The sequence below is a fragment of the Atractosteus spatula genome, chromosome 19, assembly GCF_055471065.1.
Source record: "Atractosteus spatula isolate fAtrSpa1 chromosome 19, fAtrSpa1.hap1, whole genome shotgun sequence".
Taxonomy (NCBI): domain Eukaryota; kingdom Metazoa; phylum Chordata; class Actinopteri; order Semionotiformes; family Lepisosteidae; genus Atractosteus; species Atractosteus spatula.
The window spans coordinates 4,460,703-4,519,045 of NC_142724.1; the positions used below are offsets into that span (position 1 = coordinate 4,460,703).

Consider the following 58,343-nt stretch of genomic DNA (forward strand, 5'->3'; position numbering starts at 1 on the left):
ATTTCCTAATCTCCTACAATGTGTTTATATAAGCAAATTTAAGGAGCTTAATTATCAGCAAAGGAGTGGTTGTATCAACAAGGATCTAAATTGACAGCGGAAGGGACTGAGAAGAAACCTCTCTGTATTTTTCGTCTTTCTTAATGTTGCACATTTTTCATTCAGTAAGAATTCTTTCACATTATGAAGCTTCGTTAGTTTACAAAACAGACCACCTGCATTTTAATTACATGGCTGTTTTCCACAGGATGATGATGTAGTGCAGGTGTTTTTTTTTTCAATGCCTTTGACTGCTGGGCTGTCATCCAAAAGCTATACACCAGGCTTTTCTCAAGCACTCCTTATTCCTGTCATCTGAAGAGGTGTCTCTCTGCTTTCAGTATGTTTTATGCCTGATTTGATTCACATGCACATTTCAATAAATAAAAGACTTCAGATTACACTGGGAACATTTCTGCACTTTTTAAAGAGGTGTTTGGCGAAGCACAGGGTTTGCCTCCAGTATTTTTAGTAAAAGGTTATAATTATGCTAAAAGTAGACAAATGTGGGAGAAAATATAGTTCAAAGAGATTGTCAAGGTAATAGTTTTGAATGTGAGGTAATGGGTTGATGCATTTATTCAATGCTTAGAGACACACTTGGTGAATTAACAAATCTAAATTGTTACAAGTGTTTTTTTTTAATCTCTTAGCTATAAGATAGCAAATAAATATGTACATTTATATAGCATTCTTCTTCCCAAAGGATCCCAAAGCACTTTACACAGTGGGACCCACTTCACCCACCAGCTGAAGTACAATGCCAATACCTACCTAGGTGAGATGCAGTGGCCATTCTGCACCGAGAGCCCCACTACCAGCCAACTGGGTATTGAAGTGAGCAACTCACTTTGCCAGTTTTAATCAAGAGGCAACATTACACAGGCCAGAATGTTTACCATCAATTTTCATGTCTTTGTGTGGATAGCAAAAAGAAGGGTGAACACATATAGGCTTTTGATAGGCTTTCTCAAAAGATGCCTGAGACATGGGCTGCACTCCAGTGAGAGTGCTCAGAGTCTCCAGGGAAAGACTTTCATGTATTGACCTTAAGCTATAAGGCCTTTGACAGCAAACTGGTGGGGTCACTTGTGTATTTAATTTAGGATGACTCGAGCCAGTCGTTAATGCCACATGGTGCTCATTAACAGATAAATACCAAGTTCCAAGGTTAAACAGTCACAAGTCAATAGCAGCCATGCAGGAGAATACTTTATATACAGAGGAAGTGCCCTAGTCAATCAGTCTGTAAAATAGGTGTGAAATAAACAGAACAAAGCTAAAGTGTAAGAACCAAACCTCATTAATGTACTTCATGAATTTAAATCCAGTGCAATGATCATTAAATATTACAGTTTATTCAGTATTTACCTACCTGCTTCCACTACTGCCTCTCCCAGACTCAATGCACATTGTCAGCATGTATGTACAGTATGTTCTGGTATGTTATGATTCTAATAGGACTTATAATTCTGTTTGATCCGGAATGGACAAAGCTGTCAGTTTCCCACTTTTTTAACTTTTCATAATTTTGGTTATGGTCTCTTAATGTACTGTATATATTTTACAGGGTGGCATGGTGGTGCAATAACTAGCATTGCTGCCAGAGCTGGGGCCCTGGGTTCAAGTCCTGGGATGCTGTCTGTGTGGAGTTTGTATGTTCTGCCCATGTTCGTGTGGGTTTCCTTCGGGTTTCCTATCCTGCCTTGCGCCCACTGCTTGCCAGGTTAGGCTGCAGCTCTCCTGTGACCCTGTATTGGATAAGATGAATGGAAAATGGACGGATCTATGTATTACATCTTTCGTGCGTGTTAAAGAATTTTTATCTCACTGTATTGAACCGGATGAAAAAGGTAAAAACCGTCACTCTCTTTACCTTAGAAATCTGTAGTTCTGCAAAAACCCATCCTGCAATGAAGCAAGGAGGTGGGGGTGCATTTTTGAAGTTCCTGGCACACATAACAAAACACAGGGAAGTTACCACTTGGTTTCTCACATGGAAAATTGGATTCATGGCAGACTGTGAGCCCCATTAATCACAAAGCTAATGGAAAATGGAATAAAAGTGCACACACTCAATTACTGAACCCTGTGACGTACACTGCAGTAAGCACACCATTTAAAATCAAAGCAGGCAAAGGAGCTGCAAGTAGATAAGTCTATGAATAGAAAATATTGTGGATAGCAAGCACTTCATATTGAAAACTATGTCAAAGGCACATGAATACACTAAAATTCAAGTCAGCTGACCAATTCGGGCTGAACTGTCTGCCACATTGGATAATTCATTTTTCATTTCCATCGGTTTCAGAATGTCCTAGATCCAAAATGGATTTTTCATTCTCCAATAAGACACTTTAAACTGGCAGGAACTAGAAAATCAGGAAAGTTAACAAAAGTAATGACTGTTCTTTACTCTCTACTAAAGACCAAACAATAAAGAAGAGTGATTTTAATAGCAACAAATTTATGACATTACTGGTACCAGAGGAGCAATTGTTTTAATCTAGATGTGGAATAATACAGAAATACTGAAATAGCTTTCCAGTGATTCAATAACAATAGCAGTTAAAGGCAAAAAGTGTTATCGTACGGCCTAATTATTAAAACACAAAAATACAACCAAAAGAACTCTTGAAGATATTCCGTGTCAAAAACAAATGGGTGAGAGTCTGAGGTTATACACAGGAGTACAACCTCTCATGTTCATTATTTGAATGTTTTAAAAAACAGTTAAAAGGAGTGGTGTCAGTTTAACAGGTACTTTAATGCCCATAATTAATTTTACTTGATGCTGTTGAAAAATCCTTTCACAATCTGACATTAGCTGTGACTAATCTCATTTAACAGCTATAAGAGTGTTGATAACAAGGCCTTTTACAGTACAAACAGTAAATGCTGTCCTCTGCATTAAAACTCACCGAAGGGCAATGTGCAGAATAATTACAATTTAGACTTGAATTTATGTTGCAAGTCTGTACTTGTGCTCCTACTCCCTTGAACAAAAAAGCATGACAGAAAGATTGTATCTGGTTTCTACAGTACTGTATGATTTCACAGTTCATGTATTTCAAAAGATACCTTACAAACAGTTTACTTATTAGTGGAGTATTAATCACTCACTCATCCTGATATCCCTGTCTAGATTTTTAAAGTTACTGAATTAGTCAGGCCAGGTAAAAGAACCTAGGCTATAACTGTTTCTCAATTCCCTCTCATTGCTGACTGTTCAATAATTACTATTAGAGCCACACACTGGAGTCCCCGCTCAAAGGTCATTGCTGGGATCAATCCAGGTTTCCAACTAAAAACAAACACTCCAGCAAAATCAAAAACCAAACCATTGAGATCGTAGTTTTACCCCAAACTGTGGCTTGATTGAGACCTCTAAATGTCTGAGATTAGATTTAATTCGGTTGAAAGGCCTGAGTAATCAGTTTGTGACATGATAAGATTGTATTTAGTATTTTGGCATTGGATTAGTTTTCTAAGTGTCCTCAAGACAACCTTTCTTTTTTCTAGACACAATAAAAGTAACAAAGGTAACAATATCACAACAGAGATGTCTGGATGTTTTGAATGAAGCCAGCGTTCCTGAGAGCATCCCTCATCTCTACTATTAGGCGAGTATGAAACAGTTTTGTGTTATAGTTTGCCTTTTGAAGTCTCTGGGGAGCTGAACTGCTGCCACGGTAATCCACAAGAAAAAAAAAGCTTTGATGTCTCTCTCAGATCAAGTACCTGCATGTAGTATTTTGTCTGTAGAGTTCATTTTAACCTGTTTTTTTGGTGGCCCTTTAAGTTCAGCTCCTTTGAAGTTAAATGTGTTAAATACATCCAATAGATAACAAAGAAATCAGCACATTTCAAAAGCCAGACAGGCCGGGGAATTCATGGAAAACAATACAGGTTCTTTAGTGTTTCCTTGATATTTCAAATCTGGAGGAATTTGCAAAATTATACAAAGTAAAAATCTTGAGTTTATTGAAAAGCTGCAAAAAGACCTTATAAGGTTTCAAAATAAGATCCTGAATGGCTGAAATGAGCTTGTTTGTTTTGTGCAGGTTTAGCCCTCGAGCTCAAGTCCAAGTAGTGTTGCATTGCTGATCCTATGCTATTCCACCAGACACAGGGCACAAGCTAAGATACCAGTCCATTGCACACGTGGGACGATCTAGAGAAGCTTCCCTTACTTATGCAAAGTTTGCAAATTTGTACAAATAACCTTACTCGAGAGTACAATGGTAGCATCCCACCTAGCATACGAACCCATGGCCATCCAGTCCAGAGCAATCGCAGTACTGCATACTGTCTTCTTATTATCTATTATTTTGTTGATGTATGGTCTCTGCCCCCCCCCTCCACCACCCCTAAAAGTAACAGAATAAATCTGCCTAAAGATTCTTGTTAGGAATGTATACAACTCTCTACCAACTGCCAGTCATTGTCCATAAAAAAACATTTTTAAAGAATGACTTTTGGCATGGGGTTCATGTTTCTGCATGTTCTGGTGCCAAATAAAATGCATCTTTTGTATAAACTAAAGCACAAAGGAGACCCTGATACATACCTGCCTTTTCACTAATGACAAAGACCTCTTCATGGTGATTGTAATCTATATTTTTTAGGCAGCAACAAAAGGCACCCTTAAGTAAGTTTTTTGTTCTCTGCTTTTTCCATTAAGGGAGTGTTAGACATACAGTAGATGTATATACACACATCTGTGCAACACACCTGTCTGTCTGAAATATGGTCAATTTATCTCTGTCCTTTGTTTAGATAGACAAGTCACAAGTTCCCCCAAAGCACTTGTCAGCATGAAATCACACCTGTTTTTTTGTATTTCAGATAAATCATATATTGTGCTGAAATGAAATCCTTCAAAAAAGAGATAAAACAGAATGTCCAAAACAAACACATCACACTTCCCAGTGTTTTTTCATATTGTGAGATGCAATGTTCCCTGAGTACTAAAGAGAACAGTGAGAATAGATCATTGCTTATGGTCTAACATTTCCAAAATTACCAAATTAATGCAATGGACTGCAGTGCAATTTCATACTGCATGTTAAAATGTTACAAATATTCTCTTCAAAGCTGGGCTTTTTACAGATATCAGCACAACTTCTTTATGCCACCTTAAAACCTGAAACCCAGTGCTCACTTGGAAGACCAAAATGCCATTTTAATATATTATACTTAAAGTATTTCACTACATGAAGGCATTTTAGATGAATATACTGATGACCAAACCCTCCCTAAACTGTTTTTTTATGTCTTTCTCAATCTTCAGTTGAACTCCTCTGCAGTATTTCAAGACATGTTCCAAGGTATGATACATGATTTGCTTAAATTATCTTAAAAGTCCACAGGGTCAAAGGTGACAGAGGAGGAAAATCTTATAACACTGAGAGGTTGAGATCACTTTTGTCTTAGCTATTGTACTTCGCATCAGGGCTTTCTCCAGCTATATAAATTTCTAGTTCAGGCAGATGAATTGATTTGTGATCAAAAGAATCATCATGAACGATCGACAATGGCAGATTCTGCAGTTAAGATAATAAATCAGTACATCTCCATAAATGCAAATGATCCTCCAATACCCTTTCATAGCAGACATATGACATAAAAGGCAAAAGCCAACAATAGCCCCAAAAGAAATAAAACTAAAAGCTAAAGCAACTGAAGATACGTTATCTCTTGTACCATGATAAGCAAGGATATTTTAGTCTCAAAAGATTAGAAGAAATACTTAACTGTTAATGCTGGCAGTCAGTAATTGCTGTTTTCTGAATGTCTACCAGAGCAAGGTGTGGTTGAAAGTTGGTTTCAAAGCACGCCACATCTCAGGGATTTTCTCACTGATGAAGCCTGTCATTTTGTTAAAGCAGTCATGGGAACAGAGCTAGTGTTTTGACTTCTAATATTATTTAAGTAAATTGAAGGCCTTTTGCTGTGCCCGTACTTCAAATTAGTGTCTTTTACATTCTGAGACACCTGTAATGTTTGAAATCAAAGGTCTAATTTTAAAACTTCAAATCTCCAGAATGTTTTAACTTTAGAATGCAGAATGCATACAATTCTCCTACTGTAAGCAAATTAACTGACCATCTGTGCACGGCAGTTTTTCTCTATAGCTGAATTCAAGCTATAGCCATCTGATTTCAGCAAATAATTTTTCAATTAAGATAATGCCCAGAAAATTGCACATCAACTCATAATTAAGTCTAGTCGCCACTCATTTCCCCTTGCCTTGAAATTCCTTTGTCCTGCCAGTTGAATTCTGACGAGATTAAATAGACATTGCTTCATAATTTACCAACCACTGGGAATCCCAACAGCGCTAATGAGGTCGCACTCATTATCGTTCCTAAGATTAAAAAGCAGTGTCAATGCGGTGCTGTGCTAGAAACAGATATTACTCATTTAAGGATTAAAAAAACTACAGAGGTCCAAGCAGGGATCTGCATCACAGTGTGAGCTGCAAAGGAACAAGTAGAGGTTATACCACACTAAGCAGAAGAAATAAGAATTTAGTGTGGAATTAACTTCTACTTGATCCTTAGAATGCTGTAGTTTAAAGGGTTGTACATAGTGCTTGCTGCTTCTCATTTGCCATTTTGCAACAAAAAGTATACTAGTAAAGATTACAATGGTCTGAACAACATTGAAAAATATTGAAAATGCTTCTTTCTCCTGATTGTTCAGAAAACTGAGGACTTAACTTGCCTAAAAACATGAGAAAGGATGCAAATGCTAAGAGACCATTTTGCCTGTCTGGATAGTTTGGTTGACATTAGGTGTCAGATCAATCCATTTATTTCTCGAAAGATCCTAGAGCATCATCTTCAGCAACAAAGGCGAGTAGCTTGTTTCATATATCCACCAACCTTTGGATAAAGAAGTGCTTCCTGTTTTGAGTGCACTGTCTCTAAGTCCCTGTTCGGCACTGACCCTGTAGAAAGTCACTGTGTACTTGATCTATAATGCACAGCTGCCAGATCAAGTACACAGTGACTTTCAAAATTTGAAATACCCCTTGGACCATGCTCACAAGTGCAGAGGTCTGAAACATTAAGAGCAAACGTGAATTTGCACACTCTTCTTATTCTCAGTTTGAGACTCAACAGTGTGCTACAACACATAAAGGCACATTGGAAAAAATCCTTTCTGCTCAGACGTTTATCTCATGGAACTGCTAAACACTGTTTCACTGGTGGAGATTAGAAACAGAAGGAAGTCTAGAAAACAGAAAAAATAGACAAGCACTAAATGAAAATACTTCACTGTATATTTAATACTTAACCAGGCAAGAATACAATCTCATTGGCAGAGATGGCTTGTTAATGGGAGACATTTCCAGGGCATCTGCTCTGCTGAGAGACCTCTAAGGAAAAAGAAGTTGCCGTGTAGGTGGCACATGTCCCACTGGGCCGGAATATGAAAGCAATGCCTCAGTATGATGAGAGCAGATGAGTGTGCCGTAGGAAGTCCTTTGGAGAGGTCCTGATTCATGGGAAATGTAAAGTTCCCTTGCAATTCAGTTGGAGAAACAATTACTCTCTCCTCCACCTGATGTGCTGTGTAATGGGGCTGCAGACAGAATGGTTGGCCCTCATCACCAGTGAGGTATCATGGTGCTGTACTTCAGTGGTGGATGAAATAGATCTCGCTCTTACTATGTAAAAGTGCTTTGGAATCCTTTTGGATGAAAAGTGCTTGATAAATGCAGGAAGTAGTATTATTTCCCATTAGTACAGCATGACATTTACTGGAGCAACAACGTATATTTTCCACAAAATCAGAAACAGAACCTTCTTGGGTATTAAAAGCATGCGGTCTTCTCACAATTCAGCCTTACACGGGTTAACAACCTAGGTTTTTTTTTTTTTTTAATTTTTATTTATGCTTAACAAAAGAACAAACATTACAATACAAACAAGAGTACATATAACAATTCCAAACAAAAATATCGTCAGGGTACATACTACTACATCAATTCAAGTTATGAAAAAAGATTAAACTAAATAAAAATAATGTCCGCACCGCTTTCATATTTTTGCATTTCGAAATAGTCTGCAAATACCCCTTTACTTCCATTTCAAAATGCTCAAACACAGGGTACCTCCCAGACCACTTCATTTTATGTATGTGATAACGAGCCAATATAATAATTAAATTTATTACAAAATAAATTTTTATATTGTTTTCACTGGGGCTGAAACTTAACATAATATCTTTTTCAACAAAACAAATATCAATATTTGTCTCTTCTTTTATATAATTCTGCAGAGGGGGGCAGATTGGTGGTTTTAAATCGTTGGGTAACAAGAGTTTTAACTGGGTAAATTCGATGAATTATTTTGTATGAAACCTCCTTAATTTTATTGGTTATACAATATTTATTGGGCATCATCCAAATCTTTCTCCAATCAATGCGCTTTCCAAATGCGGAATTCCAATATATTGTAGTCGCAAGTAAATTATCATTTTTTAACAAGGATCTCAAAAATTGGTTATTACATCCACAACTCACAATATCCTTTCCTTGTAGTTTAATATGAGCTGTAAATTCTTCCAAGTTAACAACCTAGGTGGCGGCGCTAAAGGCTTGCTAATGCCACCTGCTGGACGTACTACACTATTACAAGACTTTACTTCAGCACACGCATTTGTCCAGGATTAAACCATAGCATTACAACAAGGTCTTTGGGAAAGGTGAATCCTGAAAGTAATTTTCTGTCCCCAAAAACATTTTTCCCAAATTCTGAATGTCTGCATTTACACCAGCTGATGAAGACTTAATACCCTCAACTGTGTTTCATGTTGATGTATTATTTAAGAAAATGTGCATCATTTAACTCAAAAGAGTATTTTGAATAACTCAGTTCAATTTTACCATTTTTAGGTAATGAACATTTTATACATCTATGGAACTGTGGCCTTGATTAATTGATTTGATTTTGTCTAATGTTTAATTAACAAATAGGTTGTTTTATGTGACCTGTTTCAGATTCTTGAACTATCACATGTATCAGGTTAAAAGAAAAATGTTAATAATTTGAAAACTGTAACTTAATAGTAGCAGAATAAAGCTAGCTGGACAGCAATGGCAATTTGAGAAATAAACGTAGCAAACCCTGATCTACTTGAGCTAGTTAAATTAGATCTAGATTGAGATTAAGCAGACTAGACCCATGAGATTAAATAAAATAACAGGTCTTTCAGCCTCTTATATGGAGATGACAAGGACCTTAATTCTAAAATCTATGTTTCTGTCAATATTTTTAACAAAGTGATACATCGAAATTAGGTGGGGGCCAGATGTTAGCTGTGTACATCTTTAATCACAGAATTTCAAACAAAAAAGTCTGCTTTTATGTATAAACAATTAGAATGCTATAAACCAGGCAGACACAGTTTACATTCCTAATGCAAATGCAGAGACCAGCTCAAGATGCTATATTGAAAACACTCAACACAAGTCATTAAAAACTACATTTGTATAAATTTAAGTTTAAACAATTGCAAAACTTTAAAACCTAAACACCCACACTGTTATTTAAAATTAGCACTAAATCTAATACATTTATACCGGAATTACAGTAAATGTCCAGAATTGTAGCATCTTTGTTTTAACTATGGACCCTGTGCATAAATAGCTGAACAAAGTTACCTTTGAATTATTTGAAATACGGCAATCACAAGAATTTAAAAATATATTTGTTTAATAAACTATAACGGATTCCAAAGGCTTGAATTACAATTACCGACCCAGATATTCAACTAAGACTGGCTATACTCTAACCTACAATGCAACTTTTTAAGATGATGTTCAATTTTAATTGCACAGCTATTGAGAAATACCCTTGTTGTACAGGTACTCCTCCATTCACGCTATTTATTAGCCTAAGGACAAAAACTAGGACAAAAATAAAGTTTATATGAACTTTCATGCAAAAATGGCAAAGGGAATTCAAATTTTGAATTTGAATCTGTTTTTCTGGAAATATTTCTTGGGTATTTCTTCTTGAGCAGATTACATTGTAAGCAGACAATTTTAGTTCTACAGACATCAAATCACAGGACTTCTAAACAAAAATACAAAAATGTATACAGTCTGGTTTGATATATAAACCTTAAGAATGCTAAAGATTAGTCACAGTTTACACATGTACTGCAAATACAGAGAAAAACCCATTATACACTGTAAGACACCCAACACATTTCTCAGAATTAGACTTACATACATTTTTAGATCTACTAATAGTCAGTCTTAAGATTGACTATCAAAACGTCAATCAGTCACACTACTATTTAGTACTAAAACTAATACCTTCACCCCATAATTAATTGGATACTGTTTCACCCAACTCCATATAAACTCCCCAATTCACTTTTAGGATTATTTAAAATGCAGCAATAGGAGCACTGTATTGTTTTTTTTACTTAGAACCTCCTGTATGGATGGATTATATACCGATAACACAAACCCTGGTGTCTGTAGGACATCAATAAGACAGGCTGTTCTGCACCCAGTGCCCAAAGTCCTTTGACCAAATGACATTTCATGTTTCTCTGGCTTCCCTGTAGTATTTTGTACTCTAGAAGTGGCCCCGCAAACTACATTTTCCAAGCAAAAAGATTTTTGCAAGATAAGGCAGAAGATTTATCTTGGTTGCGCTTCAGGGTTTTACTGGCAATAGCAATGCAACCAAAAAAGACAAAACTGCTTCTTTTGGCTTTCCTAGAGTCCCTTTTTAGTCACAGATAATTTTCTCAAACAGCTGGACTCCCACCATCTATTTTTAAAAAGTGCTCTTGCACATTCTTCCATTACAGCCGGCTTGAAGAATGCACTGATTCATTCAATTATAAGATAACTTACTTTAAATAACCTCTCATCCTAGCCTTAAAGCCAGAAAAAGCTCAATGAATTGTGAGAGCTTTAGTAGACGTTTGCTCAACATGATCTTATGTAATAAGGTTTAACAAATGACAGAGGTGCACCTGGATTTTAGTATGGTGATCACCAATTCTCATCCTATTCTTGCTACTGACTTAGGTTGTTGCCAGTGGTGAAAAAGACACATTTACTCCTGTTTGACTGCAAAAACATTTGTCATCTCACTGTTTCTATTAAGTTTTTGTGAACTCATGCTGTGCTGTGAAAGAGAAGCACATACTGTAACTGTCACAGAAAGCCCCCTTAATAAATTCAGGTCATAAAATCATTGTCATACTAAGGCTAATAACACCAAATCTCTTCTTCAGCCAAGATGATTACCTGAGTACTGGATATACATTTTCCAAATCCTAAAAGATACCAATGGGAATTCCAACGGATTACTTTATGCTCGGCAGAAAAACAAGCAGAGATATACAATTAAATATACTTAGATCCATGAACAGAATGAGCCATTTTACTTTTTTACTCAAAAGGAGAATGAATGGTGGATGTCGGGAACAAGCAAACAAGCCACATCATTAAAGATGATTCCAAACATTGTATGGTAACCTTTGGATCAATAAGCTACTATAAGACAGGCTGTCATCTGTAACGTTCTGGTGCTCTAATTTTTCAGTCTTTAATATAGTCTTTATCTGCAAGTTATCTGTAACATGCCCGACAAGCTGTAAGCAGTGGCTTGTAATCTTCTAAATTTTCCCATGAGATTGCTGTGACTCAGAAAAATGTTTAAAATATATAAAAAAAACAAAAGCCTCATGTTACATACTATAAATAAACTAATGATGGTAACTGAAAAACTCAAGGACGTCACATTAGCCACAGACCAGTGCCTGCAAAACAAATTCCTTTTAGCCGATCTTAAATTTCATTTGAAAGGAACAAACCTTGAAGAAATCTCCAATTAACTGCTAGTGTAAGAGCTTTGACGCTAGTTTGTATTAAAATAGCAGTCTACTTCAGCATAACCTTTAAAAGGAAAATGTTTCTTTGAAAAAATATTTCCAAGACACTGGTTTGCGTCTTCATATAAAGACAGAAAGAGGATCCATTTAATTAATGTACCCATTAATAACAATTTAATTTTCCCCCAGTTGTAACAGCTCTATGCTATGCCTAAGATATGCTGTGACAAGGTTTAATCAAACCTGCTTTGCGTTCTGGGGACCCATAGCCCAGCCGTTTCTTTCACCTTAAATGAAATATGTTGCTGTAGAAGTTTTTATTTCTACAGTGGAGAGTTGGAAATCAGATTCAACTTCAGACAAACTTTTGTAAATTGTCTTTCAGCTCTTAAAAGGTCAAATGGAATTGACTTTCAACACTGCACCCGTTTCTGAGTTTCAGAATTGCCCTCTCAAAGGTGTGCTGCCTGAAATAGAACCAACTGTACCTCTGTATTATAGCAGTGTCTCATACAGTGTCATTCACAATTCTCTGTTCATCATAAATGATGAGATTTATCAACTATTAAGAAATATGTAATCAGAAGTAATGGTAACAAGTTGAGGAGAGGTTGCATAAATGGCCTGTATGCCAAGGATTCTGGAAACAGCAACCGTGATGTATGGTAGTTGTGACACTCAGGAATGACCAAAGTCTAAACTAGCAAACATCAATTTAATCAAGAGATTTAGACCTTAAAGGAATTGAAAACCAGTAGACTGTTTCTCCAGGACCAGAGTGGGAAACGTCAGAGAGGGTGGAAAACCCTTCAACTATTACTATTTAACAAGTGACGAGTGATTCACAGCTGCTAGAGTTGGTAGCTAAACTCCAAACATTTTAAATTCTTAAACCTTGGGTTTCTACCTTACAGGCAGACAGATCCCTTAAAAAAACGAAGGCTAAATAACATACTTGTTCTTCCAATAATTAAAGACAACAAAATCAGTTTCTTTTTCCTTTTTATTTTACAAAGGACAAACTTCAAAATCACATCTTCAGATTCAGAAGTTCCTGAAAAGATCAGAAAAAGAGATTAACACAATTACAAACTACTTACTAATATTAGGTTTCAGTTTTGATAAAATCAGTAATTTCCTATGATGGGGTGTGGTTCAGTAAGCAAAGCGCTCTACAGCATTCTACAGCGGGAGTTAAGTTAACTGCAATAAGAAGCAGTGCTTGCAAGATGAGCAAAATACATTGTATAAATGGTAAAGGATTGCATATTCCGCCAGAATTTATACACAGATCTAATGACCATTTATATAGAGCACAGTACATTAAAACAAGACTACGTGACATGGGGAGCAATTAGAAGCTAATTTCACACCGAAAACTAAAAACAAATTGTGTCTATGGATTCTTCTTCAGGTATGTGAAGATTAGTGCTCTTCATACTTTTTGAAGTGAAATTAAAACTGCTTGTTCATCAGCACCTTGCACACTGACAACTTCCTGCTTGAACCATGCTTTGAAATAATTCATCTTATCTTTGCAAAGACAGGGCAGCAAGTCACTGCGATCCATCACTTCAGGCTAAGGCAACATCTTAGAAAACCGGTCACATAACAGTGCTGCCGATTCTCAAAGATCAAAGCAATGGCTAGAGCTACACAGCCCATTCAGAGAAGACAGAAACCCCCAGTTCCAGCATTCCTTTCTTTCTCTGCAGTCACAGTGCCCTTACTTTGAGACAATGGTGTCGTTCTTCGCCAGCCTCAGGAGGGAGTCATCTGCTTCACCCTGTAAAAGAGCAACGCCCTTCATAACCCAATCCTAGTTAAAACTGCAGACTGAATTTTCAGATGAACTCCCCAGACACTCACAAATGCGTTTTTCAATGCCAGTGTCTCAAACAATGAGCTGTAAATAGCTATCTAAAAGCTTATAGCCAAGCAAGAATGATTTGTGAATAAAACCTCCAAGTTTTAATTTACTTTGAAAGTAAAACGGCATTCATCTAAAAGTATATACACATTACAGAAATGATCAATAAAGTAACTGTTCACGGTACACAGCATACAACTTTACATATGTATTAGCAAAGACCTTCTGATCTACAAACTGCACTATCATTGCAAAATGTCCATGTGACCCAACAATTGTTACCGATTTCCATATTTTGGGTCTTGCCAATACATACATGGAATTTAAAAAAATCACTACCATCTTTAATATGAAATCTGAAAGGCAGCAGTGCAGTCTTCCTTGCTGGGGTAAATTAATTAGGAGTAGAATATTGACTGTTTACTGCCAGCATCCAAGATAGGATCAACACAAAACTGATACTGATCGCGCAGTGTTACATTCGGCTGGCTTGAACCCATCCAAAGGAAACCAACTATAAAAGCTTGCACAACTGAACTATATCCCCTACTTAACTTAAGCAGTTCGATTCAATATTGCTGCCCCTTATGAGGAAATGGGTGCTAATCACAGGTAACGTGATGAAGATGAGAACCTATGTAAGCGCATGGGTGTAGTCTTCTTACCATTCTGCGAATGGCTCCACAAATGGCGTACGTCTTAAATTGCCCGTTGAACCTGCCTGTGACCTTGTCTACCTGATGGTCAAAGGGAAAACAAGCTTGGGATTTCAAGAGGGAACACATTCGAACAAGGATTAACACAGAATTATTCAAATCTATATATATTCCTTCCCGAAATTATCAGCGCATAAAACTGATATTGCTAAGAATCCTCAATACCAGTTTATGCATGTAGAAACTCTAATAAGAGACTAAACCTCAATCGCAAGCCATCACTGAGCAAATCGAATCTGAGAGCAGCTCTCTGCTTAGGTAAAACTTCTTATAACCTTCACACAGATGCAGATTAATCAGTTGTCATCACAAAACACAGTACAGCAACAGACATGTCCTAACACAGCTTCTAAACATAAATATAAAGCCAGTTTAGATTAAACAAAGATGAAATCTTACCTCAGCAATGTTGATCTGAATAGAGGCATGGTCCTTAGCACCAATGATTCTATTGCTCGCAGAGCTAGAAGATGAAAAGTAAATAATTTGAAACTTACTGTGCATAAAGTGATGAACTGAGGAACCCTACAGTGGAAAACTCACCCCAGATTAAACTGCTGAGTCACTCCCACTTCCAGTTTAATTACCTCTGCTTTAAGCAGAAGCCTTGGTTATTTATGCAGGACATAAGACTATGCATATTCTGACAGTTAAATTTGGGGTCCCATATCCTTTCACAGGAGGCCAGTGAGTCTGCAGGTTTTTGAGATCTCTTCAAAGCACCAGAACCCAGAGAACTGGGGGAAGTTGGTCCAAGTAAGAAAATAAGGCCAGTCCGATTATGAAAACCCCAGCCAGACAGAAAACCAGTACAGACACCAGCCTCCCAGGATTGAGGACTCCGGACTTAAATCAACATCAGCTCAAGGTCTAAGAGATGCAACAATCCCATCCAGTTAAACCTTAAACTGACAAGTTTAATACTTCCTCTGAACGGCTCAAAAATTGAAGAGCTACAGAAGGCTGAACACATTCTGAATCAAGAGCTGGACTCCCCTGCTTGCAGAAGCACATAAGGACATCTGAATAATGGAGGTAAATAAAACTACTGAAGGCAAACTACAGGAAACGAGTTTTGCACGTTACCTTCAAAGCAGCACCGAGCTGGTGAATCAAGCACAATCCTGATGGATATAACCTAAAGCAGTGCTAAGCCGATAAGACAATTCACCAACTCCTTAACACGTTTAAAAAAGCGTTACGTTTGAAAGTAAAAAATAAAATAACGGGCAATCCTGTAGTGCAAATTGACAGAGACACAGAAAATGGTAAAGATGAGACTTCTTTGATTTCTTATGCTGAAGTATTTTCCACCCTCTGTAACGAATAAAGCAAGACTTACCATTTACGGGGGACGTAAAGATCCACGAATTCACCGGCATCGTTCTGCATCTTGATTTATTTTAAGGAGACGCGTCCCACGGTGGTCTGTAAGTGAGTGATTTATTCCAAATTAGACTAGAGCTCACGGTATTGTACATATTGCATATCATCCGATGTTGTCTGTTATCTCGCATGTAAATCATTTTTAGGATTTAGGCTAAAATCAGCATTGAATCTGACTTGCAGGTCAATCTAAACGACATATCACAGCTATAAGCTGCGTAGAGACATCACGGTCTCTATGCGATCAAATGACTCTTCTTATATTAATAACGTTCAGGCACAAATCATTAATAAAATCGAGGACATAAAGAAAAAGCAAAACATATTTCTCCGCCAGCTCACAATAAATGCGCTCCACGCTAACATGTGGCCGATTTCTCACTGGTTTCTTGGTCTGCCGAATGCTTTTGATAATAATAATTATAGGGGTACAAATCACAAACAGATAAAGTATGTAGCTTAAGTTCGGCAATTTTCAATAAACTGATATTAAACGGTGCGTTTATTTATTTTTTTTACAGTTTACTCGAGAGCACGCTCCCTCTTACCTCTGCTTTGTATAATGGCCGACACGGAAAGGAAGAGCGAAACCACCGGAAGATGTCAGCAAGGGGTTGCCAGAACTGCTTCCGGTTAGACTGCGTCGTTTAGGCTACGGTTTAAGGGACTTTTATTTTGAAAGGTGCTGCCAAGCTAGCGTCGTTAAATGTAGCTAGCATCACGCTACTTTAGACTACTGTACGGATAGGGTGGGTTTTAAAGAAAAACTACACTCCCAACTAACAGAAAGAAAAGGTAGTCTGTATATTCTCCGGGTAAAACTACCCCCCCACAACGAAAATTTCACAAGTACTCTACTGGTCCAGTAACCATCTACGATTAAGTTCTCCTAGAATAGGGCGTTTCTGACTTGTCGAGGAAAACATTTTTAACGAATTTCTATTGGTAAACCCACCCAGACATAAACATAAAATTAAACGGAAGTCTATTAGAAGTAAATGTACTCACACCAGGTGGCAGTCCTCCTGGGACAAACTAAGGTTGCTGCTGGAAGAGGTGTTAGTGGGGCCAGCAGGGGGCGCTCACCCTGCGGTCTATGTGGGTCCCAATAATAAACAGGTGCCGTCCTTTGGATGAGACATAAAACCGAGGTCCCGACTCTGTGGTCATTAAAGATCCCAGGGCGTTTCTCGAAAAGAGTAGGGGTGTAACCCCGGCATCCTGGCCAAATTTCTCATTGGCCCTTACCAATCATGGCCTCCTAATAATCCCCATCTATGAATTGGCTTCATTACTCTGCTCTCCTCCCCACTGATAGCTGATGTGTGGGGAGTGTACTGGTGCACTATGGCTGCCGTTGCATCATCCAGGTGGGGCTGCACACTGGTGGTGGTGGAGTGTCCAGAAAACCGCTATATAAGTGTAAGCAATTATTACTTTAAAAGTACGATTAAAAGCAGATTTGCACGTTATACTTCTAAACTAAAGCGCAGTGTCAGAACAAGAGCAAATTCTGTGTGAAAATATTGATGAATAAAATGAGGGGCATGTGTGTCAGTCACATGAGATTCATATTACTTGTTTATTACTTGTTTACTATAACAGCAATTGTCATGTTATGGCTAATAGTGACTATGCAAATAAATCGAAAAGAATATACCCTGTACTACAGATGCATTCATACTTAATGTGTGAATCAATGATGCTTCAAGTAATGTTCCACCATGTTAATCTTCAAATAGATATGTAATGTAAACTAGTCAAGCAAAAAAAAAAGTGACTTAAAATCTATACATGAACAAGTGGAAGTTAACTCTGTGCTTAAATGTTTCTGTTTAGACTGCTTCTTATTTTCTGTAGTCTAATGGACTGTAAGTGGACAAGTGCTTAGAATGTGAGTTGTCATTTCTAATAACATCATGCAACATTTCTGACCCGCAGGCCAGCTGTATGATGGCCTACAGCACCTCCAAGTCTCTGCGTGTGTTTAACAGAGCGAAGTGTCATCAATTTAATAAGCAGTGAACTAGAACATGCCAATTCTGAACACAAAAAACCCAGAGGCACATACGGAATACAGAAAATATATTTGAAAACATATATATATATTCATTGTTTATCCAAAATAGATAATTAAAAACCGATTCCATTCGCAACAGTACTTTATGATCTTAATGACTGGTAAACCAGCACTCTACAGTCAAGCACAAATGTGTCAAAAGTGGACATGAGGTAATAAAACATGGGATATTTAGGGAAGGAAAAATAAAAAAAGCAAGGGCGGAAATGGGTATTTAAATAATGTCCAAGTGGAAAAACCACATTCTATTATACCTCCTTAATGTAGTTACATTTCTTTATTCGTTTAATAACATGGGTGCTTCATGTCATCTGTATTGTTGCTCTGCACAACATATCAGATGGCCACAGCAGACTGTGCCTTTTAACTGTCGCAGGATTAATGCAGGACTGTTCAGACAGCTTATAAAGCTAGGTATTATTTCAAGCTGTGCTCACGGCTGCAGCAGACACTGGAAGGATAGGTTTGTTCCATTATTTCTTATATTCGGTATTACTCTTATTCAAAGCACCATGGTACCATAGTGCAAAAGCTTTGGTCAGAAGAAAGTCACAGTGTCAATACGTATGCACACAGGCAGGCAAATCATGATTGTTCCACTGCCAGTTTGAGTTACAGACCAAGACCAGCTTAAAGCAATTAAACTGGCATCATGTTTGATGGAATTAATAATTTAACACATTCTGCACCAATTTCGTCTCAGGCACTTTGTAATTTGCGGTGTATGGCAGCGTGCCATGAATTGGAAATAGCAGCTCTCACTCGGGATGTTATCTGGGAAGCGTGAATAACACTGTCTCCATCAGTAGTGTGCCAGTGTATACTTTTCTACTGCAACATAAGGGACACAGCAGCAGTCCTTTCTGTGCATAATTCTGCTACAGTTTTACAGATGCGCATTCTCTCTGCATTTTACAGGCTAATTGCAGACAGATTACTCAAAAAAGTACTGATAAATGCCAGACACGTTTCCATTAGTTACTGATACGGATGATTTACTAAAAAACAAGTTGCTTTTCTGTGACTGCTTTATTTCATTTTTAAATTTAGCAGAATGCAGCAGTGCATTCTGAAACCTATACAAGGCAGAGAGCCAGAGGAAGAAATACCAAGCCAAAATATGCACTGAATTAAAAATTACACATTAATTCCCACAATTAAAATGTCAACTTCAGAATTAACAATGAACATTACATAAACAGTTTTGCATTTTTAAACCTTAACTGACAAAGTAAATATATACATTTGTAAAGAAAATATAGGTTCTGTATTTTTTCCTGAGAAAATAAAATTTGACTGCTGGCATTTAAAATTATCCTACTGTATATTTTTCTTTGCAATTGAAAGCATTTTCCTATGAAACCATTAAGATGACTGTTGCACATTTCCACCATTAGATTGCTCTTGTAGAGCCCATTAATAGCTGTATATTTAACACCATGTTACTTCAGCATGCCTTTGTAAAGAAATAAGCAACACTCTGAAATACAAACCAGGTGCACTTACAAAAAAGAAAATTTGAGGGTCACAATGCGGGTTGCTGTTTTGGTGCCAAAGTACAACGTACAACTTTTAAAGCATTGGAAATAAAGTGCAAAGATTTACAAGACCATCATCATCTGTCAACATGAAAACTCATCTGCTGACCAAAATATCTCTCAATATTTGCTGCTCAATAGAATACGATTAATTCATAGAAATGTACAGCAGGAGGACAAAGAATGCTACTAGTAATGAATAATTACTGAAGATTAAACATATAAAAACTACAAGGTGTGAAAACTAGTACCGAAAAAAAAACAATTTATGTATAATTCACACATCCATTACAACGTACTGTCCCATTCTTCAGATCCCAACCCCACTCACACTAAGAACATAGAATTACAGTATATATATTGCCAGAATGGTTTAATTCTGATGGAGAAGTGACTGTAACACACTTTGCAGTATCTATTAGAATATAAACATATTCTAAAAGCAGTATTATTTTGATTTGTTCTTATGTAAAATCAAAACCTACAGGCTCTAGAAATGTATTCCGGTCAAAAGGGGATCTGGTGGAGTCACAAGCTGAGTATTGAACACCATACAGTAATACACATAAAATAGTCACAACGACATATTGAAGCTTTTACAGAATAGCACCATAAATGTGCTTAAATGTAAGCTCTAACATAGAGTGCTTGATTGAATGTGCATTGAATGCTATTTTCCTTAGAACAAGGTTTGGAAGAACAAGCTTATTAATTAACAGCGTACAATCATATTTTCAGCAGGCAACAGGACATCCTTCATCTTTACTGTTTGTGCCAATACTTCCCAGATGTGTTAAAATATTACAGGAAACAATTTTGCTGTAACTAGTAACATACAAAACATACTGCCTATTATAGATAATGCATAAATATTTTAAAATACAATGTAAACAACAAAAAGGAAGTGCATCCAGATAAACTATGGATAAATAAAATGTGTTGGTTATATCCCTTCTATATCCAATACAAAATAAATAGAAATGAAAAAAGGCTGCACTTATTTTTTATTTATATGCTTTTTCTTTAATATCATTTAAATGTTATTCACTTGTGCTGGGGAAAACATTTCTCTCGTCTCACAAGTGTATATTATGAAAACGCAAATTATTCCAGCGAACACTTTGAGTATGCTGAACCGTTAATTGCAGATCAGTGGCCGGTCTGAGTGAGAGATTCAAGTCTACAGAACAGAATATTAAGGGTTTCTCCATGAAACCCTAGTCAAATAGTCTTTGAGATTTGCAGAATGCTGGGTTTCCATGTAAATAATGTACCTTTACACTTAAATGTTAAGTGTCTGAAGGAAATGAGAGATACCTGATGTTTGTGTAAGACACGGTTTAGCAACAGTTTAATACAGTGAAATGCAGAGGAGATAAATCTCATCTGGTAAGAGCTGTCAGGAACCATGGATCATCCAACAGTGTTGACTTTATTCTGGAAACTAAAGCATTTCTTCTTCTATTGAAGTGCATGAACTAAATTACCCAGTTATCACAATAGATGTTATGGGGAAACAAAAACAGAAAGAAATCCTCTAACAAAGTGTGAGAGAGGGGTAGGTTCATTTCATCTGGACCTGCCACCCTCCCACTCCGAATGACACATTTAGCTCTTAGAAAGCTTCAGCACTGCAACTGAACCACTGCAATATGATTTGTTTTCTTCTGCGGAGTCCGGTTTTGAGACCGGAGTGCGAGGCAGCCCTGGTCACGGCTGCTGGATCAGACGTCGGAAGTGTGGCATCACTTTGCTCTCTGGAAGGTAGAGGGCCATTTCCAAAGCAACGAGGACGGTGAACTCGAAGGAGATCAGTTCTCTCCGATTAATACGGAACCTCTCTTCTAGTTTCTGCAGGGACATAAGACAGAAACACATTTAAAACTGAAATTCAGAAATCACAACCCCCTATTTTTAGTAGACCATTGTAGGAAAAAAAAAAGTTCAGAATCTGTGGCTCCATGGTAGCATGTTTATCTGGGATTTAACCATGTGTGAGTAATCTGCCATTTAGCAGAGGTGGCATTGTGCAGTTGCAGAGTCCAGGTTAGACCTCAGAGATAACCTCAAACATTTAGCTTTTGGATTGAACTCCCTCACACAGCACAGACCTGCTGTTCCGCTTGAAGATATTGTAGCACTTTGTGTCCTAGTGTAAAACATCCTTTCGAATTCACACAAAAGACAAGCCAGAAAAGGGCAGGCACTGAACACTAAAATGACTGATACGCCTCAGGCAGTCCCTTGGCCAGCTGGGAGGCAGAAGGGCCCTGAACGGGACCTCGAGCGATGACCCGCGACAGCTGAAAGCTTTGTAACGTACGTCTATGAGCAGCTTGACCTCCTGCTTCTTCAGGTCGCTGCCGATCTTGGCCGCCAGGAGCACGCAGGCTGCGGAGCACAGCTTGCGGTTCTGTTTGTTCAGTCGTCCCTGCAGCACCAGCTTCTCGAAGTACACGTAGGCCATCGCCACGGTGACAGGCTGCAGGCTGCACTCCTCCCCAACATTGCGCATTTCTCGCTTCAGGCTGGACAAGACCAAGGCAGTTAAGCACCGAGCTTCAGAAACGTTTCACACTCATAATACTGTACATCAATACATACACATCCACTAACATTTCCAGCTGCCACGGCAACACATAAACATGAAACCTACATGTGAGAAAAATGCAAGGTTATCAATTTCTATTCTTTTTGTATTGGGTAGGCAGGGACTTTTGCTATGTACAGTCATCTGCCTGTAGCTTTCTGGGTCCCTAATGTCATAATTCTAGATAAAAACCACAACCAATTTATTTAAATATATTAACAGTTATGTTGTACAGAAAATTTATTTTTTTCAAGTAATAACTCACAGTAAATACAAGGTCATTTCGATAAAAAGTCACAAGCTCTGGTATATTGTTAACTTCAACACTCTAGCGATCACAAAACAGTATGAATAAAGGGGTAAGATTTATAGCAAAATGAGCATGACTCCTTGCTCAGAATAAGGTAATAAGATTGAAATTTCCAATATGTGGTGCAGGTTACTTTCACAGATGGCAACTCATGCACCCAGCATCCTCCTTCTCTGGCTCTGCAGCAAAAAACAAATCATGTCAATGTGACTTTCCTGCAGAAGAGAATTGTTACATACCTCCTTATTTTGCTCAGAGTTAACTTGATGTGAGGAAACTTTTCCTTAAACATCTCATTCATGTCCTTTTTAAGGTCCGATGGCTTCACATACTCGATTACAGTTGTCTATGAATAAAGGAAAAAGGATCTAGTCTTAAAAAAATCCCCATATCTGATCAATATGTGACAAACTCATCAAAAATCATACATAACATAATAAGAAAGATCTATAGAGTTGGTTAATAACATTTTCTTTGTTCTTTACCTTTGTTAACACTAGGCAATGTAACCAGAAAACAGAAGCTTACATTCCTTAAGCTTGTTAGGACTAGCAAAGTAAGAAAGCATATCACATCCTGTTTGGAGCAGAGCAAAAAAGAATGCTAAACCATTCTATATTATTAAAACCGACAATTTGAGTCATATGTGAAACATCCTTTTTTGTGTAGGTGAACTTACTCAAAAGGCTCGCTTTACGAATCCTGTAAAAAACGGTTCAATGAATAACAAACAGATTCCATTGGTGGCAATGGAAAAAAAAAACCTGCAACTTTTACACACCATCAGCATTTTTTCAAGATTCTAAAATAAGATAAAATGGTAGTGTATTGTGTTTCTATAAAAGGGTATTTGAGTGCAAACCATGAGCATGAAAGCAATGTTACCAAGAAAAAAAAAACTTGCATTAGCCTCTTACGCATAACACTCCACAGTGGAAAAGAAAACAAGCTCCTTTATAATCTGTTCTCAAAGCTCTTTGCACAGGTACTGCATATATAGGACATCAAGCCACGAGTTTATATTTAGACAACGGTATTAGAAGTACTTTATGGGGGAGCCTCTTCACTGTGCACTGTGTCTTTCAAAGACCAAACTGTCAGAACCCACTACAATGTTCAACAAAATTAAGAGCTGGGATGACAGGGAAATTCCTTGGAAAGAGGAAATGAAGTCATGAAGCTGATGTCTGAATGCCTTGGAGAATATATTTTTTCCACCAACATGGTAACAGAAGTCACTAAGGACATATAAGGATAGATGAAATACAGTCACAAACCAAATTTACAGTTGATCAGCATGACATCATTAGGTTTTATGTCTCAACATTTTCATCTATTTTACAGACGTCAACAAAGCAGTAAATCTCCCTTTTCAGGAAAGGTGAAGGTACAGAAAACTTCTAACAAGTTCAGACAGATTCTCTTTTACAGCTTTAGAAAGTAGTATGTAGCTAAAGCAAAGACAACTATTTTAGGCGAGACACTGCTGTGGTGCTCTTGAGCAAGGTCCTTCACACAGTTTTCCCAATAGAAAATGGGTGTAAATATACGTCACTTTAGGCAACAGTGCCAGTGAAATGAATTTGTAATTTTATAAGTATGAGGCAAAATCATCCTAATTTATGATGTTTTTAAAAAACAGATGAAAAGTGTGTTGTAAAGCATCCATGTTAAGGTAGCATTTACCACATTTTCTGATGCTTTTCAACTTTAAAAGTCACAACAGTTACTTTATACTTAAGATTTTCTTGAAACAGGAAAATGTTTTCAAACAGTGAAGTAAAACCATGGGACCCCAATCTAACGCTCCATTTACGCTGCCTTTACTCCAGGTATGGGAGTCAAAGGATGGTAATTTAGTCTTGAAACTCTAAAATAAAAAACTAGAAAATTCAAAAAAGTCCTGTGCCTGCTGGAATAAGCTCTGGCTTACTGTGGACAGCAGATGTATTAAGTATTTTAAAAAAGTGTACGCAAATAGGAATACTTAATGCTCTTGAGAACTTGATTAGAGCCTAAGCAAAGTTTCTAACAATGCAGAAAGTTTACCGATTTGAATAAATATTTTTAAGAAAGGGCAATGCTAGTTTAAAGAGCATCTCGGGGTTATCACTCTTCCTTACTGGTGGTGGGAGAAGTTTCATTTAACTGCAATAATAAAATGATATAACTGGAGCCAGCAGCTCGGATTTTGGTAGTACAAGGCATAAAATAGTAACAAGGTTGTATGCCTTGTTTTGTCAAATGTAGAATACAGTGAGGCTATGCAGACAGGCACTGTGAAGTACGCCTAGCTGCTGCTGAGCACCAGCAGTGGAAATGAGGCAGGAGTGACACAGACAGGGGGAGGAACCACAACGAGACTAGTAAACAGTCAATGAAGCGATGTCAAGGGCTCTCACCATGTAAGAAGCAAAGATGAGGACCCTCTTGTGTTTCCCACAGGGCCACTGGGGATCGCTGAGGAGGTTTGGATCGTATTCCGACATGTCCACAATCTCATTACCTGGAGAAGCAAGCAATCAGAGAAGGCTTTTAGGGGAATAAAAACTATTTCAGGAGCCTGAGCAATGCATGAGGGGTGCATGCATGATGAGGATTGCAAATATCAAATTACCAAAGATCTGGAATCTCAACAGGATCTGCCACTTGTATTGAGGTAATTACAGCTCCAATTCAACGAGGACATGCTGACAGGCAGAGCTGAGTGCCTTACCAATGGAGGTAATTCTGCACATCTATGAATGTCTGCCTAAACAGTTCTGAGTGAATCAGTGCGATACAATGACCATAAAAAGGTATTAACATTTCAGTTCAAAAGAGAATCTGAATCTCATTCACACCACAGTTTTCCAAGAAGCCGCCAACCCAGCTCCGACACACAAGCACTTAAGCAGAAACTAAGAAGAACAAAAAGAGGAGTTTCCTTGTGGACCTCACATGAACCTGCATTTGACTTCTCTCTCTCGAGAGTCACCCCGTTTAACAGAGCGCACAAAAGTGGCCAAGCAAGACAAGATGCAGCTGACGAATAAAATCAAGGGTGTAATTTTGTGGGAATTCTTGGCAGCATGACAGAGCGCAGAATTCTTTTTGTTGGCGTTTAAATGTGATAAACCCTACAATTGCAAGCTGAGAAAATAAACACATTTTTAGGTTTGATATACATCAGAGGAAGATCTCTTCATCTTTACCTAGTTCCTGGGCAGGTGCTGCAGCACTGATCCTGGCAGGAGTATAATTTCTCTGAATGTTGGAGCGCGCCAGTGGAGTCTGAGCAGCAGGATCAGCTGGAGGGTTCTTCTGCTTAACCAAGGCATTGGTTGGGTAGAGGAACTTTGCATAGGATACAGTCTGGAAGGAGAAGCCATTACAACACTGCATTTAAAAAAATATGCAGACCAAACACACACTTGATAGTGAACTACTATAACAGCACAATGGTACAAGAGATCCCTGCAAACTATTTTTTCCCTTCATGTTTAAAAGGTTTAATCTTGAACTAAAATGGACATTTTCTTGAAGACTGAATCGCTTTTACAATCCAAATGTAAACCAGTTTTAGAAAAAAAACCAACACGCTGAGGATGTGATCCCACCACAACAAGAGGCTGAGCTCCAGGGCTCCTACCTTTCCATCAGCTCCCAGCTCCACTCCCTCCAGCCCCGGGACCATGTCGAGAGAAGGGGGACCCCCTCCAGAAGGATGTCTCTGCCTCTGTCCCTCCAGCTTGGGGTCACTGCGGAAAGAAAGCCAAGTCTGTGCCTATTACGAGTCAGACTGGAGACCTGGGCTTGCCTAGGCATGGGTTAACTGCACAGCACATGCCACTGTGTGGAAACTAGTCTGAATAGGTTGCATTCAGCATGCGAATAAACAGTGACAGCAACGTGAAAGAAAAACTAGAAGAATCCAGGGTTCATAAAAATATTGCAGAATCTCAACGGTTTTGGAATAAATCACACAATGCACAGAAAACACACCCAAAAGGAAAATACATTATATGGTGTCAATTATCTTATACAGTAGTTTTCTTTTCGTTTCTTGAGAATTGCACGCAAACGGATATTTGTTTGAGGTTTCAAAAAAATGTTTCAGGACTGCTTAGTTAATAAGCAAGCCCATTTTTTCTTCACTGCACAATCTGTCACAAACTCCTTTCCAGATTCAGCACAGCTGTAATTTTGGAACGATAAACATGTTTCTCCTACAGAGCTAGCATGCGGAACATCTTTAAACTGACAGTAATATGATGACAGAATGTCTATGAAATCCACAGAACCAATTTGCTTCTAATTGCTTGGAAGATTTATTACAAAACAAACACTATAAAGAATTGTTCATGGTCATCTGTGCAGTTGTAAGTAAACTCAAAAGTGTCCCCTACTAGGATTTATGACTATGTATCACTGCTGTCAAAAGAGAACTCATTCCCTTAAAAATTATCTAACACTAGAGGGCTTTAATTTAATCATCACTAATGATTATAATATAGGCAAATAAACTGAAACATTAATTTAAACTAACCTGATTTGGACAGTACAGGCAGGCTCCCACATTAAAGTCCCAGAGTCTTTGATTTCTACAGAGCCTGGGAAATCTCCTCTTATCTCTTCACGAACGTCTTATATAACACGCCATGCAATTTCCTCTTTATAAAAAAAAATCCTTCTCCAGCTTCCACGGAATTTGCGAGGATGTAAATACACAGGCCACTGCTCAAAGCCAAGGTCACAGTGTGCTGCTGCACTGTGCCACTCAAACCCAAGTGACAGTGGGAATATTGCTGCGCACAGAAAACTTAAGTCCCACGAGTGTACCACTGCATTGTTTTGCTAAACTCTCAGAATGTATTTTTATCTAAGGAAACAAAGCAGACCCCAGCAATTAAGGACAAGTAAATCAGGAGTGCATCTGGACTTTGAGAAAACAGCAGAGAAAACTTAAACATGACCTGAGGCAACGGAAAAAAAAATTGAAGGGTGCCCTATGCGAGACCTTACCAAACTGAACATTACACAATTTTCCACTGCATCCTTTTTTTAAGCACAAGGCACAAGAGACGTGAAATGAGTAGCTATTATATTTTCACCATCTACAAACAACCAACACATGCAAGAAAAGGCACTCTTACCTATCACTTCATGATTAACACAAAATGCTTTTTAAGTAAATGAGGTGGTGACTGTACACCACCAATGCCATTTACTGTACATGCTTTATAAGGGTTTGATTTTAACTGGAAAAAAAAACACTACAAAACTTCTGCAGTTATAGCACAACCTCCTCTTTCTACACAGGAGTAGTAAGATTTAAAAACAAAAGTAAATTCTGTTTCCCCCCCCCACATTCTATCCAGAGGAAGGAATTTTCTTTTTCACCAGCAGTACGCTTTCCGGTTTAAGTTTGGCACAACAATAATGAGAATTCTATGCAGATTCAACAGAATTAAAACAAAAGGACATTCTTAGAATGACTCAGAGAGACAAAGGTAATAATGAAATGCTCTTGTGCTGTACCTGATGTGGAAGCTCTCCCCATAAGGCAGGACAGAGAAGGCAGCACACAGGGATCTTTTGGCACATATGAACACTATCCTAAAAACAAGAGACCAACAAAAAAAATCAGCCACATCACAGGAGATGACATTCACCTCCTTAAAGACACAGCTTCGGGTGTGCACTCTGGCATGTTTTACACAAACCTTATTCTGTCGTATGCCTTTATTATTTCAGCAGTGCTCGCTGCTTGCTTATTATATGATATAAGACACATATTCACATAAGACATATTCAGGCATAAGCAGAACGCAGAAGGTCTTGTGGAAGAAAAAATATTTAACTGCATATTTTCGTTAAACTATATGCATGGAAAATATGCCTATATATTCCTATACGCATGGAAAAAAACAGAACCTGTGTTTTTATTGAACTTTTTCTCATGGGCTCTTTCATGGTTAAAGTATTCAATGCTCCAAGTCTAGTCAAGTAAAATATACAATGCCAAGGATTATTACAGACAGTTAAGCGCTTATGTGGCATTTTGGACATCTGAAATGTCTATCGCACACCTACACAATCAGGAAAACTGGCAAAGGGAAAAAAAGACAACAAGAGTGAGAAAGCTGTCATGTGTTTATAACTAAGTCTTTGTCAACAGAACTAGTGTTTTTCCATGGGCATGAGGCCAAACAAAATCCCAGTGTAATTCTGCTGTCTGGTTAGAAGATGAGTTTTGAGAGAAAAAAAACTTGACAGCACACAATGACAGCTCTGATGTTGAGAACTGGGCAGGTCAGGTCATGAAACAAGCAAATCTTGTCTATCTGTCACATGGCACACACAATGCAATCAGCACTTATATGGCAAGCTCTGGCTGTGAAAAGTAGTAGCACTCAATACAGTTAGAGCCATGATTTAAGTCTGTCCTTGTATCACATTAGTAAAGTATTATGAATTTATTCATTTAAACACTGTCACTTTAGAAACACTTTAAATCCCAAAGGTAATGTACAGATCAGATATGCTGAGGCACTTACTAAAAATTAATGTAATTAAACTATCACTTTTTCTCCATCATCTCAGTGAATCAGCAAGTAGTCAGGCACATGGCCGTACTTTTAAGCTTGTTTTTGATCACACCGTTTTAATGTAGCCGTACTCCAAAGCAGAGGAGAATTTTAAAATATACTGATCTTCAAGAGAAGCTTATACTTCTATCTGTAAAGACATTTGGTATCATCAGGAAAATGCTAATCTTTTCTTGCATCAGGAAACACTGTTTTACAAGCAGCATGAAACCGTATGTTATCTTGCTAGAATGTTGTCGTGTCAGCATGAGCCCAGTGCAGGTTAGCACGTGAGAGTCCCAGGACATGATCAATGTAGCACTGTGCAGTCAGGCTGGCATCAATCACAAGTAGGGTTCTACAGCTGTAAGACATGCCTGCCCAGTCCAACACAACAGAGTCTCCCCATTGATCTTGGCGAGGTACTGTGACATGTAGTCTTCCCAGTTGTTGGCCTACCACTGAAGGACTGTGTTTGGTTGGAAAAGAGCAGAAATCGCTGACCGTGAACACCCCAGACTGCAAATGAAAACGTGCTGACTGGGGTCAGACTCCAACGCCAATAACACATCGTCCTCTTCACGAGCAGGCCATGTTGAAATGAAAATGTTCGTGCTGCACACCAGGCTTGTGCACAGAATGACCAAGGAGTGACATACAGTGGATAGACTGCACGAAGACTTTTGGTATGAAGAATTAACAAGCAAAGTCATCAAGTCTGCTTACATACCTGCTGCTTCTGGTATCGTACTGCCTCATGTTCTTTATGAAGTGGACCTTCTTCAAACCTCTAGGTCGCGGAGAGCCCGATAAATTCCGTGACCTGAGCAAAATGAGTGATCATGAGAAAGTCATTAGTGCTGCTCAAAACAATTCCTGACACAAACCATGCAACAAAAGGCATATGTCAATTACAAGTTGCTAACATTTAAGCTAGCATTGCCTTTCAGTTCAATTACACACCATCAAAAGTCTCATATCGGTATATTCTTTAACAGAAGCATGAGTGGGGAGATCAAGCATAAAACGATTCCTAACTGGAGATGAAAGAAAAGTTTCAGCTGTGCATAACGATGAACAAGACGAGGTACAAAATTTAATAAAATGTATAAAATTAACCCTTACTCTTCATTTATGGAACCCTTTAAATATACACTTTGCGATCATTTAAGGTCTTAAAATGTCATGACATAGAGCAGAAATCGTGGTCTTTGACAAACAGAATATAGAGAGAGAGGAGTGAAAGGCTACTTGCTGTTTAGGTTTTTGAATGATGAGCTCAAAACGAATGCGATTCAAAAATGCGACTGCAGATTTCAATAATGTCAACTCCTGTTAAAACCTATTCAGGTAATTTAGCCAATGCTGGGAAGACCAGCAGTATAGCATTCTAACAGGAAAACACTAAATATTAAATGAAGGGTGAACAGCTCTAATTCTGTCTCTGGTCATTTTCATCTTGCATGAGCTCTTAACTACCTGATTGATCTTAGCATTGGCTTAAACGGAAATGGAGTGAGCCCCCTTTCACAGGACATTATGGTTTAAGACCAAGATGCACTTCACGCATATTTACCCACTTTGCAACTGGATGGAATCGCCAGCTTGTAAAGCTCTCCATAGTTATCCCATAAAACTATGGTGCAAACTGGACCAAGTACGTTGGAAGCATTACTTTACCTAAAGTAACTTGCATTTCCAGCCCTTTATACAGGAGAGTAGTATACTTTTATGTTTGGCTTGTGTGTTTTGTACTTTTATGGGAGAAGCCAAAGACAAATTTCCAAGTAATGAACAATAAAGTATCTTATCTGGATGCAGTGCCTTGATGAAGGGCACAACATCAGTGCTCCTCCTGGGATTGGAGCCCACAGCTATCCAGTTATGACTCCAGAACCCTATCTATTTCACAGATATGCACACCAGCTTCTTCCTACCTTCGAGTTTTAGGTTGCAATACGTTTAGGGTTGATTGACTACTTGAGATTGCCCACTAAAATTTACTCCCTGGTCCCCATTAGCTGACTGAACATAGTATATTCTATCTCTACGGTCACGTATGGCACACAAAAGCAGTCTAAGAGAAAAGTAAAGAGTAATTTAGACTCGTGCTTTATTTTTGACTTACCACTCTTAACATAAGTACTTGTTTAGTTTCAGCAGCTACAAAATATGTCTTCACTGCAAAAGGGGAGTGTTTGTCACTGTTAAAATGGCTGAGAAATTGGATTTGCTCCTATGTGCAATTTACAGCATCAGCAATGTTTATTTCTCATCATGCACAAACAACTGGTCAAAACATCAGAAAACAGCAGCGCACAGATTGGCACATAATACGTATTAGACGCGGTTAGACACTTCTTTCTTTCTGTATAATCCGTAAACCCCTCTGACTCGTTTTGGATATGAAAAGCGAAGGGCAACGCTCTTATAATGCAAACACGAGCAAACGCCCAGGGCAGCCCATAAGGCAAAAAGCTTATTATGGCAGAATTTGGAATAAGAACTGTTACACAATAGTTGTTCCATCTGGCGTGTTCTGGTTGACCTATTAAAAACGAACAAACTTGTGTGGCTGGGGTCCATTTAATTCAGTCCAGTTTTGAAATCCAGATTAGGATCTGTCACAACCATCCCTATTTGACATTTTGGCCACTCTTTTCCCCACCCGCTTTCTGGCATCAGCTTCCTTTCCCAATCCAAGCTGCTGCTCTGACTTATTCAACCACCGTTCAGCTTGCATCTGGACATTTCTGTATCTTCACCATCCTCCATGTCTACATCTACTGCATCAGTTTCTAGCTTGCAGCTACAAGTTATTATTCCTTACTACTCTTGGCAATAATAATACTACCTCCAGCACATACACTACTAAAGCACTTCAAATATGAGAACAAGTTGACTGATGTCATTATTTTAGAACTGTGACTTTTTAAAGTTGGTTCAAACCTGTTTCAGTGCATTTTCATTCACTAGACCAAAACGTCACGTAGCCTATACCACAGATTCTAATATTGAGGGGAGGTCTTTTCATAAAGGAGTAAATATATTTTCCTAATAAACTTGAAAATAATTTCTTACCTTGGGTTAACCTGTATTCAATGCCAGTACACAAGCTTTACAGAAACTTTTCAATTCTAATGTCTACAAAACTGATTCTAGTCACACCCCTGTTGGTTTATATAACAATCTCTCAGCTCTTTATTCATGTATACAGTATGCAGCATCTTTGAGGTCCAGAGGGAAGCAGCTGTAACAGACTCCTGAGACAGGGTTAAGAAGGGTGACCTTGGAAAGCCTCAGATGTTTCAATCAAAAGTTCAACAAGCTCTTAACTCTGAATCAACTGGCTTATCTACGGTGTTTAGGAGTGTGATAAGCAGAAAAATGCGTCACTGCCCTGAAAAAAATAAATTCCACCAGCAGCAATCATCTACGTAATATGCTGGGTCTCTGTCCCAACACCAGCACCCCATACCAAGCTGGTAACAGTAATTGAACCCAAAGCAAACTTTATTGAGCATTAAGCTAGACATTGCCACCATGCAACAAAAGTGGCATTTAAAATTGTAACATTTTCCCCTTACTTTACATACATAAAAAAAAACAAAAGAAAAAACAGTTGCAGTGCTTTTAACACACAGATTTAGCGCTCAGTTTCCATCTATAAATAGGGAATCAGTCATATGCACATGAGATTAATTTAATGTTACGTTTCAGAACAATAGTTCAAGGAAGAGTAAAGCCACTGAATCACAACAGTGAATTATATATCACTGGGGATGCTTTAGGAAAACACTGGATCTCAGTTCCAGTTCTTGTGTATCCCCACATCAACTGGTTTTTGTTCCAGCCAAGGCACAGACCTCGTAGTCACTTTTGTCATGAGAATGTTTGATACTGGGTCATTCCCACATATATTAACATCACTGACAGACGATGAAGAAGCAGGAAGCTTCGAGCAGTTATTCAAACCTATGAGTAAAATCATTTTTACTGCAGATATACATTCTGGTGGGTGATTGTAAATGATTTAGGAATGTAAACATGCATCTGTTCAGAACAAACATAGCTGCGCTTCCCAAAAGCAGCAAGCACTCTGTCCATTCAGAGTTCAGATAACATTGGAGAAAACCTTTATTACAGCTGAGCTAGTTGTGTGTACAGATTGGAAGGGGGTTGCTACTCATATTCTTTATTGAGAGTGTTTATTATGTAATTGGATTGGTTTCATCAGCACGAGAGGTCACAGGGTCATGTTCTCTTGCACACTGGGACCTTTCAGGAAGTAATTATTAAAAGTTCAATTAACAGCATTACAGCAAACCTTTATCAAGCAGATCGAGGAGGGAGCAGATTGAGTTCTATTTGCTTAGCCTTTCCACATCAACCCACATACAGGAGACTATTTAAAAGCAAAACACAGACTATTAAAAGACTGCTGAAACAGGATAAAAAGGTATGATCGAGAAATGGATAAGTTAACCACAGTGATTAAAAGCTAAGCAAGAATGATATCTAGAAGACCCATGGTGTTGGTGTTAAAAACTAGTAATCGCATTACTTCTGTCCTGGAGTCCTTGCACTGGCTTCCTGTCAGGTTTTGTGTCGACTTCTAAATCTGCATGCTCACTTATCAGGCTCTACATGGCTTGGCACCTCAGGACCTGTCTGACTTACTATCTTTATTCTCCCCTTTTGGCAACCTTTGTTCAACTAACTCTGGTGTCCTGCCTGTCCCCCGAGCCTGTCTACATATTATGGGTGACAGGGCCTTCTCTTGCTATGGCCCGAAGCTCTGTATAAGCTCTGCCCCTACAGATATCCGAGAGTTACCTTCCCTGTGCACTTTCAAACCAACTCAAAATCGTCTTCTTTAGAAGGGATTTTATATAACTGGTTCTGTATCTGCCCCTTTGCTTCTCCCTTCTGTATTCCAAACCCTGTTTATAATTGTCTAATTCTGCTTTCTCCTCTCATTGTGTGCTTTTTTTTTCTTACTGTAAAGTGCTTTTCTCAAAGTTTATTATTTGTCTTTGCTCTGTCAACACTTCTACTTCTCCCTTAGTTTCAGATTAATGTTTAACAGAAGAACAAGGTGGAACATAAGAAGACAACTAACCTTTCTAGCTAGCCCTACACAACAAGGCACACAGCTGCATGCAGTAGTGCTTGTGGTTGGTCCCACATGCCTAAAATCCAATTGAAAGCCGCAGTCCAATATTTTAGCTTTCTTTTGAACCCTTTCAAATGGAGGCGGACATTTTACTTCAAAGGTGTATGAAGCCCTGCAGTACAAAGGAATGTGACTCAGAGTGATTACCTTAGTGAGCTAGATTTCTCTCCCTAAAACAACAATGCATGTAAAACTATTGGAGCCTTCTTCGGTTATTTACGTCTCCCCAGTACAGGCTCTGGCAGATTATGTTGCGGAACTATTTGTTCAATTCATCAACGAATAATTTTGTCCTGCCTGAGGCACAGAGTAGTCAGGCTGAATCAATGTTTATCTGTTGTGACTCGAGTTGTAAATGCTAATACAATAAAAGGTTAAGCTCTTTGGAAAAATAACCAAAACTCATCTCCAGCTCATACCTGCTTGTTTATCATAAATAAATTAAATCCTAATTTATTTTTAAAATTGGTCAAACCAATAAAAGTGGAACACACAAAACCCCATACTTATTTACAGGATGCACACGCCAGATTGGGTTAACAGGCCCGTTGACAGTGAGCCAGAATAAACATTTGTTTCTAATAATAAATCTTCATTGTGTATCTGTTTCCTGGGATACAAGACACCCTGGTTCTGCATTATTAAAAAGCAGGGTGTGTTGAAGACGTGTATACGTTACTGACCAAGCCTGGGCGATTGCTCTTTCACTTAATTCTCGTCTTTACGAAAAGAATAACTCGAGGATATTTTTGATTCAGCATTTCGTAATGCACGACAAGAGGTCGATAAACCTACTCTGAAGCCATAAACAACGATTAAATCTAGTTGAACACACTCGCAAAACAACACAGGACCCTCACTCCCTTATCCCTCTTTTATATTTAGAGACACGTCCGTAAAACCTCTTCATGGGGGAATACCACGGCGTTACGCTGATGGGATTTAACTTCTTATCCTTCAAAACCCGGAAGACACTCAGCAGTACGTGACTGAGCTCAGCATGAACTCTTCAAGAGGCTCCAAAATACAAAAAAAAAAGCATGACCAAGCTAAACATTATTTAGCTGTGGAGTGTTTACCGCTTAACTGATGCAGGAAGTAAAGACGCTTATGGCGTTTTTCTGTCTTTCTCAGCTGCACGGTCAAAACAACCCTACCTTTAGGCTGACCCCCCACACCGCCGTGAGTCGTATTAAAACTCCGGGGCCAAAATCGATCGCAGCGGTCTAGCTGACTATACCAGCAAAACAATGCATGGATTAGAGAGCTACCTGTTATCAGAAAACCAATATTTCCACTTCGACTTTTCTGCGGGATGCAGCGATGCACCGATGCACCGACTCCGGGACGCAATGAACAGGTGAACTGCTCGATCAGACCTTACCTCTGCCGTGAGTCCAAACTCAGAGAGTTGCAGCTCTGCACGGAGAGGACAGTTGCAGGCTTACTAGAGCCACCCAGCAGAGCAGTGTGCGGGGGTCCCGTCGGGGACAGCAGCAGAGGTCCCGGTGCTGGCAAGGGGTTGCTTGCGTTGCCTCCCTCTAAAAACGCGTCGCAGCCCGCCACGGTGCTCGCCCCTGGCTCGGTCGGCAGGACCAGGATCGGGGGCACGGCGACCCCCGCAAGCCTCGATGCCGGGGTGGCGGCGGGCCCGCCCGGGGTGGCCGGCAGCTGGGGGAAGGCTCCACAGCTACTCGCCGGCACCTGGTGTCCGGTGGCTGCGGCTCCGGCTTCTTGAGCCTGCAGCTCGGTCTCTCTCTGGCTGTGGTTCCCATTGCTCAGGTGATCTACGGGCCGCCCGTCAAGTGAGATGTTGTTTAGGAAGGAGAGGGCGGCCTGCCTCCTCCGTGAGTCTTTACTTTTCCGAGGGTGATCTTTAGGCGCTTTACTACTGTGGCATAACGTGCTACGCGAGCTGCAAGTAGCAGCCGCCGCCATTCTCCAAATGAAAGGAAACAGATAAGCCAAAAGCATTCTACCCGGCGTGAGGACTCAAACCCGCCCGCCTACCGCCAGCGTATTGGAGCAATTTATGCGATATGCAAAACAGTAGTTTCCCCCGAGGTCAGGATTGGCTACTCTGGTTGGTTATAAAACTGTGCAAACACACTCCCAGAGGCATGTTTTGATTCCGTTTTGTTGTGATCATTAAAAGGCATCTTGCCTTTTTAATTCGATACTTAGACAATACAAAGTCACGTAGCCTAAATGAATATTTAAGCATGGGGTCATGAATATTACTTTGCCACGATGATTGCATAAGTCTAGAAAACAGAACCCTCAACAAAGACCCTACAACTACAAGGTCCATAGACTGGCATCTGCATCACAAGCAGCACTGAAGCAGTATTGAATATTTTCAGTACAAACATAGAAGTACAACATAAATTACTTGAATATTTAAACAGAGGAAATCTGCAGTTTGTACAGTGTGAGGTGCATATTCAGCCTGAAATCCACTAGTGTGGTCTTGGAGGTTTAGCGAATAAGCCCTCACGAGAACAGATTTTGAAAAGAACCCTGAATTGTTTCATTTCTCAAAGAGGTACACAATAGGAATAAATATTTCAAGACCCCTTTCTTACTAAAGCCTGGATTAAATGGAGGTTTAAACCCACTCCTCAACAGGAAATCCCAGGTGTGCCTTGTGATCATACCTTCTTGTTCAACAAAGGTTTTTTCCATTAACAAAAGAAATTTGCAAATATTTGTGCTTGGAATTTAGGATTTGGCTGGTGGGTTGAAATACTGATTTAACCAAACCTTGTATTACAGAACATTTATATCGTGGGAAGACTGTACATAAGATATTCTCCTTCTAGTTACTGCAAATTGAATGATTTATCTACCAAGTAACACTAATGCACTGGGAAAACTGTCTCTTGTGAGATCAGGAATGAAAAACTTCAAGTGCCTCAGGAAATGTCACATCTCTGGAAGATCTGATATTAGAGCTGCTTCCTTCAAAGAGAGGCAGATGGAGAAGAGAATTATCTGAATTGGGAAGCTGAGTTTTGTATTGCTGTAGTATTATTACAGAAACCCTTGGAGACAATGCAATCTTAAAATGTTAGTATGGACATATGTAATTTTTGTTTTCTTTTAGTTTGCTATCTGATTATATCTAAATTAAGGTAGGAAAGAGGCAGAATTTTCATTTAATCAGCAGTGAAACACCAGCCAGAGGACAAGTGGAAACTACAGGGAAGTGCATTTAAAACTGAGAACAGCAGTCACCTGTTCATGTGAAGGATTGTGGGAATGTCTGACAAGCTGTCCAGTCTCACGGTTGAAGCCCACAAACTGGCTATTTTCCAGAAAAGTCTGGATATGGCACGTGGATTTAATTAGCCGCTTAGTACCAAATGAGCTGATGCTCCAGTGGTGTCCTCTAATCTGTAACCTTTTTTGTGACTCCAAACTCTTTAATACATGGTTTTATATTAGATCTGAGGGACTGAGTGTGAGATAGAATTGGACATTAATTATAAAGTTTATATACTTATATATTACATATAAAGTAATATCTGATTTTTAAATCACCAATGAAATAAATAGGACTGTATAAAGTTAGGGCTCAGAGGACACAGATATCACAATGCCCTCAAGTACAGTATGGGTTACTGCTTGGCAGAAGACTGGGTAGCTTTGAGGGAAATGTGCCTCTGTCCCCTGGCTAACCTTGATTCTAGCTTGCCTTCTGCAGTCTGTCCCAATTTAACTGTTGGCTTGATGTGTCAGTTAGAAAGAAACACCTTGATAAGAGGACAGACTAAGATTGAGGTTAATCCTACTTTACATTTAGCACAGAGACAACTGAATGTTTACAGAGCTATGCATTTTGCAAACAAGATTTCCCTTCTGTTTTCATCGCAGGCACATTTATTTCTAATGATTATTATTTTTGAGCAATCAAAGGATTATAAACAAGCTTCTCACATCTGTACAGTGAGAGCATTTGAGCTTGTTAGTCTCTCAGTAATTCTTCTGTTGACAGATGGCCTGCTGAATTGAAAATCACTGTAGAATTAACATGCCTTCAGTGAAAGATCTGCCTTATGTTTTAACCTCTGTACAGTTTACAGTTACTGTCTGCTCCTGTGTTCGCTTGTTTGTTCCAGCATTCTGAGCATACGTTATTTTACAACATTATGTGGTAAATATGTAATTCCTGTACTTAAATGAAGGTCTGACTGAATGCTGTTAACTGTAATGGTAGAGGTATTTTCTGCAAAGCCTCATACTTGATGAATGTTTTAGAACACTCATCTGGGCTAGGGAGTCTGGGAAATTGAAATGGTTTATCACATTGTTCACTGCTTTTAATAACCATGGCTAACTTCCACTGTAAGAAAATGAGCCTTCCAAAGCTTTAGTGCAAGTTAATTTTGACATTAACATTTTACATATGGTAACGGACATAAATATTTGCATCCTTCAGATGTAACAACTATTTATGGTAATTAATTGTTGCCTAAGTGCAGTTTAATTTCGTTTAAAAAATATTGCTTGTAAAATAATACAGTGCATTCATTCTTTATTTGAATGCAGTCTTAAGTAACCCTCAAAACAACTTCACAGAGCCTATGTATAATACACAATAGACATTATTATGTGTTAGAGTCATGGACAGGGCTATATCTATTTTTGTCCAAAAATTATTACAGTATAAGGAATTTAGAATATTATAGCATCATATGGAGTTTCTATGAAGTCAGCATTCTGGCTACATCAACAATAACTTATATGGCAATAATTATTATTGAGTATCAATCATTCGAAGCAAATTATAGCTACTGTAGGTAGCCATCTGCTGGAAAACTGGTTTAATACAAATATTCTGATAATTTTTATACCATTTATTGCATTTATTAAATTAGTAAAACAGGATTGTTATTGAGGTGGAGTGTTTTATGAGTTGGAGGAGATTAATGCATATGTCCATATATATTACACTTTCTATAACTCTTTCAGATTACATTACAGATTCACATTACCATGCTGCCATTTTCAACATTTTGGCTATTTTATCTTGTTTCCTAATTTTGTGTTGCTGCTCCATTTTAATTATTGACACATAAACCCATTCAGATCTATACAATTGCTGATATATATTAAAACATATTCTTTAATAAAAGCAATAACAAAATATAAAAGATAAAAATAAAAAAATAACTTTTCCACCTTAGTGCCGGCACACAGTCTTTCTAGCTACTGTGAGTGGCATACAGACTGCCACATACATAAGCCCGAAATTACTGGACTTGCAGCAAAAACTCAAGTATTGTTGATATTTTCAGAAGTGATCTGAGTGACAACATACTGTCAGTAAAAAGGCACACCATGGGTTTAAATTAATGGGACAGGGAACTCGTAATGTTTTAAACTATTTGGGACGGAACTCATTTTTGCTGGATGTTTAAGTGTTTTTAAATAGATTTTTGATTAAGAGAACAGTGCATTATGCTTCTTTTTCTTTATCCATAGAGAATACAACTTGCACTGTAGATGTGTATAATTCATTCAATTGATTGTAAGTTTTTCAGAATGATTAAATGAAAAACATTAACTGAAAAAATAAAAATCCCAGTCCATGCCAATGAGCAGTTACAGGCTTAAGGAAATGAAATTGCAAAGTGTGACCTGTCCAAATTTTAAACCTCAGCAATACTGTAGAATCAATTCACTAAGGAAATGTAAACTCCATGCGGCAGTTTAAACCCATTCTAAAAATATAAATGCATTGTTTTACTATATTGTTATACAAATTTGCTGAAAAAGTGTATAATTTCATTCTTGTATGTGTAAGAAAAATGTTGTTGTTTTTTTTATACTGACAGCATACTGTAAGTTAAAAGGCACAACATGGGTTCAAATTAATAGGATGATCGATTATTTGATTGATATATGTATGGTTTCTCCTTTCCTAACCTGAAATGTAGCAAATGCATAAAGACGTATTTGCATCTTTAATGCTTTTACAGGCCTGAGTTCACAAGTAATTGTCCTCTTCCTCAATGTTCCCATCCTCCTCAAAGCCCAGGGCCTCGATGTCATGCGTGATGTCCGTGATCATTCTGTTGAAGTCCTCGGAGCCCGACCGCAGAGACCAGCTGTCGTAGCTGCGCACGGCGGATGCGGACGTGTTGCTCATGCTTCGCTTGATGCGCCCGAAGCTGTCTGTCAGAATCCCGCCTTCTCGTATCCCAATGCTTTCTAGGAAGCTCTCGAACACGCCCACATCTTTGTCTGGGATGAATGGCCTCATTCCTAAATCAGGGTTTGAAGGACAAAGCAAAAAAAAAAGTGCTGATATAGCCATTATCCTGCTGTTAGAATCTTTTTAGGATCAGCATTCTATATATATATTCGTACTGTATGAGCTTAACATGCAGAGGTTACATAGTTATATTGTCACAGTCAGGTGCCATGCAAAGCATTCTATGGATAGAGCAGAAAGTCCATAGAAAGTCCCCCCCCACAGATGTTTACATTGAAAAGTTTTGATTTTCCTGTAAGAACATGGAAATTGTTTTCTTGCTATGCGCTGAATAATGTAAATCGGGCTGTTTGGGGTTTTTTTTCCCCGGCTGATAACGTCAGAGCCATAAGCCATGCCCGGCGGAATTGGCAGTAGAATTAACAATGTAATCCTCTTACCTAAAAGGAGGAACTTCCTTTTGTCTCCGTACAGTTGGAGTAGGTCTGAGCAGAACTCCTCGATGTGGGCTCCCATTCTGTACTCGCGCAGCAGGAGGGCAAACTGCTGGATTTCCGGAGGGCTAAGTTTACTCCTCAGCTTAAGAGGTATAATAACGAGAACGTGTTATTAATTGGCCGTGCAGAGCTCCTGCTTTATTACTAGAGCCACCAGTGTTGCAATAGAAAAGTGAGGGCATACAATGTCAGATTTATTTCTCTAATCCCTTAAACGTTCTGGCATTATTTTATAAAGCAACTCTCTGGGTATTTAACCCACATGCTCCTAAGTTGAAATGCACATTCTCTTTGATGGTTTTATGCATCAAACGTTTTATTGGTTAAAACAAGTGCCCAGCCCATAGCAAATGCATGAGATGGGGGGTGTTCCCCCGATGGTAAATTGGACACCTGGACTCATTGTGCAGGTACTGTACAGTTGCAGGAAACTAAACCTGGTGCTCAGGCCCAAAAGCAATAAAGAGGACCTTTCCACTCAGGTGAGGACCCTCCCAGACAGCACGCGGTTGTTCTTACAGTTATCATGTACTCCTGAAGCAGCTGCACCTCTACACTGCTTTGTTCACTCTCACTGTGCAGGGAAGCCAGGCTGTGGTGCGACTCCCGGAAAGAAGAGCTCTCACTGTAGTTCTCACTGTAGTAGGGGTCAAAGGTCTCCTGAGAGCCATTACTGTAGGAAAGAGGGAGACAGATTTAAAAATCCTGCTTCTTGCAGATTTGAGCACAAGATTGTTACAGGCTGAGGTAGATAACAACCGCAGGTCTCTCTAAGAATCTAGACTCAATGGGTTATACCTAACTAGTGTCAATATTTCCACTTCCTAGGGCTTCAAACTGCGGGATGTTTACTTATTGTGCTGGGTGTGAGAAATGCTGATTTCTCAAAAGACAAAAGAATCTTCAGGTTTACCTTAGTTAATTCAATTCTGGGTAAATGATTAAGTGTCAATCAACAGTCCAGAAAGAGACTGTATAAGATCAGGTCAGGACAGAGGAAGGGGAGAGAAAACAGAAAAGGAAGGTCAGACCACATGAGACAGAGGAGACCACAAGAGACAGAACTTGAAGCTGGTGCCAGGCGAGAGTCCCTTCTTCATGATCTGAAAAAAACCCGATTGTAGCCAAGTATTTGAATCTTGTAAGAGAGCTTACTATTCTGTAGCTTTTAGGGAACTTGGAGTTCTTGAGTGAAGAATCCCTCCCTTGATCTGGTTTAAAACTGCCATTCCTGGTTAGTGAGGCATTTTAGAACAGGGAGAGAGGCTACCATTTATTTTGTGGCATCAGGGTTAGAGAGAGATATTTAATTGTAGGCTGTATTCTATTTAGTTAAAAAGGCAGTTTATCTCGTTTGGCCTCTGTAGACATTATTTAAGAGTCCAATACTTGGTAGCAGCCTGGGGTTTTCTGGGTGGTCTCGATGTTGGTCTCTGAAACAACATGTCTTTTAATTTGTGAATACAGTATGTTGTGCTTGTATTTTTAGGTTGTGTGTAGTGTATTGTGTGTGTCTGTCACTGTTAATAAATATTTGATTAACCAAGTGAATTATTACTCTTTTCATCAAAGCTGTGCCAGAGAACAAAGAATTCACATGCCTATATTTGTGGCAGAAATATTTACAAGTTAGAGGTTTTGATAACTTATTTTACTTATTGACTAATCCATTCGGTCATTTCCTGATTTTCTCCATTTCCTTAAACTCTCCATTTATAACAATGTGCTTCATGCCCAAGGTGTATTACACCTGTGAATCACAGACCTCAGATTTCAATACAGAAAAAAACAGTATAAGATGATTTTATAAATCTGATTTCCAACCATTGAATGGCAGCAGGTCAAAATAGTTTTTTTCTTAGAACCATTACTGCTGCTACTGCCTGCTTTATGATGAAAGAAAGTTTTTAAGTAAAACAAAGAACAAATCTGGAATGAGGTTTAAATTCTAGTGGGGGCATTTAAGTGTTATTCCGGTTCTTCACTGAGATTGCCACACTTGGAAAAGGAGGGCAGAATAATGCTGCACAAGCCAGGAGGGATCTATAACTTTCAGACAAACTGAAATTTATACGCCTATGCCTGGCACCACAGGACACTGTGATTAAACTGTTTTTCAGGCATCACACATCTTCCAAAACACAATTCAATTATTTCCCCGAGTGAGCTGTATCAAAGGAGGAAAGACACACAGCAAAATAAAATAAATGTGACATTTGCAACCCAGTGCTGTGTCTGTAGCCAACATTTCCATTTGATTTAACATGAAACTCACAAGGAGCTGCAGCAGCTGAAATCCGCCTCATAACCGTAAGTCATATCTGTGAGGCAGCTGTCACCTGGGAAAACAATAGAAAGAATCTGTATATTATAAAGAGGGGCAATACTATTTCTGCTGCTTTCTGAAACTTTTTCATACATGGATACTGGCTCTTTCACCAACACAGATTCCATTATGGTGGAACCAAAACAAATGAATACTCATTGTGTGAGGCTGTGCTTTCTAAACCTGTGGCCATAGACACACTGTGAACCTTGGATAGGTCTCAGGTGTGCTGTGGAATCAGAATAGATTATATGTGTAGGGGAACACAACAGCAAATGGAGGAAACCTAAGCAAACGCAGGGAGAATACTGTATACAAACTCCATGCAGATAGCATCCCAGGAATTGAATTTAGAGCCCCGGCGCTATGAGGCACCAGTGCTAACAACTGTGCCACTGTGCTAGCTGGGAAGTCAAATAATTTCTTATTAAAATTGTAGTCAATGTTTCAGTTTAAAATAAATGTTATTTCTTGCAATTTAAGTGCTCAATATTTGTCTATCATTGGTGTGTCAAAACCTGGGATGCATAAAGTGTGCTTCAGGCTGAAAATGTTTTGGAAAGCACTGGTTTAGGGCATGCAATCCAGTGGAGTAAATCAACCAGTAGTGAATAAAAAAACTGCAAAGCCCTTCTGTACACTACAAATTCAGAAATAGGCCACTTGCATGTCATCCAAGATACATTATCTGAGTACCAAATGGCAGCCTTGTAATAGTTTTGAGTGGGGAGCTGCATCAGTTCAGGCTGCACAGAAACAAGTAAAGGTCAATTCCACAGTGAGAAATACAAAGAAGAAACAACAGTTCAGCTGCTGAGCCTTCCTTAGGTGTGAATATGCATCCTTGTAATATCCATCTTTCATTCACTTTACAGTGCAAATACAACACATGCCAGTGTTGCCAGACTCACACCAGAGTGGAAACTTACTTCTCTGCAGCCAGTAACTGTCTGGAGTGGAGGTATAGTGGTATCCTGCCCGATCCACACACTCAATTGTCTGATCACCATAGATTATCTGGAAAACCTGGCAAATAAGTGCACAGTATTCCTCCGCAGCATCCTGAGAGGTTCACCCAGAAAATAAAAGACATTGGTCATCAACCACAATGATCCAACTAAGGAAAACACTGTACTCTACCTTAAACAGAGATCCATGCCATAAAGTTTCCACAGCTTTGTTCTATATATCACATAAGTGATACATATCACCCTGCAATTCACAACTGACAACCCACTGAAGCTCAGCAGGTGTGAGCCTGACCAGTACCTGGATGGGAGACCCCCTGGGAAAGCTAAGGTTGCTGCTGGAAGAGATGTTAGTGGAGCCAGAAGAGGGTGCTCATCCTGCAGTCTGTGTGGGTCCTAATGCCTCAGAATAGTGACGGGGACACTATATTGTTAAAGGCGCCGTCCCTCAGACGAGACGTAAAACCGAGGGTCTGACTCTCCGTGGTCATAATCAGAGGGTTTCTCTGAAAGAGTAGGGGTGTTAACCGCAGTGTCCTCGCCAAATTTCTCCTCTAGCCTTTACAAATCATATCCTCCTAATAATCTCCAACTGTGAACTGGCTTTATCACTCAGTTCTCCCTCCTAGTGATAGCTGGTGTGTGGTGAGCAAACTGGCACACTTTGGCTGCCGCCACATCTTCCAGGTAGGGGCTACACATTGGTGGTGGTAGTGGGATTCCCCATTACCTGTAAAGCCCATTACCTGTAAATGTGGGAAATTATTATGAGTATTAGTACTAGTATCATTATTATGATCTCATTTAACTGAAAACTCACCCTGTTTTCCACTGCCAAGATCACCAAGTTACAGTACGCATCTGGGCATGGAGTTGGCTTCAGAGGGTCCAGAGGGTTAATGCCAGCATTCCTTCTCTCCCAGCTGCCATAGGACTTGCCCCGCTCCCAGCTCCCACTGTAAGCCTGCCTGCGTTCCCAGCTACCTCCACAAGTATGTTTCCTTTCCCAGCTTCCCCCAGGCTTGCCTGCTTGTCTCCTTTCCCAGCTGCCCCCCACACTGGCTGTGTTCCGTCTTTCCCAGCTCCCGCTCATTGGTCTTCTGTCCCAGCTGCCTCCTGCCTTCCGGGTTTGCCTTCTCTCCCAGCTGCCCCCAGCCTGCTTCCGCTCCAGGCTCCCCCCTGGGGCTTTCACCTCCGAGCTACTCCCGGCCAGTTTCTGCTCATGCCTGCCAGACATCTTCCAGTCCACGCTGCAGATCGTGTGTCTGCGTTCCATAGTGCCCCCTGCAGGACGCCGGTCCATGTTGCTGACAGTCTGCCTCCTGCCCTCGATGCCCTGTTTCCTCTCCAGGCTGCCACTAGGGTGCCTCCTCTCCAGACTGCCCCCTGCTGGCACAGGGTCCACACCAAGCCCTGTAGATTGTGGACAATGAGCTGTGGAAGCTGCAGTTTCATGTTATGTAAAGATCAGGATGCAATAACATAAGATGTATTAAACCTGCTTGCTTCAGATAATGTAAAGTCAAGTATAATGGAATAACATTCACAGGTATTTCTCATGAAAGACTGAAGAAGGAAAGTATCTACTAATTTGTGTATGTTCTTTTAAAACTTCATATGTAATGCATAAATGCATTGTGTTTTACTGCCTTTTTAAATTTTAACTTCCTAAAGGTTTTTATCATATATTAACAAGAAAAAATGGGATACATTCCTTTTTCAATTCTAGTACCATATTTGTTTGCAAACACCTAGCTTGGAAAAAAGGTGTTACATGTAAATTGCGTCTGCAGAACCTGTTTTCAGCACTAGGAGGTGCAGCGAGTCATCGCGCAGGTAAGAGGCGGCTGCGATCTCGTGCGTGGGGATGCGCAGGATGAGCTCCTCGTTGTCTCTCCAGGTGAGCAGCAGGCAGCGGGCCGACAGACTGAGGATGCTGTCTTGCTCAGGGGTCGTCTTCAGGGGCAGCTCCTTCAGCTTCTGCAATCCCATCACCGCAGTCAGAGCCCCAGGCAGTAGTTTTGGAACTGTCACTTTTGTGATCAATTTACCTTTTGTTCCTACTCTGCTGCTAAATACATTTAAGAAGGTCAATTTTTTTATTTATTTATAACCACCCAATCTGAAATTGACAGGTAGGCAGGCTCTTCCAATCTCCCCACCAATTGGACCTTTCATTTTTTAATACATTCTAATCTGCACAGCAACCAACAGAAGGTTCAGCCCTGATTGGAGGAGAAGTTTAATCCCTCGCCAAGGTACCTGCAAGCTTGAATGAGACTGAGAATTAACAGTGATTGCTGTTTCATCAGGAACCAAGAGAGTCCTGCCCAACTAATCCCCATCTGCTTGCAGAATCCCCAGTTCAAATTGAGCTCATTGTATGTGGACCTTTGGGGCTGGCCAGTGCTTGGAGAAAAGCTCTTCGCGGTTGATTCAAACACAATGGATGGATGGAATTTCTTGAGATATCTCTGTATTGCTTGCATCACGCATTTGCTTTGCTCCCACATGGTCTATATCCTCTTTTAATACAGTATATCTATTCATGGTTTATTGTGCCGATGCCATCATTTTCGCTTTTGCCACAACACTTTGTCCTGCTTCTTCCATGGAATAGCTTGATAAAGATTGACACGGGATACATATAAATAGCTAACAAGTTCATTGCATGATGTTACTCCTGATGATTTTAAGCAAAAATCCCAAATAAATGGGATTAGTAAATACATTTTTTTTAGTATTTGGGATTGGTTTAGTGATCTGAAATGAATATTAAAGATAGACTATCTTTGCCCTATAAATCAGGCATGTTGTGACAGCGCATGGAGCGTGAAATAAGGTTGTAATGTAGGAATAACATATTTATACTAATGCCAGAAATACTAGCAAATCTATCAATAGATGTAAAACCAATCTCTTATCTTATATTTCATTCTTGCCATATATCTGTCTGAAATTGCTGGAGGTGCTTAATACCGATGCATTATGGAAATACACCCCATCCACTAAAATGCTGCCTGTCCTGGTGAGGACAGTGGCAGGAAACATGCAACAGGAACAGAACATGAACAGGAGCAGAACCTGCAAACCTCACACAGAGGGATGGCCAGAATCAAGCTCAGAAATGGGAGGTTGTACAGAGTGACACTAACCGCCATCGCAATCTTCCATATCCATTCATCCATTATTTAAACTGCTTCATCCAACTCAGGGCCACAGGATACATCCTAAACGGGATGCTTTTCACACCAGGGCCAATTTTCCCAGAAGCCAATTAACCTACCAGTATAGTTTTGGATTGTGGGAGGAAACCACAGGTGAACTCACAGACAGCACCCCAGGAACTGATCCCACGGCCCCAGCGCTGCAAGGCACTGTGCCATCCTGTCACTGCTCTCCCATATCACTTCCTGGAAATATCCAGAGAGTTTTAAAGCCATCTGCCATTACATAAGGCCAATGGTTGATTTCTTGATCTCTCCACACATACCCTGGCCGTGTCAAGAAGCTGCAGAAGCTCATCTCTGCTAGAAGGGTTCAAAGAACATGACACCCAGGTCAAGTGACCTAGAAACTAAAGACAAAAGAGGCATTTAAATGATCAAAACACAAGATTTCCAAAGATTTTTCTTTTAAGCTATAGCTGAAAGAAAGATCAAATACAATATTGAAAGCATAAGTGAAAACAGGCATGAACTATGAACTACAACTGTGTCTGCAAGCATTGAGCATTTTGCAGGCAGTCTACAATCCAGAATCCCCTGTGTTGAGGGCTTAGGCTAAAGGCTATCCATCTTTCCTGGCAAAAAAGATAAAACCTTAAAAGGAGAGGATTCAGGGAAACCAGTCTCTCACTGCACAGTCCATGGTTCAGCAAAAGAAATGTACCTTAACTTCCTTCTCTACATAGTCATGAAGGAGCCGCTCAGGATGGATGAGGAAATCAGGAGGATAGAGAGGGACAGAATGCAGGGGCCTTCTGTACAGGCTGCTCCTGTCCGCCTGCTTTCGTGGATTCTTTGGGAAAACCAGTCGTTTGATTGGAGACACAAATCCCTGGGAAGCAAGATACAGTTACTCCCATCCCCAGCCAGGAACAGGAGGAATATTGATCTGCATATCGGATTACAGGAAGAGAGTATGTACTCTTTGTCTCTCTTTGTTTCATTTCTTGCTCCTAACATGCACTATCTCAATGTGGACTGATTGATTCAAGAATCAGGAATTATTGATCTTTGGGTTTGTTTGGAAATGGACATGAATGGAGCACTTGGATAACTACACAGTATGCCAGTCTGGTGCTGGAAGGATGGTAATCTCAGATGTTGAACAATTCTCTAACTTTATTTCTATTATTTTTATTTCTATTTTTCGCCAACCAGCAGTGGGCTACAAATAAAGACAATATCCTCTTGGAGCTGTTCATCTTAAAGAGTAGAGTAGGGGTGTCAATGATCTTCCCTGATTCTACTGCCATCTGAGTACATTAATAATACTTAGTTACGCTCTTTCAGTGCACTAATACCAGTCAAATAGAGCAGGGGAATAACAAAGATGATAAATGCAGCACCTTGGCTAAAAAATCTCATCAGTTATTAAAAATGAAACAGCTGGTTTTAAGATGAATTTGTTATATGTGTTTTGTGTATTTAGACACAATAACAACAAATGGTGTTATAGCATGGACATAATGTTGCCTATTAAATGGAGTAAATCTGTACTGATCAGGTTCAGAAACTTGTATCAGGCAGATTATTGCCACATGATAAACACCCATGAGGTTTTAGGAATTTGTCTTTATAATGAATTCATTTTTTAAAGATAAACTTTTTGCATATTATTCACAGAGGATGCAGGAGTGAAACTAACTTCAATTAGTCAAGGAAGAGTAATTGCACTTTCAAATTATGTTAATCACATCGAAATGACCCACGTACAGTGCTCTGGGCAACATTTAAGATTCCGACTTTAAAAAATACATTAACGAATCAGATCACTTAGTTATTACAAAATATAAATTTTGCACTTTAAATGTCTGTTGCCTTCTCAGCTTGGGGACAAACAAAAAGATTCTAGATTCATGAGACTTGGTTTCCAAAATTAGATTTTTTTAAACTGAAAAGTAATAATATATTTTTCTCTCTGTAGACCAATGTTTGCCTATTATTTTCATTGATTTATTTTTTGTTTGAACACTAAACTTTTATATGAAGCTATTATCAGAACTGTGTTTTGAAACTGTGAAATGGTTTTTGATTAACAGAAAGACTGCTAGAAAAAAATACAAAAATACAGGATGGGAAAAATCACAATGAAAAATAAAAAACATAAAACCAAAACATTAAACAATATTTTTTTGCATTGTGTATTTTGTTCCTTTAGAAGAATGCTTTTGATCAACCGATTAAAAAATAAAATTTTATTGAAAAATCTGCTTTGTGACATCCACCCCTGCCCTCAATATAGAAGAACACAAGACCGTTGTGGAATTTCTTGTTGATATACCATGACAATACACAGACAAGAGACATTTTTGAAGGAAATCTCAGAATGGACTGACTGATACAAACAACTGAATTCACTGTTCCACAAGCCCAAGTTGCCCTAAATGGATCTACTTGATGAGGAAAAAAGTCAATCTACGGCCCAATACTGGAAAAAGTAAGAAACACTTCCCAGTACTGCCCTGTTTAACTCTGATCTAAGCTACAAAAACAACAACAATGCTTAAATCTCACCATAATCACTTCACAGGAAGCTGAAGATGAGCTTAATTACAGCTCCCAAGTCTCACTAAAGCGCTAAGGTATGCCAGATGTTCTACTGTAACAAAAGTCTACACCTCTACAGAAGAGAGGCAGACTTACCTTTTTTGCTTTTTTGTGCTCATATTCCATTCCTTCTCCCCACTTTTATTGAAGTGGTGCAGCTGCCTCTCTCGTTCGGGATTTGCTGTGGTGTGTGCCCATTGGGAGGTCTGCTTGCCATAGAGGAAGCTCAGCTTTCCTGTGCGAGAGGAAACTCCACCAGAAGTCCTGATATAAACTTGGGTTCAGCTTCCATTCTCTAGGCTGCAAATCTGCCACAGACAAAGCAAAGCGTTTTTCATAAAAGCCTGAGATTCTAATGAGGTGAAAACCAGGGTGAAAACTATTGCAGTCTGTGCACATCTCATCCAGTGGCAGTACTTCGTCTGTTTCGGGACAAAATAGAGTCGTCTTAATGGAACCAAATTATTTGGGCGGAACGATTTATATAATTGTGCATGAAGAACGTGAAAAAATAGCATAGTCTGTGGCAAAAGTTTTTTTTGTCAAGTTTTTAGTACAGGTAAAGAAGAAACTTTTTCTCACACAGTGTGTTGTAAAATCCTAAAAGTTAAGAAACCTTCTCTGTTTCTTAACTTTATCTGGTGGTTGCCAATTACGTTTTTTTTTTCTAAGTTTGAAAACCTGTGTAGCCAAACAGGACAAAGCCAACAAGTCCAAGAGTGACATGTAGTGCAAGGAAAAAGACCAGAGTTTTGTTGCTATCCTGATACTTCTTCATTTGACACCTTACTGTCTGTGAAGGGTGATATGAGTAAAAAATGTTGTTTTTAAAAATTAGAATTTAGTTCAAGATTTTATAACTGATATCACTTTACCGCATATCCTATGAAATGTAAACTGCTTTAAAAGTCCGGTTGCAAAGATGAATGTTTAAACCATCTTTTGCTGTTTGTATTTAATAACACACTACCTCCCGTGACCACTAGATGGGGGGCGAAATGCTCTCTAGCCGTCATTCTTGGGCCAAGTGTAAAACTTTAAAAGACTCAAAAACAACACCTCTACAATGCTAAGATTTTGTTAGGAAGTAATCAGGCACGTGAAATATTTACTGTAATGAGACTGTTTATTGGAAAAAAACATTGTAAAGACAAGCAGAAAATAATTGTCTGTCCAAGTTAATGGGACGTCACAAGGTTCCCATTTGCGTATTTTTGCCCTTTTAAACTTTGAGCGTATTTGATTCTGCTTCTTGCAAATCACTGCTCCTAACCTGTGGTGTTTAATCCCTGTGTAAGGGATGCCATCAGGGTCTTCAGTAATCGGATGTAAGTGAAATTATTTGAAATAAATATTTATTTATTTGAAATAAAACAGGTTTTGATTTCCTTTAAAGGCTTTGATTAAAGCAGAACCTCAGCCTACCCACAGATTACAAAATAGGTGCAGTCCCTCACTCATTAATTCACTGAGTCTTGTGCTGAATGCAACATGCAATTTTTTCATTTGATGGAGGCTATTGGTTTACTGCAGGTTTCTTACATCCTTCTAGTGACAGCAGCGTGGGCCACCTTGGAGTCTGATCTTTTCAGGTAACAGAAGATATGCAAAGCTGGGCCTGGCCAGATCAGCACTGGGATGAGGAGACCCCAGAGGAATACGAGGTTACTGCTGTCAGTGGTGTTCGTGACCTGGTAGGTGGTATTCTTACCTTTGGAGCAAAAGTTCCAAATCCAGTGCCTCACTATTGTTACATGCAACACTGTATGAGGTACTGTCTCTTAGATGAGATGTTAAACTGAGATTCTGACCACATGGAGCTACTTTGTAAGAGTAGGGGTGTTAATCCTGGTGTTCAGGCTAAATTGCACTCTGGGTTTGAATAATTTGACCTCCCTAAATTTCGCTGTGTACTTAATTGGGTAAAGCTATTTCCCACTTCTCCACCTGACCTGCTGTATAGTGAGGCTGTGGGTATAGAACTGCTGCCATGAGTCACTCAGGTAGGTGCTACATTCCAGTGAGGGGTGAAGTGTGCTTCCCTATTTTTTTTTTGGAATACTCTTTGTGATCCTTTGGGATGAAAACCATTATACAAATTCTTACTGCTAATTATTTATTATTATTGGAAAGTTGCATTCAGCTGCTGGGACTATAACCTTGGCCTGGCAGGTTGACGTTTTCATTTAACTGCTGCCTTGGTTAGAAAGAGCAACAAGAAATATGAAAATGTATGTAAACTTTTTACAGTATGTCCACTATGTAGTCGAAACTACAGATTTTTTAAATCTGTTTTAGTTTACAGGTGCAGTTGAAAATCCTTCATTTGCAATGTTATTCATATATTCATTTAGAATAATAACCTATTTTATACAACTATAGTTGTTTGTCATTTATATTGTTTTGAATATTATTATGTGCTAGTTCAGCCTTGTAAACTGTAGCAAAAGATTTCTGGTGGATGCAGTGTGGTTAGAAAGGGGGTGTCAATACGGTGTCTGCAATCCCTTAGATATTGATGGTGTTGTAGTTTTTTAAACTACATTCCTTCTTATTGGATATCTATCATCTGGTTCTAGAGGTGAGTTTATAGATCGATAATCCTTCCCCCAATTTTCTTTGTTTAATCCAGAGAAAGAGATCAGTAATGATGATGGATTTTAAAACAATGTATTTGTTTCATTTTAAAGAATTCTAGCACGACACAATGTAGAAAATAACACAGAAATGTTTGAATTGCTGGCTATACAACAGCACTAATCTGCTTTTTTCTTTTTTTGTTTACTAGGAAATAAATAGAAAGACAAGGTTAAAAAGCTATACAAAAAATAACAGCTGAGGTAGATAAAAAATTACATAAGAAACAAATTCAAATTCATATAAATAAATCAATATATCCACATGGCACATTTACAATCGACCATATTTTTACAAACAGTGTTAGGAAGAATATATGAAAATGACAATGTGCCAACATACACCTTTTCATTTTGCCAGATACAACAGAGAAGTCAGAGCATCAAATGAGAGACCACACTTCTGTAATAACCATGGGTTTGCTAAACATTTTTTACGTCAATGAAACATTTCTCTGTTGCTTTTCATGCTGCAAGATACAAAAAAATATTTTCAAGGCATCATCAAAGCATACTATGTTGGATGGTATTTAAAAGGGAGAGTGGAGATACAGAATGAACACATTTTAAAATGTTTTTATCACTGGAATTTGTACAAAGAATTGCATTTTAAGTTGCCTTGACCAAATGTTAAAGTCAAAGGCCTAAGCAGGTTGTCACAACTAAAGCTTTTGACTTATTAAGAATGCCTGCTGATTGATCATAAGCACAATTGTACATTTCGCAAAAGTTGAGGTGAGTTCACAGTGATTCTTGACTACAGTACGCTTGTAAAGTATGTGACTTTAGTTTGCAAATTTCATATTTTTCAGCTCCTGTCAGCACTGCAGGCATCCCATTTTAAAAACCAGACCTTGCAGTTTGTTATTTTTGAAAGCTTTGCAGATAATCATTTAAAGAATAGGTTGTATGTTTTGCCGGTGGGCTTCAGCAAGAAACACAAAAAAGTCAACCTGTTGTAATGGCAGAATGACAAATTATTTTGTTTGATATTATTTGCGGGGGAAAGAGAATGTGAACCTTGGCAATGTCAGGTAATGGCTTTCCAAAATTTCACAAAGGGAGATTTACTTTAGAAACGTCTGTCTCACCAGCTTTAGATTAAATTACAGGCATGGTATCCTGTGAAATTTCTCGGAGTTTTGGGGTTGGAAGTCTTATAACAGTTGAATCTATTGCTACAGATTGGCTGTAAAAAATGTACTTGTACAGTGAAAGGTAATAAAAACCATTAATAACTAGGAGCTTCTGAAGTTCTTGTGTTCTGAGAGAGGAAAATAATTTGCAATGATATGACTCTAACTGTGTGTAGAAAAAAATCTTTTTATATTACAATAATATTCTACTTCATAAATTATTGCCTTTTTCCTTCTGAAAACACAAAGGTATAAAAATTGTATAACACAATTTATGTACCACAAGAATGATAGTGACATTATTGATTATTTATATAATACTTAGGTGTCCTAGGTCCTTCCCCAATAACCCAGTTTCTACTAATATTTGCTCTATTTGAGCTCTCAGTTTGATCTTAATTATTTAACTGAACTGATTAAGAGGTTAAGTTGCCTCTTATTAACTTTATTGGATAGTTGTTTATTGAACTTGCAGGACACTGAAGACTGGAGTTTATCCTCTTTAAAAATGATCCGAGACTATGTTTCTGTGTCCAGAAGAGGGCGCTCTTTAACGGCTTTTCTCATAACCTTGAGAGGGGAGTGGTGGAAGCTCAAGCAATGAGGACAAGGTCACAGGAGAGGATTACGTCTGTGCCACCACTAGAGGCTTTCCCACTGCTCCCCTCAGCTCACTTTGGGTGCAGATAGGTTTTCTGAACAGCTCGTTACCTTGTTTTAAACATGTAAAGGTTTATTCCATGCCAAAAAGAAATGAGAAGAGCCACAAAGCTTCGGCTGTGAAGTCTTCATCAGATCTTCCATATCTAACTCCACAGTTGAAATATTGTGTCTCTTCTCTTTTCTTTTCAGCATGGAATAAACCTTTACATGTTCCTCTGCAGCCTACCCATGCTGACGCAGCTCCCTGCTTGTTTTAAACATGCCCACTGTGAAATATAGAATCCTACCTACTGTACCACCTTCACTCCACCCCAACAACAAGGCTGTATTATGCTCTGCTTACCGTGCCTACTGTGCCTAGGCCCTGTGAAAACTAAAGAGCCCATGAAAGAAATGACCTTGTTTTTTACTTGTATGATAAAACCTTTAACAAAAAGGTTTCTTCTGGAATAAATATGTATATAGCAAGGATAAGCTATCCAAAAATATTCAATGTCATTTTGACCACCCATTTACCAATAGAAATTGATACACCTATAAACATACCTCTACCAAATGGCCTAAGAAAGAGAAGTGCCTGCAGGGCCTACAAGGGTATGAATCCGACCCTGCTCCACAGAATGTAATTGAAAATAGACCCGAAAATAGAAGTGTTCTTATCAGAGCTCTTTCTTCAAAGCACTGGACAATGAGAAAACCTGTTTGCTAACGGCTATATTTAAAATGTTTCAGCTTCTTTTTTAGCTCATTTAGCGCTGCACTCAAAAATGTTATTCCCTAGATAAATGCATTGGTCGTTTTACTGAACACTTGTTTCTTTGCCACAAACTGAATTAAAGCTATTCTGAATAATACTGAACACGCTAACACTCGGATTCACAGCTGTGTCTATCCATGTAATGTCAATTGATTATGATTCAGTTATATTGAAAGATTATGCAGAAAAAAATCAATTAGGCTGAAGTTAAAAATACAGTTTAAGGACACTGGATGAGTTTTGTAGTGAAAAAGTAATTCTAAATAAAGCACTGGTATTGGATGCATAAATTATGTTCTTTATACAGTATCAAAAAGGGGACATTTTAATGTAATTTAACCTTTAAAACCTATGTCTGGTAGTGTTTGTTTCTCATGCCTAAAGGATTCAGTTAGGCTATGGGTGGAGAGTTGCTTGAACTCTGTAAGTTGAGTATTAGAACTATCAACCATCAAGATAATTATTGCATGTGTAATATGAAGGATAATTATATTATTATTATTTTATATAGTCTTTTTCATGGTAAGAACAAATACCTTAGAATTGATTACAGACTTAATAACACAGATTATGGGCATTAAAGATGTACTGACAACATTTTTGATTTGAAAAAATTAAACACCTTTGTGCTTCATCTCCATCTTTTGACCTTCACGTTCCTGAATAAACCTGTTGAGTTTCTTTAAATTGATTTCATCATGCATTTCCACACAATACTTTTTGCGTCTTGTTCTCAAAGTGGGTGTGATTTTTCTGACAAGTGAAGCCTGAGCTTCCCCATGCGCAAGCAGGATGTTTGGTTAAAATCACAATGCTACGTGAGTAAGCAAGAGACCGGCCAGCGTTCTATTCTCTGTGGAACGAACATCTCGTTCCTTCGACTGACATTTGGAAAGAGAGGTGTTAACCTTTCCACACAAAATCCGTTAGCTCACCCATGGTTACGCATAAGCACCTTATAGTTCAGCAGTAGAAAACAAACAGACTGCTAGGCTTTACAGTTGCAAAAGAAAAAAAAAACAGGAAAGGATATACACTTTAATTTGCATGCATGCATCTTCACAAATTGTCCTTATGTATTCTGGACCAACATTTGAAACACACCCAGCTTTTCCACCAGCTGTTGTTCATAGATTACAGTAGCTCGGGTTGTCCCACCTCCCACAGTATTAAGAACGTGGCAATAGAAGTGAGAGATGGGTCAATTTCATTACGTAGCTGTGATTGTAACACATCCACTCCCTTCTCATATCACTGTATAATTGGAACACCAAGTTGGTAAATTATAATACACAAGTTTCTGAACAAAACACAGTCCTTACCCAAAGCTTGCCTTTGAGAGGGGAGCTATGCCTGTATTACCTAGGCAACCACAACCTGTAACATTAGAATATTTTCGATTGCTTGTTTAAAGCATGTTTCAAGAGAGAAAACCTCTCAGGCACTGACAATTATTTATACAAATTTGCTATTTAAATGCCTTGAAAGTACAGGATATTTCATCAGGACAAATACAAACATCTACAGAACTCTTTCATAGCTTTGGGTAGCTTTTCTGAAGTAAAATGCAATATCTTTGTTTTTTAGTTTGAATATAAGCTCACTATTGTTTTCTTTAAAGGTCTGACCTTGTGTGTGACGCAACAAGACACAATTCCTCATAAATGTTTCACTCACATCAGACAGTGGGACCCATTCTGCATGCGATCAACATTCACAGCCACGCTATCTTGGGAAAACCGTTTTTCCTGAACTTATATCCTTTATCCTTGAGGAAGTCTTGCAAAATGTTCACTATTTTGTGTGGCAAACTTCCAATTTGTGAGACCAGGACAAGATTAATTTTTTTTTTGCAAAGCCTGAAAAACGGAAAGCAAAAAGTACAAATTCAACTGCTGAAGAATCAGAGGCAGAAATGTGCTTTGTCCAGTCGCTTGTATTTAACAAAGTATTTTACCCCTGCATGTTCAGTAGAAAGCATTTCAAAACACATTCAGGCAGAGCAGTTTCAAACAAATCTGTGAACAAAGACATGTCAAAGAATGAAACGCCAAGACGACAACAGGCAAATAAACAAACAAATAAATGGCTCTAGAAATTGTAAGACATTTCTACCAGACAAAATGGCATCATACATGTCATTTAACAAATGCAATCACCTGACAGCATTCGACAGTGGAGAGTTGCGTAGTGTGGGAAACCAAAACTTGCCTGTAAGTACATACTGGCTAAATTCAGAATGTTATTAATAGCCAATCATGTAGAGCATCATTGGACAAAAACTGCAGCTGAATGCAATCCCATTATTCTAAGAGTTATTCCTTTTGCCTGGTGAGAAGTCATAGCAAGGTGAAAAGAAATATTCAACATGTTTTTATGGTTACCATTATAATGCCTTTACTGGTTCAGAACTATTACTTGACATAATGGGATCTGAAGGACTGAATAGCATTTTTTCCCACAAAGTCAGCTTGGATCAGGAACATTCAACTTATACCCTTTTCAGCCCTCTTCAACACATCCAGCTTGAGAAAATAGTTTTTAATAAAACCAGCACCTTAAAAGTTATAGCTATCCCACTAATTTATGAATTAAATAATGGCAATGCTAGGTGCAGCAGCATTCTGCTATAGAATGAACTGGAAAGGCCAGAGGTGTAACGGCCATGTTCTGATGATAATCATAACACATCTCTGCCAGACCAGATTTTAGTACGCTTAGTGATTCCTTAAGGAACTTTAAGAATAAGGTCACGCTTAAAGGAAAGAAAAAAGTTTTCATTTAAATGTGATAAATCAAAAGTGATATTTGTTGTGACTCTTGTCATTAGCCACTGTTCGTCTGCAATTTACATAATGCCGTAATTTCAGACTGGCACCTTGGTTGCCAACAGAAACAGACTAGATATTGTAAACCTTTAGCCATTCCTTGCCGTGTAAATACTTCTCTAGAGACTTAAATATAATTTCATGATGATGTAAAAAACTGGTTTGCAATAGGTATTTTTTTACAGAAGTCTCATTTTGGCTTGTCATTAATATTCAGACTTAAAAAAAATAGTCCCATATATTTGGCATGGAACATCACTACACGCCGCATCTCCCTCTCTCACCCCTCAAAAAAAGAAAAGATCTAAAATGATTATTTCCCTCTTTTTGGTTAATTTGTAGTTGTTCCAGTCTTACTGTCAATTTATGAAATAAGATCAGCCTAGACAC

At 38.7% G+C, this 58,343-nt stretch overlaps 3 protein-coding genes across 4 annotated transcripts; all 3 read right to left on the reverse strand.

Moving 5' to 3' along the window:
* Positions 1 to 12,902: 12,902 nt before the first annotated feature.
* Positions 12,903 to 16,537, reverse strand: rps21 (ribosomal protein S21). Of its 2 annotated transcripts, XM_088937464.1 has the most exons (6): positions 16,434 to 16,537; positions 15,842 to 15,927; positions 14,899 to 14,962; positions 14,449 to 14,520; positions 13,644 to 13,699; positions 12,903 to 12,967 (listed from the first exon to the last, which is right to left on the reverse strand). In XM_088937464.1, exons 2-6 carry the CDS (start codon positions 15,889 to 15,891, stop codon positions 12,958 to 12,960), a joined length of 252 nt encoding a protein of 83 aa, XP_088793590.1. In that variant the 5' UTR covers positions 15,892 to 15,927; positions 16,434 to 16,537; the 3' UTR covers positions 12,903 to 12,957. The 2 variants fall into 2 exon arrangements, with proteins under 2 accessions (XP_088793590.1, XP_088793591.1); XM_088937465.1 differs by lacking the exon at positions 12,903 to 12,967 and having other exon boundaries at positions 13,640 to 13,699.
* A 1,419-nt stretch (positions 16,538 to 17,956) lies between these two features.
* cables2b (Cdk5 and Abl enzyme substrate 2b) lies at positions 17,957 to 36,122 on the reverse strand. The gene is made up of 9 exons (XM_088937463.1): positions 35,533 to 36,122; positions 29,703 to 29,795; positions 27,924 to 28,001; positions 26,035 to 26,143; positions 25,598 to 25,757; positions 24,806 to 24,909; positions 22,643 to 22,749; positions 21,827 to 22,031; positions 17,957 to 21,354 (listed from the first exon to the last, which is right to left on the reverse strand). The coding sequence occupies exons 1-9, from the start codon at positions 36,120 to 36,122 to the stop codon at positions 21,214 to 21,216; spliced, it is 1,587 nt and encodes a 528-aa protein (XP_088793589.1). The 3' UTR covers positions 17,957 to 21,213.
* Positions 36,123 to 39,004: 2,882 nt separating this feature from the next.
* ccm2l (CCM2 like scaffold protein) lies at positions 39,005 to 50,125 on the reverse strand. Its single transcript, XM_088937461.1, has 10 exons — positions 50,030 to 50,125; positions 48,051 to 48,218; positions 47,653 to 47,736; positions 45,956 to 46,139; positions 44,980 to 45,572; positions 44,121 to 44,253; positions 43,141 to 43,204; positions 41,385 to 41,538; positions 40,809 to 40,947; positions 39,005 to 40,418 (listed from the first exon to the last, which is right to left on the reverse strand). The coding sequence occupies exons 1-10, from the start codon at positions 50,057 to 50,059 to the stop codon at positions 40,141 to 40,143; spliced, it is 1,827 nt and encodes a 608-aa protein (XP_088793587.1). The 5' UTR covers positions 50,060 to 50,125; the 3' UTR covers positions 39,005 to 40,140.
* Positions 50,126 to 58,343: the final 8,218 nt, after the last annotated feature.

Bases quoted from the DNA above. Each gene is read 5' to 3' on its own strand.
- rps21 (XM_088937464.1), bottom strand. From the start codon at position 15,891: ATGCAGAACGATGCCGGTGAATTCGTGGATCTTTACGTCCCCCGTAAA. The intron at 14,963-15,841 runs GTAAGTCTTGCT...TTCATCTTCTAG, and splicing joins CTTTACGTCCCCCGTAAATG to CTCTGCGAGCAATAGAATCA. The intron at 13,700-14,448 runs GTAAGAAGACTA...GCTCTTTTACAG, and splicing joins GTGGAGCCATTCGCAGAATG to GGTGAAGCAGATGACTCCCT.
- cables2b (XM_088937463.1), bottom strand. From the start codon at position 36,122: ATGCTTTTGGCTTATCTGTTTCCTTTCATTTGGAGAATGGCGGCGGCT. The intron at 28,002-29,702 runs GTATGTAAGCAG...TCTTGTTTTTAG, and splicing joins TACGATACCAGAAGCAGCAG to GATAGTGTTCATATGTGCCA. The intron at 26,144-27,923 runs GTACAGCACAAG...TTCTTTCCGCAG, and splicing joins GGGGAGAGCTTCCACATCAG to TGACCCCAAGCTGGAGGGAC.
- ccm2l (XM_088937461.1), bottom strand. From the start codon at position 50,059: ATGGAATATGAGCACAAAAAAGCAAAAAAG. The intron at 45,573-45,955 runs GTTCTGCAGACG...CACAATCTACAG, and splicing joins CCTCCTAGTGCTGAAAACAG to GGCTTGGTGTGGACCCTGTG. The intron at 44,254-44,979 runs GTGAGTTTTCAG...TGAACCTCTCAG, and splicing joins TCTTGGCAGTGGAAAACAGG to GATGCTGCGGAGGAATACTG.